Source organism: Tinamus guttatus, unplaced genomic scaffold (assembly GCF_059628265.1).
Source record: "Tinamus guttatus ecotype Peru unplaced genomic scaffold, ASM5962826v1 Tinamus_guttatus_pri_ptg000300l, whole genome shotgun sequence".
In the NCBI taxonomy this organism is placed as follows: Eukaryota; Metazoa; Chordata; class Aves; order Tinamiformes; family Tinamidae; genus Tinamus; species Tinamus guttatus.
In genome coordinates, this window is record NW_028288834.1 from 294306 (window position 1) to 365498 (window position 71193).

The 71193-nt window shown below is 45.2% G+C and overlaps 5 protein-coding genes across 5 annotated transcripts; 2 read left to right on the forward strand and 3 right to left on the reverse strand.

Moving 5' to 3' along the window:
• The first annotated feature begins 3767 nt into the window (after positions 1 to 3767).
• LOC104566788 (olfactory receptor 6B1) lies at positions 3768 to 6155 on the forward strand. The gene is made up of 2 exons (XM_010213595.2): positions 3768 to 4715; positions 6057 to 6155. Exons 1-2 carry the CDS (start codon positions 3780 to 3782, stop codon positions 6153 to 6155), a joined length of 1035 nt encoding a protein of 344 aa, XP_010211897.2. The 5' UTR covers positions 3768 to 3779.
• A 2536-nt stretch (positions 6156 to 8691) lies between these two features.
• LOC104579412 (olfactory receptor 6B1) lies at positions 8692 to 17731 on the reverse strand. Its single transcript, XM_088528058.1, has 2 exons — positions 16781 to 17731; positions 8692 to 8997 (listed from the first exon to the last, which is right to left on the reverse strand). Exons 1-2 carry the CDS (start codon positions 17714 to 17716, stop codon positions 8692 to 8694), a joined length of 1242 nt encoding a protein of 413 aa, XP_088384184.1. The 5' UTR covers positions 17717 to 17731.
• Positions 17732 to 27747: 10016 nt separating this feature from the next.
• Positions 27748 to 28713, reverse strand: LOC104564692 (olfactory receptor 10A7). Its single transcript, XM_010211330.1, has one exon. It carries the CDS (start codon positions 28711 to 28713, stop codon positions 27748 to 27750), a length of 966 nt encoding a protein of 321 aa, XP_010209632.1.
• An 8480-nt stretch (positions 28714 to 37193) lies between these two features.
• Positions 37194 to 37784, reverse strand: LOC104564693 (olfactory receptor 14C36). The gene has a single exon (XM_010211332.2). It carries the CDS (start codon positions 37782 to 37784, stop codon positions 37194 to 37196), a length of 591 nt encoding a protein of 196 aa, XP_010209634.2.
• A 15417-nt stretch (positions 37785 to 53201) lies between these two features.
• LOC104564695 (olfactory receptor 14C36) lies at positions 53202 to 54137 on the forward strand. Its single transcript, XM_010211333.2, has one exon. The coding sequence runs from the start codon at positions 53202 to 53204 to the stop codon at positions 54135 to 54137; it is 936 nt and encodes a 311-aa protein (XP_010209635.1).
• The last annotated feature ends 17056 nt before the right edge of the window (positions 54138 to 71193 follow it).

The window sequence follows — 71193 nt, forward strand, 5'->3', positions numbered from 1 at the left end:
CCCCGGTATGGACCCCAATGGTCATCACTGGTGACTTGATTTATGTTACCAATTGCAAACCTTTGATGTAGGCAGCTGAGCCAGTTTTTAGCACACCTTGTGGTTCACTTGACCAGTCTGCACTTCATCACTTTGTCCATGAAGATGTTGTAGGAGGCAGTGCCAAAAGCCTCTATGAAGTGATGGTAAACAACACCTCCTGTTCTCCATTTATGTACCTAGGCAGTTATTTGGCGGGCTCTCAGGTCACTTAAGCAGGATTGCCCCGCTGTGAACACACGCTGACTGCTCCTGCTCCCCTTCCTGTTCCGCATATGATTGAAAGGGGCAGCCAGAATGAGCTGCTCCATCACATTCCAGGGATCAAGGTGAGGATGCCTTGCAATGGCATTAGCCAGCTCCCTCAGCACTCATGGGTGCATGCCATCAGGGTCCAAAGACCTGTGCATGTCCATTTTTTTTACAATGTTGCCTTATATGAGTCTCTTCCATCAACAAAAAGATGGAGATGATGAGGGCAATCAGCACCTCTACATTTGCAGTGTCGCCAGGGCCACTGCCCCATGTCATACACCCACCTTTTTGCTGGCCTTTTATTTGCTGTTGATGTTTTCTTAGAAAGCTTGCTAAAGGTTTCATGTTCTTCATGTCCCTTGTCCTTCAAAGCAAGATGCCCTTCTTCCTGTGCCTTCAGAGAGGTGGATTTTAGCTCTCCTAAGTTCATTTATCATGCTTGGATGGTGCCTCTCTATTTCTTCTGGGCCACACATTCCTGCTTTCCTTTCTTGCACACTTCCACTTTATGTTTTGTTCTTCCATGCAGGCATCCTGCAGTCCTTGCTAGGTTTCCCGCTTGTTGGGATGGGCCATTCTGGAGCCGGGGTTAAGTGATTCTTGTATATCAGCTAGCTCTCCCACACCCCTCTTCCCTCCCAGACCACATTCCACGCACTTCTTCCAAACAAGTGCCTGTGCAGGCTAACGTCTGCTTTCCTGATCCCCAGAGTCATGATCCTGCTTTTTGCTTTTCTCCCTCCTCATGGGAGCCTGAACTGCACCATCCCGTGGTCACTGCAGCCAGGGCTGCCCCTGACTTTTGGATGTCTTTCCAGTTTTCCCTCCCTGATAAGTAACAGGTTGTTTCCCTAGCCTGGGTATCCATTTCCTTGAGCACAGGAAACTACTTTAATGTTTGGGGCAAATGTTTGACTGTCTTTTGCCTACTTATGGTACAGTAAAAAGTCTAGGACATTGCAGGAGACAATGGACGCCTATATAGAAAAAGGAAGACAAAACCTCCCTTCCAAGCTCATGTGTCAAGCACATTTGAACAGCTGCCACTGTTTACACCCTAAACGGAGCTCCTGACAATTTGTTTGATGTGCAAACTGGAGGAGATATTATTAAAAATATATATGTTTTTCATAGTGTCCCTTCTTATTGAAGATTATATTCAATATCCTAAATATTTCAGTGCAATGCCTGCTCCTGCCTTCCTGATATAGGTTAGAGAAAGAACACTCGGTGTGTTGTAGAAAGCCCAACTTGTTTGGTTTCTCTTATTATCTTTATTTCCCTGACATGGCAATGCTGTCTCTTTTCAGAAACTCCTTCTGTTATGGGCAATTATAAATATAAGCCATCCTCTGGAGATAATGAGCATCATAAGCTTTTTCCCTACAATGTTTGTCTAATTGGTAGATCACTTATTTTTAACTCAAGCTCCTGTGTGTAAGCAAAACTTTCCCAGGGAAAAAAATCACAAGCAAGTAAAAAATAAAACAAACAAACAGAAAAAAACCCTATGCCTTTAAAAGACAACTGGCAGATAGCTGAGAAACTTATGTCTGATCTGATCTACTGCTTATTGCATGAGTTTAAAGACCAAATGCATAACTGAAAGTCCTGATTTGGTAAGTAAATATTATTGCTTTCCTACAGCGACAGATGATAGATCTAGAAATCATCAAACCATTGTAAAAAACATTGGGTGAAATGCTAGAAAAAAAAATATTCTTTATTATCCCATGCACATTCATCAAATAAATGCCAGCTGCATGATGAGGGAATATTACTAGATGTGAAAAGCTCATAGTAAAATAGTAAGAATAGATAAATGCCTGTTCATCAAGGTTTCCCTCAAAGTGAATACCTAAGTTTGTGTCTGCCTTGTCGTGCCTTGCCGTACTTTTCATAATCTGTAGAAACATTGTCAGCCTACAATGATCCTTCTAATTGGTCTTTCTTAGAAGCTTATTAGGGAGAGATGAATAAAAAGGCTGGGGTAGAAATTGCATCATAGGGGCCAAATGTGAGGCCAGGGTGTTGTGCAATTTTTCACTCTTCTCTAAATTTATACGGTTGTTCCTGTTCTCTCTGGGGAGAGTCTCTTTGTACAGGACAGCGGTTGCATCGCGGAACTTGTCCAGGGCATCTTTTGTGGAAAGGTGGCCAAAAGTCAGGGATTAAAAAAATGTATCCCTGAAATGTCATCTGCGCAACAGTTTCTTATTCAATATTCCTGCCTGGAGACAGACACTGCCAACAGTTTCCTCTGTTCCTTTCCTCAAGTCACATTTTTCATCCCTTAGTTAATATAATTAAGTTAAAGTGAATAGAAATACAACACTTACTTCTCCAGGTAGGTGATGAAATAAAATTGCTAGAGATCTAAATACACTAATGCAACTTTTGTACAACCCTTTTTCTCCCTCATGCATCCACAAGTCTGCAAATATTAACAAGCTGTAAAATAGGAAGCCAAGTAGACTGGGATGAGATGCATCTTTGATTTCATTATATGCCCTCCTTTCACCTGAAAGCAATAAGAATCAACCTTATCTTATCCTTTTCAAATCCCCTACAGTACAGTCATCTACTTCACAGCCAATGCTCACTAAAATGTCTGTGTAAAGAAAAAGGCATTTCTGCCATGCCAATTTCTGGTGTATTTTAGGATGAGATATACCCTATGACTAGATTGTATTCCAGCCTACCAATACTCAATTATTGCCTTAAGTGTATTTACTTCCATTACATAAGGAATCTAGGGAAAAAAAGGCAAAAACAAAACAAGCCCCCCCCCCCAAAAAAAACCCAGCTATTAAAAACAGGCTATATCTACTTTATAGATACTTGCCATACAAATACGTGGTGGTAACATAGGCTTTATGTTGTCTAAACTGTCTAAGGCAGGGGAGATGTATAACCCCCTGGAGGAGCCATTCCCTTTCTGTTCACTAAGCACCTCATTTGACTTGCTCCAACATGAACAGTGAATTAACATATCAACCTAACAGAAACAAATTGCTATCGCTGTCTGCACCTATGGGTTTCCCTCCTGGTGCTGAAAAATACGGAGATGGATGATGTCTTAGTAGGAAACTAAGGAAGTCCAATTTTTGAAACATCTATTCCATTTGAAATTCCTCTCTGTTTTTAGAACTCATTTATCTATGCACTACCTGAACTTTTGGTGCTGGTATTTTCAGCAACGTAAATATTAGCTGTATCCTATGAGATAATAAAAGCAAAGGTGTCACAACATATTGTTTCTTTCCAGTGTTGTTATCCACGGCATCCTGACACAGTCAGAGAGGAGAAAAAAAAAAGTGTCTTTCTAGTATCTTTTTTTTTTTTGTAAGAAATACTGGTTCTATGTTATAAAAAGTTTCTATGGGAAACAGCTTACTAAGCTCTTCATACAAACTTGTTTTATGGAGCTCTTTTTTCCTTCTGCTTTGACATCTTCAAGGAAAGCAGTGGGCACCCAGTATCGTATGAAGAACCAAACAACTGTCAATGAGTTCATTCTTCTGGGATTTTCCTATGGGCTGCAGGGGCAGACCGTACTTTTCCTGGTCTTTCTGGTCACTTACATGGTGACAATCACTGAAAATGCAATCATCATCTTTGTTGTGAAGAGCAATCATCACTTGCATAAGCCAATGTATTATTTCTTGGGGAACTTGTCCTTCCTGGAGATGTGGTACATCTCAGTAACACTGCCCAGGTTTTTGTTTGGATTCTGGTCACAGAGCAAGAGCATCTCCTTCTCCAGCTGCATGACTCAGATATACTTCTTCATTTCTCTCTGCTGCACAGAATGTGTCCTCTTGGCTGTGATGGCCTATGACCGCTTCTTGGCTGTCTGTCATCCTCTACGCTATGCAGCCATCATGACCCACAAGCTGTGCTTTCAGCTGTCCTTTCTGTCATGGGCAGGAGGCTTCTCTATTTCCTTGGTCAAGGTGTCTTTCATTTCACGCCTCACGTTCTGTGGTCCACAAGTCATAAACCACTTCTTCTGTGACATATCTCCAGTCCTCAACCTATCCTGCACTGACATATCCCTTGCTGAAACAGTGGACTTTGCGTTGGCCCTTGTAATTCTGCTGGTACCTTTGCTGATCATAGTTTTCTCCTACGGCTGCATCATGTCCACAGTCCTGTGCATGCCTTCAGCCCAAGGAAGGAGGAAAGCCATCTCCACTTGTACCTCACATTTCAGTGTGCTGATCATATTTTTCTCAGCCACTCTTTTCATATATGCCAGGCCTAGGAGGATCCATCCTTTCAACCTCAACAAAATAGTATCCATCTTTTATGCAGTTTTCACTCCAGCACTGAACCCCCTGATTTATTGTCTAAGGAACAAAGAGGTGAAACAGGTGCTGCGAAAGACAATAAGCGCAAGCTGTTCTGCGCATCATCAGGTAACTTCTTTGCCTAAGGATAGAGCAGTAGAAGGACAGCAGTGGTGGGAAATACACCATTCTTCAAATAGAATTAAAGAGGACCACTGTGACTGTTGTTCATTTGCTGGCTAAGTCATCAGCTTTCTTCGGCCTTGCAGTCTGTCAAGGAAGAATTTGTATCTCATTACTTCTGTGTGGAAATATCTATTTCCTTCACATTGGGGTGCTTTGAAGGCTAGACTATACCTTGCTGTAAATTATTTTGCTACTGTAGCAATTTAAGAAGTCACACCGTGACCTTGGCTGACCCACAGTTTTTGTATGACAACCCTAAAACTGAAATTTTCTTCTTTCTAAACCATGCAGGAAATTTGTTATCATCCAGATCACTATAGAAGCGGTTGATGAAACCTGAACTAAGTCACATGTAAAGAACTGGGGTGACTTCTTTACGATAAAGAATTCTATATGATATCTATGTGGTAGCTGTATGAAAGAGATGATATTTCTTGTAAGTGAAGCTGAGGTGGCATTTTATTTTTCATGTTTGATTTGTTTGACTATGGCCCGAGGGCCCAAAACTTGGTGCTGGAGAGATTCCCATTGTGTATTTCCCAATAACCTTCATCCTGATCAGCTGGAGAGAGAAACGGAATGAGGCTGTTGCTGTGGATTGTTGTTGCATGAGTGCTCAGAGCTTCTGTTATTTGTAGAGCCAACAGTATTGATGTATTTCCTATGTGTGTTTGTGTGTGTATCTATTATGACTACCTATTTACTCTTCTTAAGTTTTGGATCTGGGGTTATGGATTTATGCAAAAATTAAACTCCTAGCACAGGGAAAATGGTAATATTTCATTTTTTACAACATTGAGGCATCACAAAACACTGAAATATTCCAAGCTGTCCTGTGAAATCTGACAAGGAAAAATAAAAGATGGTTGTCAAAATATCATGTTTCTTGTTCATTTGGTTGTGGACAATGGAGAAATTCTGCAGGGAAATTCTTGCACTCTTCCCTCACTTATAGCCATACCCATTCTGTATAAACTCATCCCCATAGCATATATAGTCTTGTGGAAGAGCTATTTCACAGTCATGCAGGGGTCGAGTTGGAAAAAAAAAATCTCATCTAGAACTGAGTAGACTACAGACCCTGAAGTGTAAGTAGAAAGAGGGTTTGTAGACTTCAGCTTATTCAGGGTACCGGTATCTGGGACCCCATGGGGAAGAGGTACGGCAGAGGAGCTCAAGACTTCAAAGAGGTCACAGAATCACCAAGTGATTGAGGTTGGAAGGGTTCTATTACTGCACAGTCAGGAAATTTTCACCCAAAGTCAGGCTGATCCTGTATTTTAGTTTGTGACCGCTGCTTCTTCAGACATGGTTCCTACGGACAACATCATTCAAGTACAAGAACAGTCCATTCCAAAACTCAGGAAACCAACAGATGTATGAGGAAACTGGCTAGGTGGGAAGAAAGCAACTAGTGACTGAGCTTCAGTGTAAGAAAGACTGGAGGTGACAGTGGTACTAGATGCAAAGGAGGGAAGTAGAAACATATCCTGGGCATGGAAGACTAGTGGTAAAAGAGCTAAAGTTGACCTTGATTTGATACATGGAAGGGACACTGCAGGTAGCAACCTGATCTTCTACAGCTACTTTAACAATATAAAATAAGCAAGGAGAATATTCTGTGTTTGCCACACTTTTAAAAAACTCAACTCATATAGCAATATGTCCAAATGTGGTGTATTTGAGAGTGCAGAGAGAATTAGCTGACGTGATTGTGATGTCACTTTTAGAGCAGTCATGGAAATGAGGGGAAGCACAAAGCCTGGAGCAAGGCAAATGTTGCATCCATCTTCAAAATAGATGGCCCACCAATAAAGGGACCTGCAGACCAGAACCCACATATGAAGTGTCCTGGAGGTGGGGGTCCACGGGTGAAATGTCCTGGTGGGGGAGGGCATAGAATGAGGGAGAGCAAAGGGTGATGAGTCCTGGAGGTGTTGGCTCACAGATAAAGGGACTTGGGGATGGATCCTGGAAATGTCCTGGAAGCAGGGGGTCCCCAGGTGAAGTGTCCTGGTAGTGGTGGTCCATGGATAAAGGCACGGGGGACAGTGGCATACAGATGAAGTGGGCTGGAGGTAGAGGTCCACAGATAAAGGGTCCTGGGAACAGGGGCCTATGGATGAAGTGTCCTGGAGGTCATGGTTGACAGACAAAGGGACTTGGTGGTAGAGGCCCATGGATAAAGGGGTGCTTGGTATGGGGCCCTATGGATGAAGTGTTCTGGAGGTGGTGACCCATGGCTGGTGCTGGACATGGGGGCCTACAGGGGATGGGTCCTGAGGACAGGGCCATATGGATGAAGTGTCCTGGAGATAGTGGCCCACAGATAAAAGGTCCATGGTCATCCATGAGAACATCCTCACAAACAAGCTCCCAACCACACCACCTTTACCTGCCTCTGCCTCTCCCCTCCACAGGACCTCTCCTCTCACCTTGAGGCTTCCTCCTGCCTTCGATGACTTCACAGTGCACACCTGCCTGCTGCTGGCCAATCAGGCTGCAGTCACAAAGATGATCTCACAATCACTGTGCCAGTGATGTCACAGTCACCTGACTCTCCCCCATTCCTCCCTCCAGGTTGCTCCCTCCGCCTAATGGGCTTTGCAATGCCCTTGATGACCTCACATGCTTGCCCACCTGCTGCTGGCCCATGAGCTGCTGTGAGCGACCTCACAGACAGAGCTACCTTCACCTCTCCTTCTCACTTTCTCCCAAGCAATCCTTGCTGCTGGGCAGCCTCTGTGATGCCGTTGATGACCTTGTAAGTGTGATGGAAGCAACTTCATGGCCAACATCCTCTGTGCTTATGCCTGCCTTTCTCTCTTGAGCTCCCACTTCCCCAGTGGCTGACCACCCCTCATGGTGACTCCAGTGCCTGCTCACCAGCTGCTGCCCAGCACTGCTGCGACAGGAGCAATTCACCAGTTACCACCACCAGTCTCCCCTTTCCCTTCCTCTGAGCTCTCGCCTCCCATAGTTGGATGTATCTGCCGTTCCTGGTGCCCTCATAGTGCTTGCCTACCTGCCCAGGACAGTCCTGCTGCTGCTAAAATAACCTCCCAGCCAGCATCCAGCCCTGTCACCTTTATGCATGCTACATCTTATCTTGTAGGGCTATGAACTCTCCTGAGAGACACTCTTATGTGCTTGATGGACTCACGACTCCTGCCTCTTTACTTGATGCTGACCAATCAGATTGTTGCAACAGTAGTGACATAATGATGTCATTTCATTTTGGCAGGCTTTCTGATGATCTGGCTGGGGTCTTCCTGTATGGGGACCTCCACTTTCTATATGACACCCTGTCAGAGGGCAAAGTGACACTTTCTGGAGAAGAGCAATGCACCCTCTTCTTAGCCCTCAACCCTGTCGGGCATATGGGGCAGAGGGGAGAGATTCAGGGAAGAACCTCCCTGGAGATGCTGGGCATTGATCTGGGACCTCCTGAATGCAATGTAGGTACTATTCCACTGAGCTACAAACACTTACAAATTGTGATTCCCAAAAGCTTTCCCTATGCACCAGCCCTTTGATGTGCTGGGAACCTCTATGCCACTCCCCTCCTCATAAGGAATGCTTATTTCCACTCTCCCTCCCCTCAGGAACTCACTTGGGAAACCTAGAGGGAAAAAGGAAATGGGACTGCTATTCTCTTCTGCTTTGTGAGCATGGCCTCAAACTCCATTCTCAGCAAAGATGATTCTGTTCCTGGCTCAAAACTCAAAATCAATCAAGACGGATTTTTTTTTTTTTTTTTGGTGCAGTGGAAGTCCTGCAATCACTGTCCTTGTAGATAAGCATTTTCAAACTCATTCTCAAAGAAGGCAAGACAATCACATTGCTTGGATGGACAGGCCCTTCTGAGCTTAGGTTTCACCCTGAGAATCAAACACACTAGCTCCGTCTATTGGCTCTTCTAAAGACTGATGCTCTTCTCCTCCTTGTCCGTGTGGGGGAAGTAAGCAAACACCATCATCTCCTCTTCAGGCTTCAAGTGGTAGATGTACACAGCCTTAATGCTTGGCTTTGTCTCTGAAGGACAGTCATTGGCCCTGTTGTCCTTGCTGGTCATCGGTATGTTGAGGTCAGGCCCCAGTTTTTTCAGTCTCTGCAGCATCTGCATTGGCAAACCTGCACTGGCATCAGAAGAGGGTTTGTACACTGGATCTCTCCTCATGTGGTCACTCTGAACATACTGAGCTAGAGTGTCCAGCTCCCGAGTCTGGTGGGCCTCAGACACCCTAAGGGAGGAGAAAGCACCAGTCAGGGGATGCTGCAGTCAGAGCTGCAGAAACAGGACAGACATGTCCACATATCTCTCATGCCATGTCCCAGGCTCACCGAGGCTCACCAGCGCTACCGACCAAACTTTCCATTTCAGCTGCGCATCTCTCACACAGCATTGCAAGGAAGGGGAAGAAACTGCTGTTGCCTGAGCAAGAGCAAGAGCTATGAAGGCAGCCTTGCTGTGGCATTCAACACATCTGATGAGAAGGACTCTATAAATATCCAAGGTGAGACTTCATTTACCGCCACCATCAGTGCTCATGGCCTTGCTTGCTGCTTATCCAACACTGAACATACCAGCAACAGGACTTCAATAACATTGGCACTTCTCTTGGACCACAGCCCCCAATTCTGATAGTCCTTTGCCATGGATGTTTCTAGAAAAGAACTCCAGAGGAAATATTTTGGTCTTCTTCAAACATTCTTTAAACATTTTCCTCTCTCTTCTATTACATTTTGTCTTCTCAGTAAAACCCACAGGAAAGGAAAATCTTCCTGGGGTGTCAGATTTTATGCAAGATAGGACTTGCCTGCTGTGCTCTTCTGCGGTGACAAGGCACCTCCAACCTCTGTCCCTGAGGAGTCTTCAAGACTCAGCTTCCCTACAGTAGAGAAAAGGCCTTTTCTCTCTGAATGTTTTAACAGGTTTTCTTGTACCTGGGTCCTCACTGGTTCTTCCATTTCTCCCTTGGCTTTTGGAACTGCCTTTGCTCTCTTCTCCTTTGGCCCAAAGATCTCTTTGCCCCTGCAGAACAAGACATGAAGACCATAGGCTGGAGGGCCACAGATAAGACACAGCTAGGGTATTACTGTCATCTGTTCCTTTCCTATGCCAGAAGGCAATTTTGCACCCTCTCTTCAGCCCCTCATTTGTCTTGAGCCTTCCTTTCAGCACTCTTGGGCTCTAAAGCTAAAACCAGTCTATTTTCTTCTCACCAATGAGCCAAATGATCACTCAGCAAATCAAAAGGTGCCTACTTTCCTTCCCTGAGAGGCCCAGCAAATACATTTCACCTAGAAATAGGACCAGGAGGGGCTTTAATCTGATTCCTGACAATGCAGTCGTGACCGATAGAGAAAGTAGAACACAGCCTACACCTTTCAAAGCAAGTCCTGAGAAGGGCTGTTCATGGTCTTAGGAACGCTCTGTAATAAGGCTTTTACACCCATTGCCCATAGACCTGTGTTTTTACAAAACCTCCTGTTGCACAAGAAGAACCTCAGTGTCCCTCTCTTGGCATTTATTCACAGCTGGCAGTCTGGCTTCAGCCCTTTGCTTCCTCCTGCCTTTCTCCATCTTTCTTGAGGAGCTTAAGTCACATGGTTGGGAGCACACTGAAAACACACATCACAGAGAGGTGGTGTGAGCACAGAGCATTTGAGCGAAGGATGTGGGTTCAAGTAAATGTGTTTACTTTCACAGAGAGAGAAATCATCCCCAAATGAAACACCCAGGCTACAAAACATGCCTAGAAGAAAGCTCAAGATGCCCAAATCCAGACTCTTTCCTGAGGCAGCAAACCTAAGAGCCAGGTATTCTGCAAGGAGAGACACCACTATCCACCTTCCCAGCATTTGCAATTACCACAGTTCTGTGCTCCCAAATCTCTGTCTTTAGGGATGGACATTTTTTTTTTTCACTGGGGACTAGGTTTCAAGAACAGAGAAAGCAGTCAAGGGACTAAAACATAAACCTGAAACTCTACCAATGGACACTGCTCCATCCCTTTGACTTGTCATTCCTCCATCACTCCTGCTCCACATGGAAATCCTCCTCTGAGTGATCAAAAACTGCCAGCTGGGTGGGACAGCTACCTGATCCAAGTCTGTTGCTTGTTGCCCTGTGACGGCTCTCTGAAAAAGACCCTTTCCCCTGTGTTTCTGGGTGGAGAAAGAAGGGCATTGCAAACGGGAAGAAACACTTGTTTTTGGAGACATTCACCTGAGGCACTCTACGTATTCAGCAGCTGTCCTTGCTCCAACCTCTCCCACTTATCTCTTCTCTGCCTCCTTGACTAGGCTGTTCACTGCTGCTTGAAGCATCTGCAAACTTTGCTGGTAAACCAATCTGCAAGAGCACAGAGTGGCTCATCCTCTGGATGAAGTCCTCCTGTCTCCCAAAGGCCCTGTACATACCCACTCCTAATTGGATTTACAGCCTGCAGCTTCAGATAAACTTTTAGCACTTATTTGAGGCTGCTGAGAGGCACTTGCCAGCAGGGTAAGTGCTATGTCCAGAGAAATCAGAAGTGTATGGGACAGCCCAGCTCCACCAATGCAATGTGGCTTCCTGGCTCTCATTGCTGTTGCAGCCTTTGCCCTGGGAAGAGCTTTTGTATAAAGCCCATGAGATTCCAGCTTGTTTTTAGTCCTTATTTTATGAAATACTGATTTGCAGAAGAAAAACATAATATACACACAGAACATATATTTATCCCATTATAAACAATCCCATTTCAGCAAAGAGGTTTTCCTAATGACAGTTTCCGTATACCTCAGTACCCAGGCAGAGCAGAGGGGTGAGGAGTCCTTCTGGAGGTGGCTGTGCAGTGTCTTGAAACATCTGGCATTCATTTGGGCAGTGAGATCTGCCCGTAAAGAGGACAATGTAGCAAAGTGCTAGGTAAACCTGCTTAGTGCATTTGTGCTCCTTGTCCTCCTGACTGCAAGGCTGGGGGGAAAAGGACATGGCGTGAAATATGTAACCATATTTTAATTAGGGGCAAGGGGACAGGCACCCTGGGGATGTGTGTCAGGTCCAGGACATGCAGCTGGGGGGACTGTGAGGGCTCTCAGGGGTGACAAAGCCCCACTGAACTGCAGACAGTTTGCTCTGGCTCCCTTTTGCTCCATCTTACCCTAAAACTGAGCGAGGGTCTCTGTGCTACTCCGGCACATGCTCTCCTCTCTGCACGTCCAGCTCTGCTGGTGCAAAATCCAGGCCCCAAGCCCCAGGTCGGTCTCCAAGTCACCTGGTTGCAAGCAAGGCAGTGCCAGGACAGCTCGGCAGCACATTTGTCTGTTTGCCTTCATATGAATTGCGTCAGCCACACCAAGTACACATTACAGAGGTGCCTTGTTCCTCATCACAGCCCCAGCTGCTTTGGTGGTGACTCTAAAGTACTTCACAGACAGGATGCTTGGAAATGCTGCTGTCTTATTGCTTCAGAATTCTCCTTTCAGAGGAGACAGTGCTGCCTTAGGTACAGGTGGATTCATGTTTTGTAGGAAACTGCAGTTACTATAGCTTGTTATACATATAAATGTTTTCTAAATGTTTTTTTCCATTTTGACTTTTAATAAAAAAAAAACATGTTGCAAATCCATATTAGATTATAATCATAAAAATTATCAGAGTGTTTTTTAAAATAAGATTTTGACTTGCTTGTTTGATGATTTCTAAGCATTTTGAACAAACCAGTATTTTGGTTAAGCTTGTTTTAATATTTGTGGGTTTTTTCCAAACATTGACTAATTCTGTGAACCAGGAAGGGTAGAACCTTTATATGGCTGGAAGACATTTGGATTCCAGCCTGTCCGCGTTTAATGACCAATATGGGAATGTTGAATTCAGAGTTTCCCCAGTGAAAAAAATAGCTGTCCAAATCCTTCCCATGCCTGAATTGGCAGCTTGCTTTAATAATGCATGTTAGGTGAATGTACATAAGACAATAGGCAGAAGTTTTACATTAATGCAAATCCTATCAGCATGGATTCCTTGTGTGATACCTGGTTGAGGTAGGCATCTCAAAGGCATATTTCTTGCTGCCCAAAGCTGTTGTGGAGAGGGGAGAAGGGGGGTTTAGAGGAAAGTCTTTAGATTTTGCTGTCAATGCTGAAGTGTTTTTTGTACCTGAGCTGGGCTGTACTGAATTAGAATGATATGTGTATTTGTAAAGATTTCTATGAATATGAGGAAATCACCCCAATTCTGAGAGATACAGCCTGGTCAAGTTCAATTCTGATCTGGATCAGGTTATTATCCTCTACATTTTTTTTTTGCATCTCACTTTTCATCCTTTTTTGTGCCCTGTAGAGTGACTTCATTTCGTCCCTTCATGGCACTGACTAGCATCAAACAGGAACTACTCTGTCAAGTGAAGTAGTGGAAGAAGCAGGAGAGAGAATATTTAGGAAACTAATGAAGATGGACAGAGAGGAAGCAAGGAGAAGGTCCCTGGAAATGAGTGGGAAAGAAGGAATGGAGGAGAAAAATAGTAGTGACCAAGCAGGAATTGCTGAGAAAAGAAAAGACGGGTTTTCTTTCCAGTTTCCACACAGAAGGAATCCCTTTGGCATGAAATATTACTGTAATGGAGGCATATGCATGTGGTCTAGCGGATAGTTTATGTATGCATTTGGGGTTTTTTAAGAAGACTGACCATCTCATAAGAAGATAGTTTATGCTACTACCCTGGCCTAAACTTTCCCTCTCTCATAACTTCTGAGTTACGATGTTCTTTAACCATGTCCTTTTGTTGAGGTGCTGTGAAAGACTACGCCGTCAGTGAGGAGAATGACTAATTAGGAAATCAGTAAAGCTGACTTTGTGCACCACGCAGAACGTGCTTGCCTGAGATTGTCCAGACTAGCATGAGAGAAGAGAACTCGGGAGCCACTTGTGTCTATAGCGACTCCTGGGCTCTATGGACTGATGGCAACCAATTGCTAGGGAACTGGGTAAAAAACAATTTGCAAATATCTGGTTGAGCAACATGGTAAGAAGATTTATGATCTTTGGGATCATAAATCTGGGAAAAGTTTTATGATATCATTCAATCTAGAAACATATTCATGCACCAGTACAGGCTGGGGGTTGACCTGTTGGAGAGCAGCTCTATGGAGAAGGACCGGGGAGACCTGGTGGACTACAGACTGACCATTCAATGTGTTCATTGACCAGCCAAAGTGTTCTTGTGGCCAAGGAGGCCAATTGTATCCTGGTGTGCATTAACAGGAGCGCTGCCAGCAGGTCGAGGGAGGTGATCCTGTGCCTCTACTTACACCTTGATGAGACTGCATCTGGAGTACTGTGTCCAATTCTGAGTTCACCAGTACAAGGGGGACGTGGAACTACTGGAAAGAGTCCAGTGTACATAGGGCTATAAATTAGGGGATAGGAGCATCTCTCCTATGAGGAGAGGTGGAGAGAGATAGGTTATTATAACCTAAAGCAGACTAAGAGGGGATCTTATCCGTGTATATAAATAACTTAATGGAGGGTGTCAAGAGGATGAGGCCAGAGTTTTTTCAGTGGTGGACAGGAATAGGAGAAGAGGCAACAGCCACAAAAAAAACACAGGAGGTTCCACCTGATTTTGAAGAAAAACTGCTTGACTGTTTCATTCTCCAGGTCTCTAATAGAAATCCCGACTTAGAATGGTCCCAGGAGAGAGACCCCTGCAGAATTCAGGATGTAAACGGCCACCAAGTAAAGTGAGTGCCATTAACCGCTACCCTTTGAGCATGAAGAGCTAACTAGGTTTTCACCATCTAGCAGTTCACTCACCAATACTGTAAAATTCTAACATGGACACAAAGATATTGTGGGAGAGAATGATGAAAGCCTTGCCAGAGTTGAAGTAGATGGTATGCACTGCTCTTCCTCTTCCATGGAGCTGGTCATTTCATCCCAGAAATTGGAGGGAAGCTGACCAGTCTCATCTAGTTTTGAAGATGATGCAACATTTGCCTTGCTCCAGGCTTTCTGCTTCCTCTCTATTCCATGACCACTCAAAAAGTGACATCACAATCACGTCAGCTAATTCTCTCTGCACTCTCAAATACACCCCGACACATAGCTACATGAGTTGAGTTTTCTGAAACTGCAGCAAACACAGAATATTCTCCTTGCTTATTTTATATTGTTAAAGTAGCTGTAGAAGATCAGGTTGCTACCTGCAATGTCCCTTCCCTGTATCAAATCTTACTACTAGTCTTCCATGCCCAGGATATGTTTCCACACATCTCCTTCCTTTGCATCTAGTACCACTGTTACCTCCAGTCTTTGTCTTTCTTACACTGAAGCTCAGTTACTAGTTGCTTTCTTCCCACCAAACTAGTTTCCTCATACATCTGTTGGTTTCCTGAGTTTTGGACTCAGGATGGACTATTCTTCTGCTTGAATGATGATGTCCCTAAAGACCTTATCCGAAGAAGCAACAGTCACAAACTAAAATACAGGAAGATCAGCCAAAATTGAGGAAAAAGTTCCTGACTGTGAGGTAATAGATTCCTTCCAACCTCAATCACTTGGTGATTCTGTAACCTCTTTGAAGTCTTGAGCTTCTCTGCCCTAAACACCTCTTCCCCATGAGGTCCCAGATACTGTTTCCCTGAATAAGCTGAAGTCTACAAACCCCCTTTCTACTAACACTTCAGGGTCTGTAATCTACTCAGTTCTAGATGAGATTTGTTTTTTTCCAACTCGACCCCTGCATGACTGTGAAAAAGCTCTTCCACAAGACTATATATGCTGTGGGGGTAAGTTTATAGAGAATGGGCATGGCTATGACTGAGGGAAGAATGCAAGAATTTCCCTGCAGAATTTCTCCATTGTCCACAAGCAAATGAACAGGAAACATGATATTTTGACAACCATCTTTTATTTTTCTTTGTCAGATTTCACAGGACAGCTTGGAATATTTCAGTGTTTTGTGATGCCTCAATGTTGTAAAAAATGAAATATTACCGTTTTCCCTGGGCTAGGATTTAATTTTATGTACTTTGTAGGATTGCAAAATCTAGTAGCTCAAAAGAGGTGTGGCTGCTGCAGCTCTGTAACTCCAGATCCAATCCATATGGAACCTGAGTAGGTAGTCACAATAGAGACACACACAGAAACACACATATGAAATACACAAAAATAAATGAATACTGCTGGACCTATAGATCAACAGAAACACTCAGCACTCATGCAAACATACATCACAACAATAGTCTCATCTTGTTTCCCTGTTTGACTGATCAGGATGAAGGTTATTGGGAAATACACAATGGAGATCTCTTCAGCAACATGTCTTAGGCCCTCGGGCAGCCTTGGCCATCAACAGAAAAATCAACCACATCTTCAGGGGATTTGGACTAGATGACCTCTAGAGGTCCCTTCCAACCTTAAGCATTCTATGATTCTATGATTCACTGAATAGAAACATCAGCTCATACACACTCTTAAGTCCTAGTTCAATGATTGTATTAGAGGTCATATGAAGGTGTACCTAACACAAACAGTATAGATACAGCAAGAGTGATGCTTCTCTGTTTGTACAGCAAAGACTGTGACGATAAAGAAGTCAACGCAGTTCTTTACATGTGACTTAGCTCAGGTTTCACCAACCACTTCTGTAGTGATCTGGATGATAGCAAAGTTCCTGCATGGTTTAGGAAGAAAAAAAATTCATTTTTAGGGTTGTCATACAAAAATTGTCCATCAGCCAAGGTTGTGATGTGACTTCTTAAATTGCTACAGTAGCAAAATAATTTACAGCAAGGTATAGTCTAGCCTTCAAAGCATCCCAATGTGAAAGAAATAGATATTTCCACACAGAAGTAATGAGATACAAATTCTTCCTTGACAGACTGCAAGGCTGAAGAAAGCTGATGACTTAGCCAGCGAATGAACAAAAGTCACAGTGGTCCTATTTAATTCTATTTGAAGAATGGTGTTTTCCCCGCCACTGCTGTCCTTCTACTGCTCTGTCCTTAGGCAAAGAAGTTACCTGATGATGCGCAGAGCAGCTTGCGCTTATTGTCTTTCGCAGCACCTGTTTTACCTCTTTGTTCCTTAGACAATAAATCAGGGGGTTCAGTGCTGGAGTGAAAACAGCATAAAAGATGGATACTATTTTGTTGAGGTTGAAAGGATGGATCCTCCTGGGCCTGGCATACATAAAGAGAGTGGCTGAGAAAAATATGATCACCACACTGAAATGTGAGGTACAAGTGGAGATGGCTTTCCTCCTTCCTTGGGCTGAAGGCATGCACAAGACTGTGGACACGATGCAGCCGTAGGAGAAAACTATGATCAGCAAAGGTACCAGCAGAATTACAAGGGCCAACGCAAAGTCCACTGTTTCAGCAAGGGATATGTCAGTGCAGGATAGGTTGAGGACTGGAGATATGTCACAGAAGAAGTGGTTTATGACTTGTGGACCACAGAACGTGAGGCGTGAAATGAAAGACACCTTGACCAAGGAAATAGAGAAGCCTCCTGCCCATGACAGAAAGGACAGCTGAAAGCACAGCTTGTGGGTCATGATGGCTGCATAGCGTAGAGGATGACAGACAGCCAAGAAGCGGTCATAGGCCATCACAGCCAAGAGGACACATTCTGTGCACATGAGGGAAATGAAGAAGTATAGCTGGGTCATGCAGCTGGAGAAGGAGATGCTCTTGCTCTGTGACCAGAATCCAAACAAAAACCTGGGCAGTGTTATTGAGATGTACCACATCTCCAGGAAGGACAAATTCCCCAAGAAATAATACATTGGCTTATGCAAGTGATGGTTGCTCTTCACAACAAAGATGATGATTGCATTTTCAGTGATTGTCACCATGTAAGTGACCAGAAAGACCAGGAAAAGTACGGTCTGCCCCTGCAGCCCATAGGAAAATCCCAGAAGAATAAACACATTGACAGTTGTTTGGTTCTTCATACGATACTAGGTGCCCACTGCTTTCCTTGAAGATGTCAAAGCAGAAGGAAAAAAGAACTCCATAAAACAAGTTTGTATGAAGAGCTTAGTAAGCTGTTTCCCATAGAAACTTTTTATAACATAGAACCAGTATTTCTTATAAAAAAAAAAGATACTAGAAAGACACTTTTTTTTTTTTTCCCCTCTCTGACTGTGTCAGGATGCTGTGGATAAGAACAATGGAAAGAAACAATATGTTGTGACACCTTCGCTTTTATTATCTCATAGGATACAGCTAACATTTACGTTGCTGAAAATACCAGCACCAAAAGTTCAGGTAGTGCATAGATAAATGAGTTCTAAAAACAGAGAGGAATTTCAAATGGAATAGATATGTTTCGAAAATTAGACTTAGTTTCCTACTAAGACATTATCCATCTCTGTATTCTTCAGTGCCAGAAGGGAAACCTATAGATACAGACAGATATAGAGATTTGTTTCTCTTAGGTTCAGTTCATGTATTTAGGCATTCATTGCTCATTTTTGAGCAAGACAAATGAGGCGCTTAGTGAACAGAAAGGGAATGGCTCCTCCAGGGGGTTATGCATCTTCCCTGCCTTAGACAGCCGTCTTAGGAGAAAAAAAAATTGTTCCTTTCCATTCACAGTTAGCTCTAATTTAGAGATGTATCTACTACAGGCTTTAAGCTCAATGACATAAAGCATATGTTACCAGCACATATTTGTACAGCAAATATTTATAAATTAGATATAGTCTTTTTTTATTAGCTCTTTTGGTTTTTTCATTTTTTTCCCCTGGATTCCTTATATAATGGAAGTAAATACACTTAAGGCAATAATTGAGTATTGGTAGGCTGGAATACAATCTAGTCATAGGGTATATCTCATCCTAAAATACACCAGAAATTTGCATGGCAGAAATGCCTTTTTCTTTACACAGACATTTTAGTGAGCATTGGCTGTGAAGTAGATGACTGTACTGTAGGGGATTTGAAAAGGATAAGATAAGGTTGATTCTTATTGCTTTCAGGTGAAAGGAGGGCATATAATGAAATCAAAGATGCATCTCATCCCAGTCTACTTGGCTTCCTATTTTACAGCTTGTTAATATTTGCAGACTTGTGGATGCATGAGGGAGAAAAAGGGTTGTACAAAAGCTTTCAGGACATGGCCATTGGGATACATGTTTTTAATCCCTCACCTTTCCACAGAAGATGCCCTGGACAAGTTCTGTGATGCAACCGCTGTCCTGTACAAAGAGACTCTCCCCAGAGGGAACAGGAACAACCGTATAAATTTAGAGAAGAGTGAAAAATTGCACAACACCCTGGCCTCACATTTGGCCCCTATGATGCAATTTCTACCCCAGCCTTTTTATTCATCTCTCCCTAATAAGCTTCTAAGAAAGACCAATTAGAAGGATCATTGTAGGCTGACAATGTTTCTACAGATTATGAAAAGTACGGCAAGGCACGACAAGGCAGACACAAACTTAGGCATTCACTTTGAGGGAAACCTTGATGAACAGGCATTTATCTATTCTTACTATTTTACTAGATGAGCTTTTCACATCTAGTAATATTCCCTCATCATGCAGCTGGCATTTATTTGATGAATGTGCATGGGATAATAAAGAATATTTTTTTTTCTAGCATTTCACCCAATGTTTTTTACAATGGTTTGATGATTTCTAGATCTATCATCTGTCGCTGTAGGAAAGCAATAATATTTACTTACCAAATCAGGACTTTCAGTTATGCATTTGGTCTTTAAACTCATGCAATAAGCAGTAGATCAGATCAGACATAAGTTTCTCAGCTATCTGCCAGTTGTCTTTTAAAGGCATAGGGTTTTTTTCTGTTTGTTTGTTTTGTTTTCATTTTTTACTTGCTTGTGAATTTTTTCCCTGGGAAAGTTTTGCTTACACACAGGAGCTTGAGTTAAAAATAAGTGATCTACCAATTAGACAAACATTGTAGGGAAAAAGCTTATGATGCTCATTATCTCCAGAGGATGGCTTATATTTATAATTGCCCATAACAGAAGGAGTTTCTGAAAAGAGACAGCATTGCCATGTCAGGGAAATAAAGATAATAAGAGAAACCAAACAAGTTGGGCTTTCTACAACACACCGAGTGTTCTTTCTCTAACCTATATCAGGAAGGCAGGAGCAGGCATTGCACTGAAATATTTAGGATATTGAATATAATCTTCAATAAGAAGGGACACTATGAAAAACATATATATTTTTAATAATATCTCCTCCAGTTTGCACATCAAACAAATTGTCAGGAGCTCCGTTTAGGGTGTAAACAGTGGCAGCTGTTCAAATGTGCTTGACACATGAGCTTGGAAGGGAGGTTTTGTCTTCCTTTTTCTATATAGGCGTCCATTGTCTCCTGCAATGTCCTAGACTTTTTACTGTACCATAAGTAGGCAAAAGACAGTCAAACATTTGCCCCAAACATTAAAGTAGTTTCCTGTGCTCAAGGAAATGGATACCCAGGCTAGGGAAACAACCTGTTACTTATCAGGGAGGGAAAACTGGAAAGACATCCAAAAGTCAGGGGCAGCCCTGGCTGCAGTGACCACGGGATGGTGCAGTTCAGGCTCCCATGAGGAGGGAGAAAAGCAAAAAGCAGGATCATGACTCTGGGGATCAGGAAAGCAGACGTTAGCCTGCACAGGCACTTGTTTGGAAGAAGTGCGTGGAATGTGGTCTGGGAGGGAAGAGGGGTGTGGGAGAGCTAGCTGATATACAAGAATCACTTAACCCCGGCTCCAGAATGGCCCATCCCAACAAGCGGGAAACCTAGCAAGGACTGCAGGATGCCTGCATGGAAGAACAAAACATAAAGTGGAAGTGTGCAAGAAAGGAAAGCAGGAATATGTGGCCCAGAAGGAGTAGAGAGGCACCATCCAAGCATGATAAATGAACTTAGGAGAGCTAAAATCCACCTCTCTTTGAAGGCACAGGAAGAAGGGCACCTTGCTTTGAAGGACAAGGGACGTGAAGAACATGAAACCTTTAGCAAGCTTTCTAAGAAAACATCAACAGCAAATAAAAGGCCAGCAAAAAGGTGGGTGTATGACATGGGGCAGTGGCCCTGGCGACACTGCAAATGTAGAGGTGCTGATTGCCCTCATCATCTCCATCTTTTTGTTGATGGAAGAGACTCATATAAGGCAACATTGTAAAAAAAATGGACATGCACAGGTCTTTGGACCCTGATGGCATGCACCCATGAGTGCTGAGGGAGCTGGCTAATGCCATTGCAAGGCATCCTCACCTTGATCCCTGGAATGTGATGGAGCAGCTCATTCTGGCTGCCCCTTTCAATCATATGCGGAACAGGAAGGGGAGCAGGAGCAGTCAGCGTGTGTTCACAGCGGGGCAATCCTGCTTAAGTGACCTGAGAGCCCGCCAAATAACTGCCTAGGTACATAAATGGAGAACAGGAGGTGTTGTTTACCATCACTTCATAGAGGCTTTTGGCACTGCCTCCTACAACATCTTCATGGACAAAGTGATGAAGTGCAGACTGGTCAAGTGAACCACAAGGTGTGCTAAAAACTGGCTCAGCTGCCTACATCAAAGGTTTGCAATTGGTAACATAAGTCACCAGTGATGACCATTGGGGTCCATACCGGGGCCAGTACTTTTTAATACCTTCATCAGTGACCTAGATGATGGGACAGGGTGCACCCTCAGCAAATGTACAGAAGATAAGAAGGCAACTGGAGGGTCGACTGACTAGACAGCTATGCTGTCATGCAGAGAGATCCTGACAGGGTGGACACATAGGCAGAGAGCAACCTTATGAAGTTCAAGAAAGAGAACTGCAAAGTCCTGCACAACCCCAGGCACCAGTTCAGGACCAATGAACTCAAAAACAGCTTTGTAGAAAAGGACATAGGAGTCCTGGAGAACAGCAAGTGGAACACGGGCCAGCAAATGCCCCCTCGTGGCGAAGAAAACTAGTAGTATCTTTGGCTGCATTAGGAAGAGTGTTGCCAGCAGGTGGAGGCAACACTCTTCCTTCCTCTCTCTGCAGCCTTCTTAAGATCACGTATCAAGTACCGTACCCAGCTCTGACTTCCTCAGTACAAGAGAGACAGAGACATATTGGAGCAAATCCAGTGAAGGGCCATGAAGATGAATGCAAGATTAGAGCTTCTGACATAGTGGGGAGAAGCTGAGAGAACTGTCCAGCCTCAAGAAGGTCTGGAGATACTATGAGTGTGTATAAATGCCTGACAGGAGAGAGTAAGGGATGGAGCCTGATCAATGTGAATGAATCGATCAATTTGATAGCACAATTCCACCATTTACTTTTGAACATGATGAATCTAGCTAAGTGTTTCTTCACTCTGCTGATTAAATTAACTAACTGCAAAAGGTACATCCTCATAGCAAGTCTTTAAATTGGGGAAAGTAAATTTTGTTCATCACCAGAGGAAGTTCAGGTTGGACATTAGGATGAATTTCGATATGGAAAGAGTAGTCAGACACCGGAACAGGCTGCCCAGAGACGTGGTGGAGTCACCGTCTGTAGCAGTGTTGAAGAACCGTGTAGATGAGGCACTTAGGGATATGCTTTAGCAGGATGGTGTTGAAGGGTTTGCGGTTGGACTCGATCTTGAAGGTCTTTTCCAACCATAGTGATTCTATGATGCAGCCAGTAATACTGAGTTCGGTGTTCACTGCTACCACTTGCTTTCCAGATGACGAACTCCTCTAGTTCTTTGTCTATGATCCTACCTCCCGTGTCAACAGAGAGAAATCTATGCAGGTAGGTGGGATGTTCCAAAACCCTCTTTCTGAAGTGCAAAGCAGTCTCTTCCTTAAAAAAGATACTAACATGATAATCACTTTGGTTCTGGGCTGCAAGCTGTGGACAGCAATTTCACCAACAATTCAGAGAAAAGGTAATTTTATCACAAGGTGTCCAAATAGCTGTAACTCAATCAGAAGTGCCTAGCATTTTCCTGAAGATAGTAAATCTGTGGTCAAACACAACTAGCACTTCTGTCATGATGGATCTGATTTCTTTAAAATTCTGAGAAAAATATGAACTACATGGATTCCCTATCGCTGATAATAAAACAAATCTATGGCAGACATCCATTTGTACTGAATTTAGGCATCTATATATTGAAAGTAACCTGAGTTTTTTACCTTTATTCCTTTTGTAGCCACTACAGAGAAAGAAGCATTGCTAAGCTGCTAGTCATCTCCCCAAATGTAAAGGACAAATCTGGAAGAGACCAATCTACACCTTACACCCCACTGACAATTTTCAGATCTGTACCTGCCTGAAGTGATTTTTTTTGCTGACTGTTTTAGGAGCATAAAACATTTAGTCACTCCAGATGACTAAGTGTAGGCATGCATCGGCATAAGTAAGCATATTATCATTCCCTGAAATGGAGAGATAAATCGTATTTGAATTGATCTGAGTAGTGTCAAGAAATAATTGAGCTGTATGGAAAAAAAATCAAAACTATTTAGTCTTTGTTTACAGTTTTGATCTCGACGGTAGACCAAGCAAATTACCTTCCATCTATAATCTATACTGTTCCTGAACTGACTATAACTTCAGCTTAATGTGTTAAGAGTGAATGTAAATGTCCACACTGCAGACATCTATGATGGGATTCATTTTACCTAAAAACAGAGGTGCAATTAGCTGAGATTCTGCTTAAATTAGTGAATGAAATCACAGTTGTTCAAGTTATTTTTGCTCAATCCTATCCTTAGTTCCCTCAGTGGGGCCTGCTCCCACATCCAGGAGGCCTGAGGTGGAAGCAGAATGGGGGGCTTTTCCTGGCTAGCAGGGAAACACCCAGACAGGTATCCCTGTGCTCATGACCACTCTAGGCCTAACAGTATCAGCAGCTACTCACAGCTTCATAACTTCTGGCACAGGGGGCAGGATCCTGATCCAAAATTGACAGCATATATATGACAAGAAACAGCTTTGGTGGGAGAAAAAAAAAAAAGCTCTCACAGACATTTGGGCTTGGTAAAGGAATGTGTGGAAAGGTGAGGTGGTACATAGGTATGTTTGGAGCCACTCTCTCCTCCTAATGCACACCAGGATACCATTGGCCTCTTGGCCACAAGAACACATTGTTGACTCATGGTCAGTATGTAGTCCACCAGGTCTCCCAGGTCCTTCTTCATAGAGCTCCTCTCCAAAAGGTCAACCTCCAGCCTGTACTGGTGTGTGAATATGTTTCTAGATTGAATGATATCATAAAACCTTTCCCATAGTGTTTTAGCCATATCTCTCCCCTTTGAGTGCTCACAAAACATTGTGTCCCTCCAGCACATTTGAACTTAGTGTTGCTACCTTCAGTGCAGGTGGGGAAGGTAAATGTGAAGGTGGAAGTGAGAGGTATGCCCCTAACTCAGAAAGTTGCAGGTGATGGGAGGGTGGGCAGGGGGGAAGGATGTCTTTTCTTTTGGAGTCCCTTCCTAGAAATGTGTACTGGAAGCATTAATTCCAGGTACAATACAGATTAGGAAGATTCCTTAACAATTGTGTTTATTCTTTATTGTCTTTCCTGAAAACAACACTCATCATACCCAGTATATATATACTGTATAATATTTGTGTCACTTGGTAACTGGAATGCTGATCTGAAATTTCACTTCTGATAACAAATGCAGAATCTTTGAGAAAGGCGAACAGCTGAATATATCCAAGTACCACATAATTCTCATTTGTCAAAGTAACTTTTTATAGGGGGCATGGAGAATGAAAACCTCCAGTACTGCTACTCATTGATGGTCTATCTTCTGTTCATTCCTACTAATGTAATTGGTTCCTTTAATGCACATTAGGATTATGTGTATTAGTTAGGTGATAGGAGATAAAATCTGTCATCATAAGGAAAATTGTTAGTCCTAAAGCACTCAATAGGAAGACTGATTTAATACACACCTAGAGTACATTCAAAGGAGCTTTCATATATATCCCTATATAGAAATCTGTATACACATGCGTGTATACTTCTATGTGAGAAAAGAGTAGTGTAGAGGATGATACACTGACTTGGAAATAAAAAGCCCTTGCTTGGATTGTTGGAATAATATCTGAAGACAAGTTAAAACTCTTGTAGTTGCATCACGCTAGATGCCTTCTCTTAAAAGAAATCCAGTTCCACAAAGACACAGTCTCTGCATGTTCCAAGAATAAAGATGCATAGCTCTTCCTTTGGTGTAAGGAAACAGAAATCTTCCCCTTCTGGGGAAAAGAACAAACAAATGAGCAAAACCCATTCAGTAATTTCAGACCTCATCCTTGATTGTTGATGAACATGAGGTGACTAGGTTCCAGAGTTGAATAAGGCTGTGCGTTTTAAATTAGGTAATATCCACATTCTCAAATTAATACAGATGCAGTGTGTCTATCAATGAGGTCTAGACTTCTAGGAAAAGCAGCATTTTTGATGGGAGACCTGTATGGACAACCTTCCTCCTCTGCTCCTCAACCCTACAATTTCCCTCTTTAGCCACTGGGGACTTAACAACACTTGTGTTTGTTAGAATCTAACCTTTTTCCACTGAAGTCCGTAGCTCGTATGCACCATTTCCTTCCTCTTTTCTTAGAGAACTAATGGCGGACACAGGAGCATTTTTCTTAACTGCAGGCAAACAAAAATAAAATAGGCTATGGACAAATAAAATGGACTCCTCAACTACATGTTAAGTCTGAGCTGTCTCCAGTAAGGTCCAGTTTCTTCAAGGGATAACGTTCCTGTTCTAAGCAGATAGATAGGCTGTATGGAAACACCACTAATGAGGTGGCTAAAGAGACAATTAGACACCTGACTGACACTCTTGTGCTCAAAACAGCAACCGGAGAGCTGAGAGGTATCTGAACGGATAAAGAGCCAGTGGAGGAATGTAGACTTGAAAACAGTGGAAAGTGCACCTTCCCTGACAGTCTGATACACAGGGGACCTTAAAAATTATGTTTATTCAGGACAAGTGAGAATGTGTGCGAGATTATTGAGATGATATCCACAGCCTAACAGACAGAGCAGTGGTAATGCAAGCTGAGGGGACTGTCAGTATTTCTTCTCCAGAGATTCATATGCTTCCTCAAAATTTCCATTCTTTCATCATGTGTAAACATTGCAATATAAATTAGAAAATCATTTTATCTGATGCAAGTGTGTATTTTTCTGGATTTTAGTATTTTGAAATCCAAGGCAACCACATCTTAGAAAAAGTTTTTATTTTTCCCACCTTCGCTTGATAATATGTTCCCCTCTGCCCATTAACCATCAGACTTAATTACTGCTTTTTTTCTTGTATCCTTTGAAATCCTTCTGATTTGCTTTCCTTAAAAGTGAAAGAAGTCTGCATAAAAGTGGAGAAGATTTATTAGACAGTATTACTACCCAGTACAGTGCTCTTCTCAGTATACAGCACAGGGATGTAGTCAAGCTTATTGATGTATGCTTAAAACCTTTACAATTTTTTAAATCCTGCTGGGTTTTGCTGTATGTGAAATCAGTCCCTGGAATACTGGAGGGAATATTCATATAATATAGATATGTCCTGTTTATTTATTTATTTCCCAGGACCTAGTTTCCCTAATCATCTGCATTGCTTGGATTCTTGACCATACCTGAGACAATTAGGTCTCTCTGTAAGTGGTTCAGTGGTTAGCTTAATTCATTGCAGAACCTGATGAACTAATCTGATCAGATTTCATCAGGCCGGGTTCCCTCTACCCAACTCAGTCCTCCAAGAATATTCCAGCAGGTTTTATAATCTCAGCTACCCTCACATCTTGACTGTGTGCATGCCTTGCACTCACTTAAAACATTTACACAAACAGATTCCATTAAGAAGATGTATTCCAATTTCAGTGGGCATGTCCAAAGGCATAGTAACTCATAACAAACTTAATTCTTAATAAATCTGAGCTTTCCAAGCTGTTTCAGGCCATATAGCACCAATAACAGATATTGGCTCCATTGATGTTATGTCTTTAGCTAGACCAGATACAGAGGACTAATTCATGACTGCAGGAATCTTTGTTGGTATTGTAAGAGCTATGGCAAAATGACTTTAAACATAGTGGTTTTAGCACTGCTGCGAGCACTACCATTCCAATGTAGATCATAAGAGAGGTAAAGCCTCACTTTGTTAAGGCCCATAATGATAATCTACAGGTCTACATGGCTCCCAATGATCAGAGAAGCACTGTGGATGACCAGTTCGGTTTGTCTGAGGGGTCTGTGTGGGAGCAACACAAACATCTGCAAAAAAAGCATGAGTCAGGAATTAAGGGCTAGGTAGAATGGATGTGACCAAAGGCAGCCACAAGTAAAGTGCGTGTATACCAGTCCTGGTCTATTGACCACAGAAATGGGATTCCTCCCTGCAAACAGACTAGAAGGATAGTGTTGCTGTAACCTCAGTAGTTACACTTGAGAAGGGATTCTGGGAGCTATCCAGCAGCACGTGCCTTAAAATGAGATTTTGGAGAGAAACAGGGAGCAATCCAAACTAGCAAGTGTGGACACAGCTATAAACTGTAAAGGAAGTGTATTTCTCAGAAGCCTCTATGTCAATCTGTACTAAAAGAAATTGTGTTTCCTGAGGTATAGCAGTGCTTTGGAAAAGTGTTGCTGGATGGCACTGCTATCCATGGTATTTTTCTCTGCCCTCGAGAAAATTACTCTTGTTAGTAGTTCTGTTTCTGTAGAGTTTGGCAGAATCCTTAGTCTCAACTTTGGAGTCTTTACCCTCTGTGCATGAGTGGATCAGTAGGAGTGTTAATAAGACTGATTACACAGTAACAATTATTACAACATGGAAGAAACAGTACTGTGAACAGGAGGCCTATTAATGATCATAAGGCATCATGCCGATTGATCAGCTGAGCAAAATATGCTGTAGGAGGGCTTTGAGAAGATGTGGAGAAGGCAAGAGAGTTTGTATTTAGTTGCCCTATATTTGATTATATTTGCTGAAAAACAGCTTTCAAATTTCAAATATTTCCTGGTTTAAAAGAAGATATGTGTGTTAAAAGAAGGAGTGATGATAATTTTCCTCCCCAGGGTTCTCCAAAGGGATTCCTTCACCTCTCTGTTCCTCAGGCTATAGATTATAGGATTTAAAGTTGGTGTAACTACCGTGTATGAAAGAGATAACAATTTCTTGATGTCTGGTGAGTAGTCAGATTTGGGCTGGATGTATGCCAGAACACCAGTACCATACAACAGGGTGACCACTATGAGATGAGAAGAGCAAGTGGAAAAAGCTTTGTGCCTCCCTGCTGCAGAGTTCATCTTCAGCACAGTGTGGAGGATGCAGATGTATGACCCCAGGATCAGCATAAATGGAGACATGATAATGATGACTGTGGCTGTGAGGGAATATGTCTCAAACAGGGAGGTGTCTGCACACACCAGCTCTAGCACTGGTGGCCCATCACAAAAGAAATGGTTCACTTTGTTAGGTCCACAGAACGGGAGGCTGAAGAGCCATGTGGTCTGCAGTGTCCCCACAGGAATCCCTGAGAACCACAGGGCCAGCATGACTTGGATACAGACCCTTCTGTTCATAATGTTCCTGTAGTGCAGAGGGTTGCATATAGCAACATAGCGATCATAGGCCATGGCAGCTAGAAGAAAGCATTCCACAGTGCCAAAGGAGAAAAAGAAAAACATCTGTGCCATACAGCCTATGAAAGAGATTGAGTTCTTCTCAGTGAGGAGGTTTGAAAAGAGCTGAGGAACAACCACTAGGGTAAAGCAGATATCCAAAAAAGACAAGTTCTGGAGAAACAAGTACATGGGGCTATGAAGGGCAGGGTCCACCATGGTAGTGAGGATGATGAGGATGTTCCCCAGGAGGGTCACCATATAAATAAGCAAAAGTATCACAAAGAATAGAAGCTGGAACTGGGCAAGATTGGGAAAGCCCAAAAGAATGAATTCTGTTACCATAGTCTTATTTAATCCAGACATTCCTTGTTAATATTTCACATGAAGTTAAAAGGAGAAAGACAGAAAGATGACGAGACAAAAAAAAAAAAGTCTTGCTTTTTTCTTTTAACGCTTCAGCAGCTTTAGATAGAATAATAGATCTGCACTGGGATAACCAAAAGCAAATATTACCCGTTCATAGAACTTCTGCCTCCTGAGGTCTCTTCCTTCTGGCAGTGTCCAGTATTGGAAGCTGGGTTCTGTCCTATGGGCTAGTAAGATCTCAGGGTACAAAAATGGCTCAGTTTTCACGGCTTGCAAAGTCAAAATTCGTCACCTCTGAATGACCATAGGCAGGTTCAGGTAACATTAGAACTCAAGGAAAGTGGAGTCAGCTTCTTAGACAGCTAAGAAAAGATATAAAGAAAAGTATAAAGTGAGCCTGAAACATAGGCAATACATTAGCTTTGAAAGCTGCACTTCCTCTTGATCCGAGATCATGGGAAGATGAGCTCTCTTTTCTGAAAAGGGAACTCCAGGACAATATTATATGCTTATAGTGCCCTTCAGGGAGTCCAGAATTTCAGGAAGAAAATGTGAATGAAATGGATCAAATAGAATCCAAGAAAATTAAAATAAATAAATTAGCCAAGCCAAACTAGCCAATTCAGGAAGGAAAAAATAAACAAACAAAGAAATAAACAAAACTGTTTTATCTATTATGTCCCGAAGCCAATTTCTACAATAATTAAAATATAAATAAATTAAGTTCACAATTAAGTGTTTAAATATTTTAAATACTTACTGTCATGCTTCACTTCTAAATTCTGCTTGGAATCTCAGCTTGTTCCTGTGGAGCTAAAAAAAGCAAATTTTAATTAGTTTTAACCACTTAACTGTTCTTGATGGATGTTTTCTCACCAAACACATTTTCTTTACATATTTGTGTGTGTTGTGGTCAGGATCTAGAGCTTTTCAGCCTGGAAGAGAGTACTGAGTGAACAAGTTAATCCCAGACAGACACTGAAGTCAGCACAGTTGTGGCAGAAATGGTGCAGAAACCCCTGTCATCAGCCCTCTTACAATCAGACCACTGCTGGTCAAGGGCAAATCAAAGAGAATCTTCTCTCTCTGATCTTTTATTCCTCCTCCTATCCCACAAGGCAGCAAAGACCATTGCACCTAGGAGCTATCCTTCACTTGTTCCTGTCATGGAGTCTTTGGCTAGAGGTGTCAGTTCTCATCCTACGATGACGAACCCAGTGCTCAGTTACATCTGTGCTTCAGTAGCTAAATTACAGGCCATTCAGCAGGAGGCAGTGTGACTTCACCAGTTACAGCACTAATTTCTGAGCAGCCTTCTGCTCACAGAGAGTCCTAGGTAGCGTCATGCATCAGACGCTGTGGCAGCAAAGCAGGGGAAACACTATGGAAATAGTGTGCTGCAGACCAGGTATTTCTCATCTGACTCAGGCAACAGTCCAAAAGGGACATGCTACAGAGCCACGGCTTCTACTTCATATGATCTGATGGCTGCCTTAAACAGCCTTTTGCCTCAGGATCAGAACTCCAGCTCCATTTTACTTCTGATCACTACTCAAAAATGACATCACACTTCACTGGGAAGTAACCCCATAGCGGAAACCAAATCTTATTCTGCTGTGGCTTGGCACAGGGAAATAAGACACAGTGTTGAAGAAAGGCTGTTGCTCTGTAGAGACAGCCAGCTTTCTCTGAAGAGAGAAATATCTCACTTTTAGGCTTTCAACCAGGGCAGAAAGTTCTTCCAATAAAGAAAATTCCAGCCCCAAGAGAAAATACCCTCTCCTGCAAAAGGGAATACCAAATTGCAAAAGTTATCTTGCTCTCAGAGACAGGTTTTTACTTAACATTGGGAGATTTAAATACAGTGTGCCACTCTCATGTAGACAGTCTGAGTTCTTTCAGGAAATTTTTGCTGAACTCATGAAGCTCTCTCTAGCACAGAGTTGGGAACAGATTACTGGTGGAATAATACTACCCAAATTTGGTGGACTTCTATGCAGAGCAAGTAGCTCTCTAACCTCCTTTCTCTTCATAGAACGTATCTGCAATTTCTGTTTTGATTGAGTCACTCCTGCAGATTTTCCAATTTAGGGCATGGTCAAGCTGAACAAATTCCCAGGAGGGCCCCAGTCATGTGTATTCTGTTTTGTGAACAACCTATAGCTGCTTCCTAGGCAGTAGCTAGTCAAGATTAGTACATCTAAGGTAAGGAAATACTAGATTTTAGGGGCCCTTAAGAACAATGAGTGGTCTGACCCATGCCTCCAGCAGCCTCCCATTAGCAACCCATCTGCATGGTTCCTTGGGCTGTCTATGCAGCGTGGAGAGTGTTTTATTAAATCTACCTTGTCTAACCCCTCATGGGTTAGACATGTTAGATATGTCAGTATCTGACTCTCGTTTGCCCACCGTGCAGTCACAGAGGGCTACACAAATCCGTACATCCTTTTTTAATCTAAAATGATAGACAACACATTTAATTGGTCTTGAGTCACTTAAGGAATAGCATGGATTGAATCAATATACCCTAATCTTTTGCCGATATTTTTATTGGAAGAAGAAGGGTCTGGATAATACCTGCTTCACTGGAACTTTAGTGATCAGTTTTATCTTCATGCTGGCTTTTTACACATACCGATGCAACCCTTCCTCTCTGAAAGACTTTACTTTCATGTCTACATCTCCTCGCACTTAAAACAGACAGGGCAAAGAGGCAGCACTGTGAAGTGTTTGAATTGAAAGGGTACAGACCTGTTTGAGTTAAGGAATGCCTCCTTTAGTCCAAGGATTGTCTCATCATGTTTTTGATAACATCATTCATCTTCAGAACCCTGAAAGTCACTCCTCATCACTGTACATTGCATCCTCTTTTGAAACACAATTTATACCATCTGAAAGACAAGAGACATCTGTTAACTTCCTTGATTAGTCCATATCCCTCACTTACAATACTATATCTTCTAAATAAGTGCTCAATACCTTATCTGGTATTTCTTGATTTATCAGGAACACATTATTTTTTAAGCCTTCAGTCTAGCACACATCCAAGGACACAGTACAAGTCTCTACAAAACTCCCACAAACATGATTTGCCTCAGCATAATTCTTCAGTGGTGAAAAAGCCTATCCTCCCAAGAATAAAAATATACGATGATCAGAAATGTCTTCTGTAGTTCCCAGACACATAAGCAAGAGATATCTAAAATGGGTAAATGGATATGTGTATATATTTTGCGCGTATATATTTCATGACAAAGTGCTTATGTAGAGCAATAGAGACTCCACACAATTGCATGAACTGTGTTTTTATAGCTCTGTGCTGTGTGCAGCTCATCTAGACTGACTATTTTTAAAGTCCCAGACTGTGGGGGTTTTCTGTGGTGTAAGGGAGAGTGGGAGCCGGAAGAGATTTGCAGCATGACTCCACAACTTGTTTCAAATATAAAAATTGACTACACCAGTTACACTGGTACAACAACAGTTGGCAACAGTTCTTAATAACAGAAACTTAGCTCAACTAAATATTCTATACTTAGCTTCTAATTACACTAGAAGTTATGCTAATGGTAGATACTTAGTAAACAGACAAAGCTAGATTATGCTAAATGGACCTACTGAAAAGATTGAACTAGGCAAACCAATTTAGATTGATCTTACTCACAGGATACCTCAGTGGCCAACATACCTTCAACCTCAGGAAACTAACTGCAAGAGGGTGACTGTGCCCTGAGGGGTTCCACAAGCTGGCAGATCTACAATCACCCACAGAAAACCCAAGATGGTCTCCGGGGCCAACCTACTTATACATGTCAGGGAATGGAGGAGGTGGAGTCCTCCATCATTGTTTCGGTGATCATGCCCTGCATGTGCAGGGGGTTGGACTAGATGATCCCTAGGGGCCCCTTCCAACCTTAAGGATTCTATGACTCTATGCTGACAGTCATGGGGTGGAGGGTGGCTAACTCCCCAGCGCATTACTGAATGGCTGCTTTCCTCTTGTAGCAGTGGTCACAAGGAGGTGTAAGAAGGAATTAATTCCATTCCACAATGATCAACACCACCTCAGCAGTGCAAGCAGGTGTCTCTCAATGTCCTGGCAAAAAGAAGGTTATTCCAAACCTTGATAATTAACACTGACACAGCAGTGAGAGGTTTTGTCTCTCAAGGTCCTGGTGGCCAGGCAGGCCTTATCTCAAAGTCTTGACATCCTTCCTTTTGGAGTGTGAGGCAAAGGGATGTAAACTGCTGGTAACTGGAACTAGATAGGGGGGAAGCTCAGAACATACTCATACAGCAGCTCTCACAGCTTTCACCAGGGGGAAAGTGGAGACCCTTGAACTAACAGAAGCTTAGGAGAAGGGGACAGAGCACCAGACATCTGTGTCCCTGTGTCTGCATGCCATCCCAATTATGAAAATCACTTTCCTTAAAAAACAATCCTTCCAAAAAGCAGAACATAATAAAAAGAAAAATAAAAAACAAGGAGGACTATAAGACCACAGAATGTTAAGAGCTGAAAAGTGTAAATTATTTTTTGCTTTTTTTAATATCTTTTTTGTTTCATTTCTATTGTAATTTTCTAAATATTTCTGACTATAAGTCAGGTCTACACCATTAAAAAGCAATATTTTTTTCTGTCTCACACAGAGCCCAGGATCCTAAAACTGCTCCTTACTCTTTGCGCACAGCAGTTCACACTTTGAGGTGTTGAGCTCTTTCAACTGATAGAGGGAAAGAGGGTGACCAGCTTTCAGTTTTGGGCAGGTGCAAGGATGAGGTTGATCTCACAGGAAGCCACATACCTTCTGTGCAAAGGTTTCTGCTGAATACAGTTGTCTGGACTTCCCTTTCTAGTCAAGGGAGAGAAATAAGGTCACTGACAGGTCTTGAGAGACTTCTCCTGGTGGCTATCTAGTGCTCCAGGAATATTTCCATAGCTCCTGGGTCATATTTCGCAGCACCACATGGGTACACAGCTACCCTAGGTCATCTCAGGGAGTAGTAGTCTCTGTATTTGCCCAAATGGATAAAGGTCTCAGTGTAAAGCTCTAGTCAAAAGTTCAAACCTATTTAAAGAAAAATTCTGTACAGTAACTGAGGAAAAAGCTTCATTTCCAGAACTTCAAATATGTTTTTTCACTTCGTGTGTTTTTTTTTCTTACTTTCTTGCTTGCAGCACCATGTACATGCATTATAGTAATTATTCTATTTGAACATATATATATATGCATACAGCTATTCATCATGTTGTATTTCCTAATAGCACTCTGAATGGAGACATTTTATTCTGAGGAAATACTATATTTAAACTGACATATTTCCTCTCTTCTGCCTGTCAGTTCCATCTTCTTCCTCTTACTAGTCGATCTTTACAGAGTTCTCCAGGTTAAGTGAATCACAGCACTTAGGGTGGATGAGACCTCTGGACATCATCTAATCCCCCTACTCAAAGCAGAAGGAGCTAGATGGGTTTGCTCAGTGGATCATACAATTATAACTTGTCTAGAAACATTCTGAGAGCATGGTCCATCCCATGGTCCAGGCAATACTGTTAAACAGTGATAGCTAACATGTTGATGACTGTGGGATGCTGCTAGTAATTGGCCCCCACTTGGAAGTTTTGCCACTAATCACACTATTTTAACTGATGGTCTAGCCAAACTTTCACATGCCTTACTGTCCATTTATTGAGTGAAGATCTTTCAACTTTGGCTATAGGCAAGCTATGGATGTCTGTCACAAAGGCCTTTTAGTAAAGGTACACAAAGCCCTCTGCTTTCCCTTCTGTTCACAATTATTCGCCTTATGGTAGAGGGCAATCAAGTTGGTCAAGCATGGCTTCCATATTTCCTTGGCCAAACCATGATGGCTATTCTAATCCTTGTCCTTCACATGCTTGGAGAAGGTTTCCAGGAGGGTTTGCTCCATCACCTTCCCAGGGACTGACTGGTCTATAGTTTGTTGGATCCTCCTTCTTGCATTTCTTGACAAGGAGTGTAACACTTACCTTTTCGCAGTCATCCGGAACCTCCCTGATCACCCTGACATTTCAAAGATGATTGACAGCAGCATTGCAATGACTCCGGCCAGCTCTCGCATCACCCTCGACTGCATCCCATCTAGTCCCATGGACTTTTTCATACCCACTTGGCACAAGAGCTTCCGAACTGCCATAGGTGAAGCTTCACTACAGCAGACACTGCCAGGACACTTGAGGACCTGGTGGCCTGAATGACCTTGGCAGTTGCACACAAGGTAGACAAGATAATTGGTTCCTCAAAGGAAAAAACAAAATAATAATAATAAATTGTTTCTCCTCCTTTCTTTGTTGCTGTGCCTCCTGCCCACCCTGAGCACTGAGATGACATTTTCCTCTGCCTGCCCTCCTTTTGCTGCAAATGTACTTACAGAAGACCTCTTGGTTGCCCTCCCCACCCCTTGTTAGCTTCAGCTTCAGCTCCAGTCCCAGCTGAGGGTTTTGGTTTTCCAGCTCCATCCCTGCATCCACAGGCAATGTCTCTGTATACCTTCTGGGTAGCCTATTTCCCCTTCCACACTCTCAGCACTTCCTTCTTGATTTTTGATTTTTAAGTAGGGGGTTCCTGTTCATCCAGACATACCTCCTGACAAACCCTGCTTGAACATCATCTTGCTATATACCTGTGCTTTGGTGATGTTGTCCCTTAAGATTCGAGAGGGATTCAAGAGGGAAGACAATCAGGACCTCACAGAAATCTGCTTTCCTGCAGCTGTGTGCTGTGATTCTCTTATTTGTCTTACCATCTCATCTACCATCTCATGACCATTGCAGACATGACTGCCCTCAGCCTTCACATCCCCATCAAGTTCTTCTTTGTGAGTAACAGAGTCCTGCCCGCATGTGCTCATTGATTATCTCTGTCAAAAAATTATTTCCAATACCCTCCAGGAATCTCCTGGGCTGCTTGTGCCCACATCTGCTACCCTTCCAGCAAATTTTGAGGTGGTTAAGCTACCTTTTGAGAATCAGGGTTTGACTTTTTCTAGTTGCCTAAGTGGTTCCTCTGGGCAAGAAGTGAGTCACTGCCCTGGTCAAAAAAACACCAAGACACAGGAACACCAATCTGAGTCACCACTGTGGGAAGATGTGTGTACATCCTGGCTTTACAGCAGTGCCCATTGCAGGGTGTTGCAGAACTCAGGTCCCACAGGCCCAGCCCCCATGAAGGGCACAGGAATTCCTATGGGGCAGAAAAGGATGTCAGCCTCCCCCTCAGTCCTCAGACTGGGAGCCAGTAATGGCACAAGGAAATGGAGGCCAGTCACCCCATGTCTCCATGGCTCTCTTGACCAGGCATCTTTAACTCTGGCTGCCTGCAGCCCCTCTGGGCATCCCCTCTTCCCAGGATAGCACATGGGTCCTGGCTGTGGGCTTTTCCAGCAACTCCAGCGACAGAGCAGCCTGCCTCGAGTTAACTTATGTGAGGAGAGGTTTTCATTTATTTCTCCCTACAAGCACAAAATTGCCCCTTTTCTCTTTTCCGTAGATGTTTCTGCTCCCCAGAGAGCCTTTCCCCAAGTCAGTGTGTCCATGCTTGCCTGGTTGCCCATCCCTCCCCTTGTGCTCCCCACAGGGTCCCTAGCTGGCAGGGCTGCTCTGAAAGGTTAGTGGGCTTTGAAGCCATGGGATAACTCTGCAATGGCCAAGCTGGTCAGGACAGACCAACCTGGACCAGCATCATAGCACCTGACAAACCTCCCCCCAAGTTGTAGAGGAAGGATGGAGCAATTGCAGGGTATTTCACATTGCTCAGGACATGTTCAGAGGTGTCATTAGACTCAGCACACTGCCTATGCTGAGGTTGCAGAGCCCTCATTTGGGGTATTTTTTGATGTGTCACTTTGGGTGACTCAACTTGGTCTGGGGAGTTTCCACTCAGTGTCTGTCCCATGAGCATGCTATCCCTGGAGATCCCCTCTACTATCTGTGTAGCCATATTCCATTCCAGAAGGACAAGCATTTGTCCCAGCCCTCTAATATGTTGGATAGACCCTGGCAGAGATCTCGTGACCACTCACACTTCCCAGGGAAATGTGGTACCCATAAAGGAGAGCTGAATCCAGTAATCATTCCATCACACATCATCCTAGCAGGCTCCTGTTCCTTAGCCCAGGGAAAGCCCAGGCACAGCAACAGGACCTTTTCAGATGCAATTCTGCGAGCGCCTTCTTGGGTCTAGCTTCAGAAGAAGACTTTACCGTTCAGACAGGGTACTAAGGAGATCCCCTTTTATTACAGAGATGTTACTTGGGAGGCCAGCTCTGACACAATGAAGGGCAGATTTGCAGAAGGCCTCTGGGCCAAACAGCTGGGGTTTGTACTCCTGGGTAAGCAGGATGAATTCAGACCTTTGTGTACAATCATGATGATCACAGATAGATATCCCACAGTACAAGAGTTCCTTGAGATAAAATGGGAGTTTCTTTTGATGGGCAGCTCATTGCTGCTGAACTAGTACCATCTGAAATAGTTTCTTCAGGGCATCCTTGAGATCCTTGTTCCTCATGCTGTAGATGAGGGGGTTAACTATTGGAGGCACCACCGAGTACAGAACAGCTGCCACCACATTCAGGGATGGGGAGGAGATGGAGGGGGGCCTCAGGTAGGCAAAGATGACAGTGCTGACAAACAGGGAGACCACAGCCAGGTGAGGAAGGCACATGGAAAAGACTTTGTACCGGTCCTGCACAGAGGGGATCCTCAGTACAACTGTGAAGATCTGCACATAGGACAGCACAATGAAAATGAAACACCCAAAGAATAAACAGGCACTAATCACAATAACCCCAACTTCCCTGAGGTATGAGTCCATGCAGGAGAGCTTGAGGATCTGGGGAATTTCACAGAAGAACTGCTCCACGACATTGCCTTGGCAGAGGGGTATTGAAAATGTGTTTCCAGTGTGTAGGGCAGCATAGAGAAAACCACTGGCCCAGGCAGCTGCTGCCATTTTGACACAAGCTCTGCTGCCCATGAGGGCTCCATAATGCAGAGGTCTACAGATAGCCAGAAAGCGATCATAAGCCATGACAGTGAGAAGAAAATACTCTGCTGCAAGCAAAAACAGAAGCAGAAAAACCTGAGCAGCACATCCTAAGTAGGAAATGGCCCTGGTGTTCCTGATGGAATTGGAAATGGATTTGGGAATAGTGACTGAGATGGCGCCAAGGTCAAAGAGGGAGAGGTTGAGGAGGAAGAAGTACATGGGAGTGTGGAGGTGGTGATTGCAGGCTACAGCTGTGATGATGAGGCCGTTGCTCAGGAGGGCAGCCAGGTAGATACTCAGGAAGAGTGAGAAGTGTAAAAGTTGCAGCTCCCTTGTGTCTTCGAAAGACAGGAGGAGGAATTCATTGTGGGAACTGCTGTTGGACGCTTGCTCCCTTGGGGCCCAGGGGGACTGTCCAAGGAAGAAGAGATGTTGAGTTAGGACAGAATTCTGTGAACAAAATTTTCACATAATCCCCTGTAATCACATACATTCCATTTTTCCCCATCTCGATAGGGAAGTCACTGAGCTCCATGGCTTGAGCTGTGGTTTACGCTAGCTGAGTTTACCATAAAGAGATAGAGATCCCCAGCACTGCTACTGCGCTCAGAGTGAACAGCTCTGATTCCTGGGAGGGAAAAGGAATCTCTCTGGCTTTGGTGCAGAATGAGGAGAGCTGGCCTGGTCATTAGTCTTGTTCCCTGCTGTCTTATGCTTACACCTCTGCAGTAGAGGCCAATTTCACTCATGTTTCTTAGAAAGAAATTGCTCTGTTGACAACAAAAGAGTCTAGTTTCAAAGAGCAGATCAAGAAACTAAGCATCTTATCTCAAAGTAACTGAGGGAGGTCTCAGTCCTCCCCTTCTAGTCAGGAGCACAGCAGCTGCCCAGCAGCACTTTCATGGCCTTAGTTTCTATGTGGCTTCTCTGTGGGATTCCTAGATAATACACAGATGCAATGGCAGCCCTGTGTCCTTCTGAAGGGCAGATATCATTTCAGCCACACAACCCAGAGAAATCATCAACTATTTTAAGGATGGGCTGTCCTGAAGAAAAAGCTGGCTCCCTCCCCTGCTGCTCCTCCCCCACAATGCTTCTCTCAGAGCCCAAGAGATTAGTGGCATTAGAGGAGGACTTAGACATCTCGGTGTCAGGGACATGTATGCTTAGCAGGACTCGCAGGATGGGTATCTGACCTGCAGCAGAAATCCTATTATCCAGAGAATCTAAGGGGAAGGATAAAGGCAGTGTGGACAGATAGGAAACACAGAGCAATACCATGATATTTTGGCTGAGAGAAGGAGGGGCAGAGAGACAGGGTGTACTCAACTGTTTCTCCTCTCTGGATGTCCAGCTGCTAAGGAAATGACTCATGCCCTGAACCTCACAGCCTCAAGAGCAGAAGGCTATACTAGGTAGGAGAAGAGAGGGGATACTGGAATTTGTGTTTTCCTCTCACACTTTGACCATGACTCTGCTGCAGGGAGATGTCCCTGCAGGGTGCTCTGTATCTGTCCCATGTTTCTCCCTGTTAGTGCTCACAGACCCCATTCTACCTGTTGGGTGCTCATCTCTGTCCTGCAGACAACTCTTTGGCACAGAGCACACTGCCTAAAGGCATCTCCAAGTCTTCAGGGATAAGGAGCAGGTGAAACAAACCTGATGAGATTGGAAAGGTGATGCTGGTTCTGTCTGTAGGCTGAGGGGTGGATGAAGGGATTTGCTGAATTCTTCCCATAACAGTTCCTCTCTCATTGTTGCTGCTTTGAAGTCTTAATCTCCTGTAGAAGCCTGACAGATCCAATAACACTTCATTCTACACAAAGAGCATAAAACTGAAAGCACAGACTCAAGAAAACACCTTCCCTTTCAGGTATCCCTTTTTGAAGTCCTCCCCAGAAACAGTCCCAGGATGAGCAACAGCTGTGAGTAACCCTGACTCACACAACACTCTCTTAACAGGTGAATAAACCTGCCCTGATGGTGATGGCTCCATTTAAAGATTCTCCCTGCAGACACTGCTCTGCATTACTGCTTTGGGTGGATGTATGTTCATGCCATGATTTACACTCCTGCAACTGTGGAAGAAAGTTGCAGAATGCCATTTTCTTATGAAAGTGTGTCTGGGCATACCTGCTCTGAAGTATGTTCTGCTCAACACAAGAGGAACTTGGATACCCATCCTGATGAACCCTGTCAGGCGTGGGATGTGACAGCTTCAGAGGACCTCTCAGAGAACCTCACCTTCATTGTTCTGCAGCTGGGCACTTACTGTGTTAGAGGCTATGAAGATTACTCCTCCAAGAAGATCTCAGCTGTCCTCCCACTCCCAACTGTCTTTAACTTCTTTCTGTCTCACTCATCTTGCTCATTTTCCTTCTCTCGTGTTGGCACCCGCAGACAGTGCCCGGAGCCACAGTGCTCTTTGTGGAAGAGCTGCTCCTGGACACAGCCGTCTCTAAACAGTGCTGTCAGGTTGCAGTGAGCTCCATCTAATACAGGAGTCTGGTCTTGCTCAAAAGCAGAACCAGAATTTCTCTGTCCCTTGTGCTTCCCACTCCTGGGAAATATCTTTCTAATCACTGAGGAGAGATTAATTCCAGCATTCCAGTTTGTCTCCTTAGAGATAAGAGGTGGAAAGGCCCCACTCTAGAGGCCCCTTCTTCAGTCTTGCTCCCTTGGCAGCTGGGCATCCAGGAGAGGAGAAACTCCTCTCTGTGTCCTTTCTTCTTATGACAGAAATATTGTGCTATTATCCTGCATTTCCCACCCCTCCATCCTGTGCTTGTTCTTCCTATGGTCTCTCTGGAAGGGGAATTTCACATGCAGTTCAGACACTGACTCTGTGGGTACTGCCAAGCAAACATGTCCTTGACAATGAAGTGCCCAAGTTCTCTAAACTCTGCAGCCCTGGGTAATGAGTGCGGAGGAGAATGGGCCAAATCGCTCTTCAGGACATGCTATCTTTAGAAAATTTGGCTATTCCCCTGCAAGTTGCCCTCCAGAAGGCCACAGTTCTCCCATTGCTTCTGGTTGATTTGTAGGTGCCCCAAGGAGAAGCGCCCTAGATACTAAGGCCACAGAAATGCGTCTGGGCATCTGGATGTGGACAGCTAGAATGCCTACAGTATGTTCCTGGCTAGGAGGGGAGGGCTAAGACCTCCTTTAGATACTCTGAGAGAGAATGCTGAGTCTACTTTCCTCTTCTCCATGGACATCCCTGCTTCCCAAAGAGACTTTTCCCACTGAGTGCATTAGTAATGGACTGCCCAGCTGTTCCTAGAGCTTCACCATTCACAGTGAATGAGCTCTAGAGCTCCGCTCAGGGCCTTAAGCTGGTAATTAGTGATTACCCCAGGGCCATGGGGTGACTCTACACTGGCCACTGTGGTCAGAGTGAGAGGCAGACCAAGCTGGATGGACACTCTTGCATCTGGCAAGCCCCTAGCAAGGGTTTTGTGTCCATGGATGATGCTCTGAGCAATCTCAGGGCATTTTGAATAGCTCAGACTGTGTTTAGGCATGTCTAGATCCAGCCAGTGTTTTTCACTGAGTGTGATAGGAATCACTTTCCAGCCTCATTTCCCTATGCCTGGAAGGTCCTCATCATGGGCATCTTTCACCAACCCTGTCATGTGGGAGATAGTCCGGGCTACTATTGGAAATATTTCAGTCATAGCCCATGGCACTGATGAAAAATAGGAAAAAGCTGAAAATAAGAAAAAGAGGAAAGAGAGCTGGACAGCACATCCCAAGTAGGGAATGGCCCTGGTGTTCGGTTTGACCACTGCTGTAAAAGGCAACAAAAATGTTTCTACAAATACATTAACAAGAAGAGAAGGGGCAAGGAGAATCTCCATCCTTCATTGGATGTGGCGAAGAACATTGACACCAAATATGAGGTACTGGCTGACAACGTCGTGCATGGCAGAGGCTTCTGCCTGTGCGCTCCAGAGGAGTCAGTCCAGCCCTACAGGGTTGTGTAAATGCCCCATGCATTTGATGGAGATATCTGGGGATGGGCACCATGAGCTGAGTGAAGAGATTTTGGTTCAGGGACTCAGTAGGAATATCCCCTTTTCATCACTGTAAAAGATGGATACAGTGCTCATGGCAGTTGTTTCTGAAAGGGAAGATTCTATTGAAGTCATCTTCTTCCCCAACCTTGGCCTCTTGAACAGAAGTGCCTCTGTCTGAATCAGTCAAACCTGCTCCCACTTGAGGAAATGAAAGAACAGTGAAGTGAAGGTAGGGGCTGACCCAACCTTTTCTAGATGTTTCTTTTCCACAGTGAGATGGACTCAGCCCTCACTGATGTTTCTTTAGATACTATACTGGGAGTGGGAAGTTGCATCCTAAACTGTACCTGAATCCTCCTTAACCCTGGAGAGGACCAGAGCAAGAAGCAGATTGGTACAGAAAGGGGAGGGAACAAGCACCAATATCATGATCCTTCTATAAAAGGGAAAGCAAGGAGAAAAGATAGCCAGGTGCTCAGGAAAATCTTCACCTTACTCAGTTGTGACACTGCTTCCCAGAGGGTAGCATCACAGGATAGTCTCTCCAAGCCCCTTTGCTGTGCAGTGAGAAGTGGCTACAGCAGAGGAGAGATACCCTTGCCCTCTGCTGGAGCTTGGACTGCTGATGAGTGGACTCATGCCCTGGACCCCCTGGCCTTGATGTCAGAGGCTCAGCTTGGTGGGAGAGAGGACACAAGGGGACTTGATCAGAGGAAGATGTCTACACTGAAGAGAATTTTCTAAATATCACCTACCCTAGCATTCGTATCTATTTCTCATTCTCTGATCATATCTCTATTGCCCAAAGCTTCTCTGCCTGGCAGCTGTTTCTCTGCCCCACCTCTTTTCCCTGTCAGTCCTCAGAGAACCCATCCACCTTCTTGGTTCTCTATTACAGAATCCTACCAGTAGCAGGGCACTGTCCAGGAGCATCTCCGTATTTGCAGGTGGTAAGGATCAGGTCAGACAAATGCTGAAGAGGCTAGAGAAGGCAATTGTGATGCTTCCTGTAGGCAGGGAAGTGAGAAAGGTACTGATTATCCTGTGAGTCCTATTGATGTCTCACTGTAAAGGTCTAAGAGTGTCAGTCTTTTCCAAACCTGACAGCTCCTTTCCCACTCACCTCCTGAAAACAGGAGGAAACTGAAAGCAGACTCTCGGGAAAGCTCCTTATCTTTCAGCTTACCCCTGCTTTGACTGACCTCTCACAAAGACCCTGTCAGAAAATGTCCTGCAGGTGAATTAGACCTGAAAGCAGCCCTGTCCCATGCACTACCCTCTCAAAAGAATGGCCTGCTAGGGATTGCTTCTTCTGTCTACAACTTCTCCCTCTAGCAACATGGATAATTCCATGGGAAGCTCATATCAAGCATCAGAGTTGCACCTCAGAGTGCAGGGATACTGCTCTGGATTACAACCCAGGCATACCTGGGTGTACTTCCACATTTCATGCACCTGCACCATAACCTGCAGAAGTGGGGTGCCCTGTCCATTACTAATGGTACAGCCACAGTATGCCTGGATCACATGCTGTTCAAGCCCAGAGACATTCACAGTGGCATGTTGTCCTTCCTAGAGATCCAGTCTCTTCCTTCATAGGCCCCAATTGCTGCAGTCACCTTGAGCATAAAATACGTCTCCTGCCATGGCTGCATGGTCCAGCTCTGTTTCTCTCTGACCTTGGGTACTGCAGGGTTTGCTCTCTCAGTGGGTACCTCATATCATGATTACTTTGTCATCTGCTCTATGCCAGCAGGTCTCTTCCCTGAGACTGGGCCTTTGCCTACACAGGAAACACGGGGGCCTCATTGCCTCCTTGCCCCACCACAGATCCCTGGAGGTTTCATTTTGTTGTCCTGCACTTGGCATTGCACACTCCACTCTCACACTTTCCACAGGCATTGCCCTGGACAATGCATGGAGGAAAGGATCTGCTTTCCCAGTGTTCCCTCAGTGTCCGTGCTTGGACATTTTCCTTGACAAAACACATGAAGAGTTCACATGGCATAAGAGCCACCTGCACATTTCTTTTGCCTGCTTGCAATCAGTGATGACTTTTCTGCTCTGATCAGCCCCTGGTTAGTCTTTGTTGCTAATGGCTTCCAGAGGGACTCATTAATGCTCTATGAAACTTTGTGGCTTGTTTATGGCTTTGACTTTTTGAATGTTTTGGTCAGTTTCCACTCAGTAGCCATGATACAGTACCAAATACACTATGGGGCTCATTAAAATACAAAAAGCTCTGATGTTTCTCCCTATAATTTTCTTAAATCTTCTACAGATAATCAGAAAGATTTCATGAGTGGAGTTGAAAGATGGAGACTTCAAAGACATAAAAACACACATGCTTTAAAATAATTTTATTATTATTATTCAGTTTTCAAAATAAATGGTAACAACATTCTCCAATTGCTATTGAAAAGGTCTCTTAATGAAGTTTGGACTTGCACAAAATGAAATGCCCCAGAGTTCAGAGAATGTATGGACAATATCTCTCCTCATCTTCCCAACCCTGCCATTGCTCTCATCAGCCACCTGGGACTTGCATCACTGGTTAAAAACTCAACAATTTCCACTGAAGTCTGTAGCTGAATGTGCCTCAATTCCCACCTGTTTTCATTAGAGAACTACCTGCAAATAGGCACACAAAGATTTTTTTTCTTAATTGCAAAAGAAAAAGTAAACTTTGTTACAGTTCCTCAGAGATAATTACACTCTCACTTTAGCTAAATCCAAGCTGCCGCCAATGAGGTTCACTTTCCACAAGGGAGAGCCTGACTAGAAACCTTTAGATAGATAGGAAATGCTAGATAGAACAGAATTTAGGACTTGCTTAAAGGGATAGACTTCTGCAAGACAAAGCACGATTTTAACTCCCTGAAGTGCAAATCAGCAGCTTGGTATGGGGATGAACAGAATGACGAGAGGAGTTATACGGCTGCAGTGCTAAGTGCACAGAGAGTGTACTGTAAAGATGATGTTGGAAACTGTTAATTTAATCAGGACATGTGGATGTACGAATAGACCCATACAGCTATTGAGGGGTCCCAGGACATCCTGGGAATCACACAGCTCTTGGAGGTTCCAGACCAGTCCTTGTTTCTGCACCAAAGTCTGTAAAAGCCTTGATACAAGGTCCTAAAGAAGAGGAATTTTCCTGGGCAGTCAGAAGAATCGTAGAATCATAGAATCATAGAATGCTTAAGGTTGAAAGGGACCTCTAGAGGTCATCTAGTCCAACCCCCCTGCACACGCAGGGTCACCTAGAGCATGTGGCACAGGACTGTGTCCAAGCACGTTTTGAAGATTTCCAGAGAAGGAGACTCCACAACCTCTCCGGGTAGCCTGTTCCAGTGCTCTGTCACCCTCACTGTTAAGAATTTTTTCCTTAAGTTCCTGTGGAACTTTTGGTGTTTCAGTTTGTGGCCATTACCTCCATCTCCATTGTTTGCAGTGGGAGCTTAGACAAGGAGTTCAAATGCAGATATCCATTTTGTATATACTTGAGTAATGAAAATCCTGTTGAGTTTCTGGAGTGCACTGGAGGGAAATGAATCCCAGGGGCTTCTCAGTGAGCCTTAGATGAATTGATTAACTCTTCTAAGTCAGCCCTGAAGCACAAGTACATGAACTCCCTTCTCATCCATGTCTACATGTCCTGATGGGAGTAGGATTTTCTGGAGTAGGAACATTTCCATCTCTCAGATAACTATCCTCTGATAAGACCAATTGTAATACTGGATTCAGTCTCTCTCCACTCTCTAGACAGGGACCATCATTGATTATTTTGTTTCACTTCAGTGGACATTTCCCAAGGGTGACTTTGCTGCCTTTCTGGAGTTGTCAGTCCTGGAGACCCAGAAACATCACAAGGGGGTGCAAGTCACAGAGCAAGACATGTCTTCAGTTGGGCTTCTGCTCCTGAGCTGAGCCTGGGTCCTGGGACTATGAGAGGCCATGGCAAAGGTAGGCACTGTGGAAAGACAGCTCTGTCCAAGTGCAGCTCCTCTTACAGGAGCAGCAAGACTCAGTGCATTGCCTGAAGGCACCAGGATCAGATGAACAACTGACATTAAAGACATTTGGGAATGGGAAGATGGCTGAGAGCTCACTGCAGGAGAAATCCTCATAGGAAGTCAGTGACTGCAGGGCAATGCTGCTGTTGTTCCTGGAGTGTTCTTCTGAGACTGGCACTTTCCACAGCTGATAGGGTCTGTCAGGGCAGACAGCCCTGCTATCAGCTTCTCCTGTGTGGAGCAGGTAGTGCTTTGGAGCTGGGATTCCTAGCTGTACTGTGAGAAGGACAGCGCATGCCCTTGTCCAGAGGATGGTGCAAGGGTATGAAGCTCAGGACTGCACCTTTGTCTACATGGGCTGTAATTCAGAGCAGTGGCCTGTACCCAAATGGTATGTGCCCAGACAGTGACTCTGCTGTCTGTGAGTGTCAGCACTCTGCTTGCCCTAGAACTCCCCACAGTGCTGTAGAAAGAAGTTCTGAGTAGAAGGAGTGATACCTGGCAGAACAGTTTCATGCTCCTATCAAAAAGATGCTATGTGTAGCAGGGTTGCTCACAGCTCTGGCTTACCCCCCTGGACATTTTTGCAGGGCCTTTTCAAGACTAATGTCAAGGCAAGAATTATTTTAAAGACAAGAAGCTATGTGAGTCTGCCCTATCTATGACTTACTGTCTGGGATAGGGTTGGGGTGGAAAAACAGCTGCCAAGTTTAGAAAGGAAACTGATACCTGACACCCTCAGACCATTACAGCGAGAGCTCAGTTCTGTGAGGAGCTCATAAAGTCCTTTCATACGCTCCTTTGTCTACAGGAAGTACCACCATCTCCCTCTGGTCTCATCACCATTTGTCTGGCATGCTCCTTAGCTCCTGCAACTATGGCCCTGGACAGTGGCCTTCTGCTGGTAGGTTTCTGCAGCAGAGTGCGCAGAGAATAAGACGGAGTTTGTGAGGGCTAAAATGGGACAATGAGACAGCTACAGGGAGGAAGAGAGGTGGGCAGTGAAAATACGATCAGTGAATGAAAGGAAGATAGAAACAGAAATACTGGGGGGGCTGGAGGGAGAACTCCCTGTCACTTCTTGCAATTCATATGCGTCTTCAAAGCAAATCCCCCATTTATCCTCTCCCACCCATTGGAACCTCTGGTCTCTAAGGGGCTCTCAATGCCAGTCTCACTCTTTTGCTCTCTGAGGCTAAGGAGGTGGGGGGTCAGCATGGACCCTGTGGTTCCTGCATGATGTTGTTTTCATGGTAGTGATGTGCCCAAATACTCTGTAACTCTTCCAAACAAAGCAATGCATCTGGTTGAGGAATGGTCTGGTATTCCCTCAAGAAGAACCGCCCCCACCCTTAGCACTTTCTGTCTATGGCATCCTGCCAGGATGCCAGCTGCCCTTCAGAGTTCTTCCATAGCATATTTATTATTACAGCTAGAATTCTTGTGCTGGTTGTGTGACAACCAGCCTTGACACATGTTTAAGGTGACAGAGAAGAATTTGGAAATCTTCACTGAATTCCTGAACTCTTGCCTCAGTCCAATTTCTCTCACAGATTATATTGTGAGCGGAATTCTCATTTAGCTGGGAAAGGTGCAAACAGAGGGCAGCAGGGAGCAAGACAGATGCACAGACCTGATCCTTGACTTTCTACACAGTCATTGTAAGCTCTTTTTCCTCTAGGCATGCACGAGTGCTCATGCTGGGAGCAACCGACATATCAAAGATTTCTTCCCCACCAAGGTATGCTCTGATGGTGTGATGGAGGCATGCAAAAACTGAAGAAATATATAAACAGCTCCCGTCACTGCAGCCCATCCTCTGGAGAAAATGATTATTAAAATGTTGAACAGCTTCTCCACAATACAGGTGGATATAATCTGCTGCACAATGTATACTTCAGATGCACAATGTATACACTTCCCACGTCCACTACAATGCCTAGAGGAAGGGCGCAGATGATAAACTGATATGAGGCCTGGATCCATGTCATTGTGATAGAGACGATGAGAAAGGGTCACGTTGCCCCTTGCCTTCGCTGTACTGTTTCTCTCCTAGATCTGGTTTGACTGATTCAGATAAAGATACTTCTTTTCAAGAGGACAAAGCTGGGGCAGATGAATCCCTCACAAGGGTCTTCTGTTCCAGAGCCAACTAACATGAGGGCTGGATTCATCTCTCAAAATGCTAAAAAGAGAATATTTCCACTTTTCCAAGTTCCCTTCACTCAGCTCATGTCGCTCATCCTCTGGTATCACTCCCACATCCACAGGGTAGTTTGACACCTGCATTTACATACCCTAGTAAAGTAGAAATAACTCCTCCAGAGCCAATGGGTCAAAGTCTTATCTCTGCAAAAGGGGTAGGAGTGGGTGGGGAACAATGTAATGAGAAGTAGAATGGGTTTTGCTCAGAGAAGCTTGTCCTAACATCTTAAATCCTTTTCTTCCTTGGGCAGACCCCACACACAGAGACAACAAATGCCCAATAAATGGCCGCTCCATGAACAAGTTCCTCCTCCTGGCATTCATAGACAACACATGGGACCTGCAGCTCTTGCATTTCTCGCTCTCCCTGTGCATTTGCCTGGCTGCCCTCCTAAGCAACGGCTTCATCATCACAGCTGTAGCCTGTGACTACCACCTCCACATCCCCATGTACTTCTTCCTCATCAGCCTCACCCTTCTTCACCTGGGCACCATCTCTACCACTGTCCCCAAATCCATAGCCAATTCCCTGTGGGACAACAGAGGAATTACCTACTTAGGATGTGCTGCTCAGGTCTTTTTTTCTTGTCTTTTTCATTTCAGCTGAGTGTCCTCTGCTCATATGATCACTTTCTGGCCATCTGCAGACTCTTGCACTACAGCACACTCATGGGGAGCAGAGCTTGTGTCAAAATGGCAGTAGTTGCTGGGACACTAGTTTCCTGAATGCAGTGCTGCACACTACTAAAAATTTGCAATACCCCTCTGCCAAGCCAATGTCATGGAACAGTTCTTCTGTGAAATTTCCCATCTTCTAAAGCTCTTCTGCCCACACTCCTACCTGAGGGAAGCTGGAGTTCTTGTGATTAGTACTTTTTTAGCTTTCGGGTGTTTCATTTTCATTGTGCTGTCCTACGTGCAGATCTTCACAGTTGTTCTGAGGATTTCCTCTGTGCAGGGCCAGCACAAAGTCTTTTCCATGTGCCTCCCTCACCTGGCCATGGTCTCCTGTTTGTCAGCACTGCAAAGTTTGCACACTTGAAGCCCCCCTCCATCTCCTCTCCATCTCTGGATCTCTCTGTGGCTTTTCTGTACTCAGTGGTGCCTCCAACAGTGAACCCCCTCATTTACAGCATGAGGAACAAGGAGCTCATGGAGAGACTGAAGAAACTGATTTGAATGTTAATAATTCTGCAGCAATAAGTGGCCCATCTCACTTTACAAGTCTGAATTCTTCCCACTGCTCCAGAATGATGAATCCAGCTTGTCAGACTGAGAGGCCTTCTGTACATGTGTGTGTCAGTGTGTCAGAGCTGGCCTGTCTCCAATAAATGATAATTTCCTCAGTGCTGCTCTTTTACAGTTGTTTTCTACTTCCAAAGCTGGAGCCTATAATTTATTCAAGGACTTTCACCAAGAAAGGCATTATTCGTTTACCAGGGCTGGCCATGGTCTTGACGAGAGGACATTATACGGAATGAGGACTAGATTCACTTGTCACCTGTGATTGCCCAATGCTTCTGGAGGTGCTGAATGGTCCAGTAATACCCGCCTGGGACTGTGTCACCTATGACAAGGCTGGTGACAGGAATGAGCTTGCGAGAAAAGCAGAATGGAGAGTGTTCCATGTCATCTTTATTGGGCTGAATTTTGGGATACAACTGGACACAGCCTGAGCCATTTAAAATGCTCTGTAATTGCTCAGGGCACACTGCTTGGTAAGGATCTGGATGCCTGTCCACCTGGTTCGGCTTCTTGGCCCTGCAATGTTGTGCTAGGGAAATTCCTGTACTCAATAAAAAGAACACAAAGTGTCAATATCCCATGTCTGCTTATGCTACTGGATCCAGTTTCAGCTGGTAGGATGATGTGGTGGCTGACACACACACCCCTGCCCTCTGTGGATGCTTTTCTTTTTCATTGCTTAGCATCAGGGAGACATCTCGGCTCTTGGACCAGTGGGGAAGACAGCATAACTGCCAGCCCTGTCTGCTGCAAGACTCAGAATTTTATTCTGTTGAGCTACAAGTCCCCAAGGTCCTCCCTACAGCCAGTTGAATGGCTTCCTCTACCTCCGAAATAGGTCATTTAAGAAAGTGCTGGAAGAGCAGGACTGAATCGATTTTTGTGGCATCACAATGCCTGCACTATGGAATCCTTGTGGGCAGCAGAGCTCATGTCAAAATTGCAGCAGCTGCCTGGGCCAGTGGTTTCCTCTATTTTATCCTGCACACTGTTAATAGAATTTCAATACCACGCAGAAAGGGCAATGTACTGGGGCAGTTTTTCTGTGAGATTCCCCAGAATTGAATAGTGGAGCCGTGAAGAAGTGTCTTTGTCAGCCTGGTGCCTGTTAATAAATCCCACTATAAGTCATTTTCCTGTGGTCCACTGGTGCACCATGTTGCTAAGAGGGGCTTCTTTAGGTTATCTTTGCAACAGTTATCTGCAATGGTTAAAATATTCCTTCCTCTGTAAAAGCTAGCTCCACCTGCCCCTGGATGAGGCTTTGGTGGCATCCTTCATATTGAGCAAAGCTCTTGTAGTACTAGGCATCTTGTGCTATTTCAGAAGATTCTTCACTTGCTATCTGATGCTCCAGAAAGATGTGGTTCTCCTAGTTGTTACATTGTTACAGAGTAAGGAGACAGTGACATATATCTCCCTCCTTGTCCCTGTCCAGGTGTCCTATCTTCTTGTGAGATGAGAGCAGGGGCTCCCAGAGTGGGACATTTACACCTCGGTGAGGTAATCATCCTCCAGTGAGACAAACTAATATATTGAACTCAGTCTCTCTTTACTGTTTTGAGAGGGACCATTGGTGATTATTTTAATCTACTTCACAGGATATTTCCAAGGGATGACTCTGCTGCCTTACAGGAATTGTCAGCGTTGGAGCCCTGGGACATTCAGGGGTGCAGTGCACAGGGGACAGTCATGTCTTCAGCTGGCCCTCTGCTCCTGAGTTACGTCTGGCTCCTGAGAATGTAGGAGACCATGGCAACCTGTCAGGCGCTGCAGACAGACAGCTCTGTCCAGCTGTAGATCCTCTTAAAGGAGCAGCAAAATCTAGGGCACTGTCTGCAAGCACCAGCATGAGATAAGTGACTCAAAGATAAAGACTGTTTGGAATGGGAGAATATCAGAGGTCACTGTAGGGAGAAATCTTCACAGTCCTTGACACAGTAAGTCTGTGCCTGCAGGGCAATATTGCTGTTCTTCCTGGAGTATTCTTCTGAAGCCAGCACCTTCCACAGCTTATAGGGTCTGCCAGGGTAGCTCTCCAAGGTTCTGTGTGGAGCAGGTAGTACTTTAGAGCATGGATTCCCTGCCACAGTGTCAAAAGGAAATGGCATCATGGCTACCTTCTCCTAGGGATGTTGCAGGGGTGTTAAGCCGGGAAGTGCATTCAGCTCTGCACAGTGCTTCATTTCAGAGTGGTCTGTCTGCAGCCCTGGGTGCTCTGTGCCCACAGCAGTGACTCTGCTACCTTCATGGGTCAGCACTCAGCCTGCACCAGGAACTCCCTGTGGCACTGTAAGGAGAAGTTTGGGGTAACCCCTGGAAGAGCAGGTTTGGTCTCCTGTCAAGAGGGTGCTGCATAGGCCAGGGCTGGTCTCAGTTCTAGGTCATCCTCAGGACATTTTCTGAAGAGGACGTTTCAGCAGGAAGGTATAGGCCAGTCATACTTGCAGGGCTTTCCTTCCTGAGTTTGTGCTTAAGCTTTCCTTCTTTTGACAGGGCTGTAATGGAAACCAAATTGTTGGGTTTAGAGAAGAAGCTCCAACTCCTAAGCTGTTACATTGACAGATGAAAAGTTCTGCATGGAACTTCAGCAAATCCCTTTGGCCACCCCTCTGTCTATGAGCAGCATCACCATAATCTTTATTAGCATCCTCAGAGTTGATCTTGGCTGCTCCTTAGCAACTGCAAACATGGAGATACCCCTGGGATAGAGACCAGGCATGCAGACATCTTATACATGAGAAGGAGTAAACGCCTAACAGAAAAGGGTGGATTTGGGTAACTCCCAGATGTTCCTGCAATGCAGAGACCTTCTCCTGAGATGCCACCCTGCATCTCTTTCATCCAGCAGATGCTATGCTCTCAAGGCCAGGGCTTCCAGAGCATGAGCCATCACCTCTTCAGCCTGATCTTCAGGACAGGGGATTTTTGACACTGGCTGAGAACAAAACCTCTTCTGTAAGGTAGGGGGCACAGTTCAGTATGATGAAGGCTTTCCTGTGTGCTCATTTGGAGGTGAGAACAAAAAATAAAAGACCCTTTCCAGCCTGTGGATTTTTGGGCAATGCAGTCTGTAGTGCTGGGGAATGCACCAGGTCTCCCTAAGGAGACATCATATTTTGGACAACACACTAGCTCAAACAGTCTAGCTGCATGGGATTTTCTAGTGTTCAGGTTGTTAGTAATGGAAAAGCCAAAGATTTCTATTCCTCAAAGAAATGTGATCTGTGGTGAGTGCATCTATAAATTAAATAAATGTATAACAGGATGAAGAGCCATTCTCCATTATAAGTTGGCTTAATTTGAGAGAGGATGTGGATACAGAGCTTGCCTATCTCCCCTAACCCTCCAACTCTTATTATGACTACAGAAATAGTGTGCATGATATACGTTGTAAGAACATGATCTATCTTGGTGGAACAGAGACCTGCAATGGGTTGTTTCACCCCTGCCTTCATGTGCCTATGTTCCTCCCGTGCATGGAGAGAGAGCAGGGGATCATTAATGCAAATATAGCCCATCGGTTTTTAAAACAGCAGTGTATTATGTATGTGCTAGGTGGTCATGTAGATCCACAGTCAGCTGAGTTAGAAGAACTGAGCAAAAGAGCGCATTTTGAGTATCACCAAAACCAGCTAACAACATGATTTTCAAAGACCCTCTGCCATCAGACAACTACTGACCAGCATGCCTGGGAGGTGTGATTTGGAGTATGTGAGTAACAAGGCATTCTGACTGCTCTGGAATCTGTGAACAAAGGACCCTGTTCCTAACAGCACACTCAAAAAGCAGGAACCAGAGCTCAAGTAAGGGAGCTAAAGAACAGTCTTCGCAGTAAGGAGAGAGGAAGTGAGGGGATTTGCTATAAGGTGTGCATATTGTACAAAAAAAAAAAAAAAAAAAAAAAAAAGGCCTGTCCTAACTTGTCAATGTGTTTTCCTCCTTGGACAGTTCCCTGTACATAAAAGCAGAAAATGTCCAATAGCAGCTCCCTCACCAACTTCCTTCTCCTGAGGTTTTCGGACACGCGGGAGCTTCAGCTCTTTCACTTCTCATTCTTCCTGAGCATCTACCTGGCTGCCCTGCTGGGCAATGGCCTCATCATTACAGCCATAGCCTGCGACCACCACCTCCATGCCCCCATGTATTTCTTCCTCCTCAATCTCTCCATCCTTGACCTTTGCACCATCTCCACCACTGTCCCCAAATCCATGGCCAATTCCCTGTGGGATACCAGGGCCATTTCCTACTCAGGATGTGTTGCCCAGGTATTTTTGTTTTTCTTCTTGATTTCAGCTGAGTTTTCTCTCCTTACAGTCATGGCATATGATCGCTTTGTTGCCATCTGTCAACCCCTGCACTATGGGACCCTAATGGACAGCAGAGCTTGTGGCAAAATGGCAACAGCTGCCTGGGCCAGTGGTTTTCTCAATGCTGCCCTACACACTGGAAACACATTTTCAATACCCCTATGCCAAGGTAATGCTGTGGAGCAGTTTTTCTGTGAGGTTCCCAAGCTTCTCAAGCTTTCCTGCTCAGATGCCTACCTAAGGGAAGTCTGGGTTCTTATATTTAGTATCTGTTTATTCTTTGGGTGTTTCATTTTCATTGTGCTGTCCTATGTGCAGATCTTTGCGTCTGTGTTGAGAATCCCTTCTGAGCAGGGACGGCAAAAAGCCTTTTCCATGTGCCTCCCTCACCTGGCTGTGGTCTCCCTTTTTGTCACCACTGCCACATTTGCCTACCTCAAGCCCCCCTCCATTTCCTCCACAGTTGTGGATCTGGTGATGGCTGTTCTGTATGCAGTGCTGCCTCCAACAGTGAACCCCCTCATCTACAGTATGAGGAACAAGGAGCTCAAGAAGGCACTGAAGAAATTGATTCAAGTGGCACTACTTCAGCAGCAATAAACTGCTCATCTCACAAGTGGTATCTAAATTATTTCAGACAACTCTTGGACTTTGGGCATTCTCTCTGTAATAATAATATTTATGCAATCCTCCCACTCCGCCAGAGGCATATATTCTGTCTGTCTGACCCTGAGGGCTTCTGTAAATCTATCTATATTTGCATCATAAATGGTCTATCTGTAATACAAGGGGATTTCTTCAACGTAGTGCTTGAAGATTGGGCTCTTTTTGCAATACCAGAGCCAAGAGTTGCCTCAAGGAATTTCACCATGAAAGGGCCTGTTGTTTTTCCAATGTTCTGCACGGGCTCAAGACATTGAACTCATGCAATAATGTATTATGGAATGAAGGCTTGATTCAGCTCTCACTCATGGGTGCACAGTGCTTACAGAGGTGCTACATATTCAAATGATACCTGCCTGGGACTGTCTCCCATATAACAGGGCTGGTGACAGATGCACATAATGGGAAACCTTCAGACAGAAGGAATGGAGCCTGGAGAGTGGTTCATGTCACTTTCGTTGAAAAACCACGTGCTGGGTCTATGGACACATCTGAACACAGCCTGAGCCACTTGAAATGCCCAGTTGTTGCTCAGATCACCATCCATGGCCACAGACCCCTGTCCAGGGGCTTCCCATGACCTGGTGCATTAACAAGAGTTTGGGAGCTCTGCTTGGCTCTGCTTCTAACCCTGACCACCACTGCCAGTGTGGAGTCACCCCAATCTTCTGGGGCACCACATCCCACTCACTCTGCAGAGCAGCACCACCAGCTCAGAGTCCTGCAGGGAGCACAAGAGAGGGTCCAGAACATCCAGGCTTGCCTGCACTGCTACATTTTTTGGGGAAAAGCTCTCTCTAGAGTAGGGACATCCCTGGAGAAGAGGAAAGGAGCAATTCTGTGCTTGCAAGGTTTAAGAATAGAGAAAACTGTTACCATGTAGGTCAACTAAGGGCAAGCTACGTTACTGGGTCAGCAGAAGGCAGTTGAGGATCTCCAGAGCCGGGACTCCCATGCTATTCTGAAGAGAGGGACTGGCATGGGGAGACTGCAGTCAGTCTGGGGGTAGGGAACTCCCTGGGCAAAAGAACAAAGGACAGAGAGTGTCCTCTGTATCCTTGCTCCAGTGGGGCTAGGCCCAGCCGGAAGACTGATGGGACAGCTGACACACACACCCCTACAGTCAGGAACTGTTGGTGTGAGTGCCACTGACAAACACCATCCAAGACCTTTTGCTGCAGTCTCCACCTCCCCCTGCCCCTGCTGTCACCCCACACTGCCTCATATCCCATCCCCTCTCCCCATATCACAGGAACCAGCAGTGCAGGAGGACCTGGAACAGCCTGTCAGCCACTGCCAAGATCCTGGTCCTACCACTTCTCACTATGCTGGGACTCTAGCCAATTCAGGCAGTGAGTCTTGCCTCTGCCTGAACTTCCTGTCCTGGAAGGGCCATAACTGCCCACAATCCAGCCACCCAGATTACTTCTTCACACACACTCCCTCCCAGAGAGCTGGACCTGGTCCAGGTCAGGGCAGCTGGCCACTGCAGGACTGGGATCAGGCTTGGGGTGATGGGGAGTGTGTGTGCAGGATGAGCAGCCCTGCTTGGGATACCATGGCTGTGCTGGGAGGGCCAAGGTTATGAGGCCAGTCAGGCTCAAGCTCCTGCTTTGATAACACCTCCAAACCAGGAATGCTGGGATTTTCTCTCTTTGAGGAGATGGGCCACTGGTGGAGACCTTGCCTCAACCCAGTCTAGATCCAGGCTGAGTCCCACATCACAGCTTGAGGGTGCAAAGGAGTGTGGCCTGGCAAAGCACTCTCCTCGTTGTTTGTTGGTGGATAGCCTATGGGAGAGGCAGATTCTGTGTCTGTGGCTGGGTCCTTTCCATTCATAAAATCACGGAGTGATTCAGCTGGGTAGTGACCTCCAGAGGTCTTTTGTAAGGATGGTCTCTGGAATCCATGGCTCCCTTAGCGGAGAATGTTAACCTTGAAGAGATTAGAGTGTATCTATGAGATAGGGAGTTCGCACAGAGACAGGAGAAAGTTATTAACAAGTTTAAGGAGGTTTTGGCCATGGAGCAGAAACTGGCCCAAGTTTCTGCTAAGAATCGTCCAATCATAACTCTGTTACTAGTTAATGTCCTTAGTAGTCCTCACCAATAAGCAGCAGCCACAACAAGAAAAGCTTGGTATCAATAATGTACTTAGAGAACAATAAAGCATAGTTTGTGTTGCATCTACCCCAGTTTGTGTTTTTGGCCACCACGACTGCGACAATGGGTGACCCCGACATGATAATAAGAAGTGGACCGCCTGGCGACTGGCGGTGGTGGTGGAGCCTGGCAGAGCTTGAGAGCAGCAGGGAAGGTGCCTGGTCCGGACCTGTGATTTGACTCCTTATGAAGGTGAGCCGCTGGGAACGGGATTGACATCTCTTGAAGGTGCGAACGGGACTGACACCTCTCAAAGGTGCGCCACGGAGAGCAGAAATATAGAGACATATAGAGACATATAGAGACTAGGGCAAAACCTGACAAAGCAGGAAGCCCTAGTCTTATCTACTCGGAAAATTTCGCTTGCTCACAGAGGTATCACAGTTACTGACTATGTGTTACACCAAATGTTGTTTTGGTGCTGGGGGCAGTGTCCCCCTCCTGTAGAGGCTGTCACAGAGCAAATAGATGCTTTACAGTGCTCTACTGGCACCCCTGGGCCATCAGACCATAAAGATGATCTGAGTCATTAAGTATCCCTCACCCAGCAAGCAGGCAAAGGTGCAGCAATGGTGGGAGTCTCTTAATGAACTCTCACCCCCTCTCTATAAAACACCTGCGCAGCAGCTGGCTGAGTGGGAAGCTTTGAACAAATCTGTGTTCCCCTCTGCTCCTCCTGAGGAGGAGGAGAAGGAAGATGATGAAGAGATCCCCAGTAAAGGCCTTTACCACCCCCTGACATTACAGCCTGAGAAAGAGATGGGGGAGGATGTGCCCCTGTTGCCAGAAGATCCAGACTGGGACTTGCAGAGCGCTGTTGGTTATGCAGCATATCCTGGATAAACCTGGGAGGGGTAAGGATATCCAGCCTGGGGATTTGATCCATCTTTTAAAGTGGGGGTTGGAGAATTGTAGTGCGTTAAGCAAGGACAGAAACCATTATTAGGGCTATTATTTCTATTTGCTATGTTCGTCTGTATTATGTGTTCTATCCTTTGTATAATGATGCTGACATGAGGTATGGTTGAAACTGCTATGAAAACGTTATCTGTTCAAGTCCTTCGCTACAATAGATTGACCTCTACAGATCACAGGGTGGCATGTATTGGAGGTGGAAATTTGCATGATCTGTATAGTCATAAAACTATTGTGCAAAATAGAATCTGAATCATGAGAAAGAAGATGTTTGCCCATCTGGGCTGAGTGATAAGGAGCATGGAGGTGGCTGCTCAGACAGGTTCACAGCTGACCTCCTCCAAAAGCAGTTGAAGGCAGCTGCTCGACTGGGTTTGTAGGCAACTTAACTGCAAACATCCTCTAGTTTGAAGGTCAAACACCCGCGAGGGAGGGAGATGACAAAGGCAGGACCCTCACACTGACGACTGGGACCCCTTACTGGTATGCACACCTGTGCACCCAGGAGCCAAGATTATGTGACGGAAGGTGGAGTTTGTCCGCCCCCGGTCTGCCTGCTGGCACATACTGGCCCTACGTGGTAGGATGCATCGGGCATAAAAAGACATTGCGGAGAGGGGCGGGGGGTGAGGCTCCTAATATCGAGGCCTACATTGTCTCCGCAGGGATGCCCGACGAGTTAGGAGCCTGTCAGCAACCCTCTAATCCGCCAACTCGAGAGAACATTCAGTCTCAGTATCCTGCCGAGAAGTACTACCTCCAGAGTAATTATTCATACTTTGCTTTTTTAAAAATGTGCTTTCACGTGAATAGAGGCTCACCAGAGCTACCTTGTTTTGTGTGATTATTGCCGAATCCCAAGGCCATTCACAACCTAATTGGCAATGAGGATGGGATTCGGCAATTGAAACAGTGGAACTCACTAGTGGAGTGCACAGCTATGTGAGGTCATGCCACTGGGTAGAAACTGTGTTCATGCTGTTTGTGTGTGTGGTCTTTAGATCTTTATTGTGTAATATATATCAGCAGAGAGGGCTGAATAAGCACAACAAGAAAGTGCAGAATTTGAAAGGGGGAAAGCCAGGAATAACTCAGACTGCAGCTCCACCGCCCCCCCCCCCCACCAGTGGAGGACTGGGAGCCGTACTCTGACTTGTATCCTTAGAAATAGACTAGGGAAATACTTCAGCATAGGAAACAAGAATGAAGCGACGGCCAAGCTCCAGTGCAACTGGCATGGAAGGACCGGCAACGGTCCTCACAAATTGTAAAAGCCTCAATTGCTACTGGAGTAGAGGCCTCCTTAATATATAGAAATCCCAAGCAATTTCTGGGGAGGAAACCAAATTGAAGCTGTGCAAACATAAATAGAAATGAAAATAGAGAACCTCCCAAAAATGATTGTATGCAGTGCCGAGGCCCACCCCGCGAGCCGGAGTGAACAACACTTCAATATGAAGCAGGTTCAACTCGCTCTGCTGTCATCTGCATCAGAGCTTTATACCAGTACACATGAACATGTGCTAAGAAGCAGCATTCTCATTGGTCGGGCTATAAGCTCGCAGCTGATTGGTGCTCTTCTCAGTGCTTGGTTGCTAGGTCTCCCAGGCATCTATCTGGCCAGCCCAGTCCCCCTGAAACTGCCCACAAACACGTTCTTCTCCCCTGGGTAACCTTTGAATCCCATTACCTCAGTTCCTTATAATCTTATAAAAGTACTAAGGCCCCAACATTTCCTCCTCTTTTTTCAAAAACAGAAATAGCAATATCATGCATTAAACATTGCAAACATTGACAAAAACAAAGCAACATAGCTACAAACACAAGTATAACCATCCTGCTCGAAAAGGTATCAATTGGGCTATTCTGCTCAATGCTGGAATAGTAATTGGAGGGTTGAAAAAAATTATCATTATACCAATATTTCCAGAGTAATCAGCATCAATACACCCTGGTAGAACAAAAATGCCCATTTTTGAAACTGAGGAACAGCCAATCACCAAAGCGGATAGACCCCTCCCCAGGGGACCAGTGCACGTAGACTCTAATATGTGCACATCAGAATTCTCTAATTATTGTGGATTTTGCCACAGCCAGATCGACTCCTGCACTTCCGCAAGTTGCGGAGGAGAGTTTGCAGAGGCGAGTTTGCAGAGGCAGCCATCATTTGTTCACCGTGTCCCACATAACGCGGCGGCTCCCGTTTCCTTGCAACGGTGTACCGTGTACCGTTCTTACAAAATCGTGACCAACGCTCCGCTGCCTTATGCCCAAACTTTTGGCATCTTGCACAGTTCCCATTAAATCCTTTCGGGCCCACACCTTCAATCCGAAATTTGTTAGGACACTTCCTTTTCACATGTCCTAGTTAGCCACATTGAAAATATGCTTCGTGAAATCCTTTATTCCCCTTTCCAGACATTCTTCCCTCTTTGAGGGCTGCGGCCAAAGCCACGGCATGTATTTTAGCCTTCTGCTCTTCCTCAACCATTGGTGCTCGGTAACATACTTCTATCATTTGAAGAATTGAGGGCCCTGGTGACAGAGTAGCCAGTAGTTGTTTACAGGATTGGTTCGCATTTTGAATTGCCAGTTCTTTAGCCAATATCGCTTTCATCTCTGGAGGCACATTAGGTGCCATATCCAAGGCATCCTTTAGCCGGTCGACAAAGCCAAAAAAAAAAAAAAAAAGCTCGTTTGGCTTTTGTACTATTTTGGTATATGGTAATTGAGGTGTTCCTATCTGTGGCAGGGCAAGAAAGGTTGCTAAAGCTGCATTTTTCGACTGTTATAATATTCTAGGATGAAGCGCTGCTTGGGCCTCGGGTGCTCGATAACGCCCATTTCCCATCAGTTGGTCGAGAGTGGCAATCCTTAATGGATCATCCATACTACAATTTAAATTTTCCAATTGCTTTTCTTCCAACCTTTCTTGCCACTTTGCTAGCCAGAGCATATAAGTAGTGGAAGAAAGCAGAAGTTCCATTATAGCCCTGCTGTCTGCAGGAACCATATTAGAATATTTAAACAAAGCAGAGATTTGGTTTCGAACTAACTTATTATCATGTCCATATTGCATCACTGTTTTTTTTTGTAAACCTTGCACCAATTTCCAATCTAAAGGTTCCACTTGGGGCCCTGGGCTCCCACTACTACGGGGGCTGCCAGTGGAGTTAATATAAATTCCCCCTGTAACCGAGCATTCTCTATCAACCCCTTATACCATGCTCCCGCATTAAAAGTTGGATCAACAGGTGGCATCACATCCTTACACTTTCCCCCATCATTACTTCCACCTGCAGTGGCTCGGAGCCACGACAACAATCCCTCTTCAGCTGGATCGCTTCCTCCAGCTGCTTCCCTTTTCTTTTGAATCTCCCATAACTCCTCAACCTCCCTGCCCAAAAGGCAGCCCTTCAGGCCAAACGTTGCCTGCAGATAGTTTTTTGCTTTATCAAGTGTCATACTCCCTTCTTTGACCATGTGCAGTACCCACTCTTTTCTGTTTCAAAACTTCCTTCGCTCGCCTTTAAGTTAGAAGTACCTTTTTGCACCTCCCACTGCCCCAATTGTTTATCCACATTCTCCAACCCCTCTACTATAGCCCTATGGGCAGCCTTATAGGCTGCCTTCACATCTCTTGCCCTGGACCCGCTGTCTAATCGCCGCATCTGTTCCAATAACTCCATCATCCTTTCCGCTTGCTCCCGAAGTTCTCGTCGCATTCCTTGGACAATGGCGTCCATCCGGGATCGGTGCTTTAATAGGATCCACGTCCATCTCAGGCGCTGTGGGGGGTGGTCGTTCCGGGGGTGGTCGCTCCTCCCCCTCCCACGGTGGAAGATACTCATCCACTACCCCCCATACTTCACGTTCAGCTAAAGTTACTGGACACGCTTGCCGAGATGAAGCCCCTTTTTCCTTATCGTCCATTTCCTCACATGGACTCGGCTCAGTAATTTCAGTCCACTCAGAGCTTCCTGAACCATTCTCCTCACCTTTTCCTCCACGGAGTGCTTCCCACAAAGCGGCAGCGACTTGAGCCTCCCTGTGCAACCGTTCAAACATTAGTCATACAGGACGATATATTTTTGCAAGTCACCGAGCTTCCTCTGAACCTATTTGCACACCATCCCACAGTTCCTTTCCCACTCACTCCCATGACTCGAGCTTATATACCTGGGAAGTTTCTTCTATGAGTCTTTTCTGCTTACAAAACAGCAGTAAGTCGATTAAATCGGCTTTTGAGATCTCAGTCTCAGTTTTTTGAGCGAGCCTTAACAAACATTCTACAGTAGCACGCTCCATTGCTGATGCAGCAATTCCCATTCTAGTTGCTGATGGAGCAATTCCCATCCTGCTCCCTGACTCACTAGCTCAGTCCTGACTCACCAGGTCAGCCGTGGCCGCAATCCGCCTTTCTTCGGGTGCCCAGCTACTTCTCCACTGGCTGCAGGATCCCTCGTGTTCTCGGCTCCACTTTACCCACGATCACGTCAGGGTCACCAGGTGCCGAGGCCCACCCCGCAAGACAGAGTGAACAACACTTCAATATGAAGCAGATTCAACTCACTCTGCTGTCGTCTGCATCAGAGCTTTATACCAGTACACGTGGACATGTGCTAAGAAGCAGCATTCTCATTGGTCAGGCTATAAGCTCACAGCTGATTGGTGCTCTTCTCGGTGCTTGGTTGCTAGGTCTCCCAGGCGTCTATCTGGCCAGCCCAGTCCCCCTGAAACTGCCCACGAACACGTTCTTCTTCCCTGGGTAACCTTTGAATCCCATTACCTCAGTTCCTTATAATCTTATAAAAGTACTAAGGCCCCAACAATTCAGTTATGATTATTCCTGTCGCTGAATATATAATTGGAATTGATATTTTAAAGGGACTGACTTTGAACCTTTCTGACGGTTTGTACCAATTTGGAATGAAGAACTATGTTAGTCCCCAGACAATTTTAGTCAGAAAAGTTAAAATGCTGCCTGTGCAGATTCATGCCGCAACTAAATTGATGGCCATGACGCAGTATAAGATTCTGGAGGGCATGAAGACATTTTGCAGACAATTAAAGACCTAGTGGATGCAGGAGTTTTAAACCCACTACCACAGCTTGGAATAACCCTGTCTGGCCTGTCAAAAAGAGTAACAAGTTGTGGAGAATGACTGTGGATTTCAGAGAATGATGTCTGCTCCCTGTGCCCCAGTAACCATTCCCAAGTTGCTCAACTTGTGCCTTTTTTGAGTTGTGTTCCTCACACAGAATTTAAGGAATGACGAGAAGGAGGCTTTGGCTCTATGAGTCCACACCAAGTTTTCTGGTCGCAACCTGTATCAGCGCAGAGGCCACAAATGACGTGTACCATTTCCAACAAAGGCTATTCAACATCAACGTTGAAGATTATGGGTTTGTTGGACACTGGGGTTGATGTGACTATTATCTCTCAACATTCCTGGCCGTCTCCCTGACCCATTATGAACACTGGGATGGGCGTAGTAGGGCTGGGGGGGGTTCCACTCAGGGAGGTGTGTCTCTTGTACCAGTGCTGATCACCAATCCTGAAGGGCAAATAGCAACGATCAAACCATACATAACCTCTGCACCCCTGAACTTGTGGGGAAGAAATTGTTTAGCACTATGAGGGGTTAGGATTATGACGGATTTTTGACGGGGGCCACTGTGTTGCAGGATGTTCGTCGAGCCACACTTCCTTTAGACTGGTTAACTGATAGGCCTATGTGGGTGGATCAGTGGCCCCTAGCAGAGGAAAAGTTGCAAGCCCTGCAAGAATTGGTGTCAGAACAGCTTGTGACTGGGCACATTGAACCCTCTCACAGTCCTTGAACTACCTTTGTATTTGTGATTAAGAAGAAATCCGGCAAATGGCAACTTTTACATGACCTACGACAGGTAAATGCTGCTATGGCCACTATGGGAGCTTTACAACCCGGCCTTCCTGCACCCTCAGTGATCCCCATGGACTGGGATATTGTGGTAATAGACCTGAAGGACTGTTGCTTTACCATTCCATTAGCACCCCAGGATAGGGAAAAATTGCTTTTACTGTATTATCTATAAACCATTCTGAACCAGCTAAAAGATATCAATGGAAGATGTTACCTCAAGGTATGAAAAATTCACCAATAATTTGCCAATGGTTTGTTGCTCAAGCTTTGTCTCCCATTCGGGAGCGATTTCCAGACTGTTATTGTTCCCATTACATGGATGACATTTTGCTTGCAGCCCAGAAAAGGGAGCAGCTGAATGATCAAGAAAAAGTACCTCAACAATCCTTACAGCATTATGGCTTGGTCATAGCACCAGAGAAGGTGCAGAGGACTGAGCCCTGGAAATATTTAGGGCTTACAGTCACTGCCTGACGAGTGACGCCCCAATCCATCAAACTTAGTGTTAATGTTCAAACGCTTACTGATGTCCAAAAATTGATGGGGTTATTGAATTGGATCAGACCTTGACAAGACTGTACTTTACTGACCAGTGCCTGCTGTTTTTGGTACTTTTGGACTTACGGTCCACAATACAACAGAGAACTGAACTCTACTTTATATTACATATTCGCAGTCATAATGCATTGCCTGTTTTTTTTTTCACTGAGGGCAATGCTAGGGCTGATCCCCTTGTGTCTGCTGTGGCCTTCGGTCCGCTCCCTAACAAACACCAGCAGACTTTATTATCTCATCACTGTTTTTTTTCACCAGGGCAGCTTGGCGCTGAGTCGACAATTTAGCTTGACGCAATCCGCAGCACAGACTCTATTTGCTGCCTTCCCTGATTGTCAAGGACAGCAGATGCCTGTTTTCTATGGACTTAACCGAGAGGCCTACAAGCATTACAATTGTGGCAAACGGATGTCACCCATATCTCTAAATTTGAGCAGCTTCGGTTTGTCCATGTTTCTGTTGATAGATTTTCCCATGTGGCTTGTGCTACAGGCCAAGCAGGGGAGAAATCTTTACACGTAATTCACCATTTTCAACGTGCCTTTGCAACTCTCGGCATTGCTCAAACAGTGAAAACCGACAATGGTCCTGCCTATGTTTCCAAAAAGGTGCAGCGTTTTCACAATCAACAATTTCTAAATCAATACGTTCACCACATAACTGGGATTACCCATTCCCCTACAGGCCAAGCCATCGTTGAACACTTGCATGGCACTTTGAAGCGCCTTGTGCAAAAACAAAAAGGGGAATGCAGGGGGAGTCCCCACAGGCAAGATTAGACAAAGCTGTATATGTGCTTAACTTTCCTTCCCTAACAACTCTGCTCTATCACCCATTTTTTCTCATTTTTCCTCTTTGACTACAATGGAAAAGGTACCACAGCAGGTACTGGTGCAAGTTTGTGATCTGGTTACTTGCCAATGGTCTGGGCCACACGAGGTCATAACTTGAGGAAGGGGATAAGTTTGTGTTTCCACAGAGAGTGGACCATGATGAGTTCCAGCACGGTGCATGCGACCTGCGTTGCAGTCACTGCCCTCCTCATCCTCGGAAGTTATGGAGGAGGGGATTGGCCTCCAGCCCCTCCCTGAGGAACTGGCAGCAACGTCTGGATAACCCTAGCTAACACCATCAATCAAAGCACCATATACCTGGCTACCAGCAATCCTCGAAATCTCTTTTCTGTGTGTCTGGTGGGAGTTCCAGCGGAGAAAAGTGATTGGTAGCGGATATCCACGCGAGCCGAATACAGGGGCTTCAACTGCTGCATAATATGCTGGCAATGGATCAATGAGACCAGAGATCCAAACTGGGAGGGTAAAGACCACAGTTGGTCTAACTGATGGAGTATGCAAGTTGCAAGTGGATGATGGATGGGAGTGGTTAAATAAGTTGTTTGGCAACTGGGGTCTTTCTGGGTGGTTACTATCTCTAGTGAAAACAGGTTTGCTGATTTTGGTAATTATTGTAATTGTGTTATTAATGGTACCTTGCTTGATTGGTCTACCGCAAAGGACCCTGCAGCAAACTGTTAGTACCATTTTTGTAGCACAAATACAAAAAGGGGAAATTGTCAGGGATTACAGCTGGTCTCTGGAATCCATGGCTCCCTTAGCAGAGAACGTTAACCTTGAAGAGCCTCCCTATCTATGAGATAGGGAGTTCACATGGAGACAGCAGAAAGTTATTAACAAGTTTAAGGAGGTTTTGGCCATGGAGCAGAAACTGGCCCAAGTTTCTGCTAAGAATCGTCCAATCATAACTCTGTTAGTAGTTACTGTCCTTAGTAGTCCTCACCAATAAGCAGTAGCCACAACAAGAAAAGCTTGGTATAAATAATGTACTTAGAGAACAATAAAGCGTAGTTTGTGTTGCATCTACCCCAGTTGTTTGTGTTTTTGGCCGCCACGACTGTGATAGTCTTTAGTCCAAACTCCTTTGCAATCAGGGCAGGTTAGATCAGGTTGCTCAGGCCTTTTTTCCCAAAGGCCTTTGACATGCTCTTCGCTAACATCTTCGTATCCAAAGTGGGGAGATAGGAGATGGAGAAGTAAGAAATGTAGCATGTGGGAAATGAGCAAGAGGCTGCCTAGCTGCCTAGCATGTTGCTGCTGATATAGTACAAGCTGAATCAGTTTTTATCAGTGCCTCCTTGAGCAAGTTGTTCCTCATGTTGTAGATGAGGGGTTTCACTGTTGGAGGCAACGAGTGCAGAACAGCCACCCTGAGACCTAGAGCACAGACGAGAGTGGTGGGGAGGCTCAGGTGGGAAAAGATTACAGTGCTGAGGTCATGGTGAGGTAAGGGAGGCACATGGAAAAGCCTTTGGGCCAGCCCAGCTCAGAGGAAATCCTCCACACAACTGTGAAGATCTGCATGTAGTACAGCACAATGAAAAGAAAAAAAAAAAAAACAAAGAGAAAACAAATTCCAACTACAAGTGTCCTAACTTCCCTGAGGTAGGAGTTTGAGCAGGAGAGCTTGACGATCTGTGGAATTTCACAGAAGAACTGCTCCATGGTATTGCCTTGTCAGAATGCTACTGAAAATGCATGAGCAAGTGTGCAGGACAGAATAGATAAAACCACTGATCCAGTCACTTGCTGCCATTTTGACACAAGCTCTTCTGCTCATGGTAGTCCCATAGTGCAAAGGTCTACATATGGCAATAAAGTAGTCATAGGCCATGACTGTGAGAAGAGAATACTCTGCTGAAAAGAAGAAAAAGATGAAAAAACACATCTTGAGTAGGAAATGGCCTTAATGTTCCACATAGAAATAGCCCTGGAATTTAGCTCCATTTCTAGGCCTGTGGTTTAGCACTGGCTAAGCATGTCATGTCACACAGCATAGCATTTGCATGATAACCAGGGGATGAGGCCTGGGTTCATGAAAGGCAGGTCCTGCCTGATCAACTCAATCTCCTTTTAGGACTAGGTGGCCAGCCTAGTGGATGAGGGAAAGGCTGCGGACATGGTCCACTTAGACTTCAGTAAGGCCTTTGACACCGTCTCACACTGCCTTCTCCTGGAGAGGCTGGCAGGTCATGGCTTAGACGGGCATGCTTTTCCTGGGTGAATACCTGCCTGGATGGCCGGGCCAAGAGAGTGGTGGTGAAAGGAGCTAAATCCAGGTGGTGATACTCATGAGTGATGTTCCCCAGAGGTTAATGCCAGGGACGGTTCTCTTTAATATCTTTATGGATGATCTGGATGAGAGAATTGAGTGCACCCTCTGCAAGTTTGCAGACAATACCAAGCTGGATGGAAGAGTTGACCTGCTTAAGGATAGGAAGGTTCTATAGAGGAATCTGAGCAGACTGGATTGATGGGTTGAGAGCAACTGTATGAGTTTCAACAAGGCTGAGTGCCGGGTCCTGCACTTCAGACAAAACAACCCTGTGCAGGACTAAAGGCTTGAGGCAGAGTGGCTGGAGAACTGCACTGTAGAAAAGGAGCTGGGGATGTTAGTTGACAGCTGACTGAACATGAGTCAGCAGTGTGCCTAGGTGGACAAGAAGACCAACAGCCTCCTGGCTTGTGTCAGGAACAGTGTAGCCAGCAGGACTAGGGAAACGATCGTCCCCTTGTACTTGGCACTAGTGAGGCTGCGCCTCGAATACCATGTTCAGTTTTGGGCCCCCCACTACAAGAAAGACACTGGAGCATGTCCAAAGAAGGGCAACGAAGCTGATGAAGCGGCTGAGGGAGCTGGGGTTATTTAGTCTGGAGAAGAGAAGATATGGATATAGATATGGATAAGAGGTGGGAGTGCGCCACTCCAGAAGCCCCTTCTTCCATCTTTTAAATACACAGGATACTTAGAAAAGGGTCAAAAAGGAAGTTCATTTATCCATGGTTCAGATATTGATTCAGATGACTTAATCTGGGCACCTTATGCCAAGTCAGATACCCCTGGGCTGGAGTACGACTCAGACCCTTGCCCAAGCTGAAGTGCGCACAGCAGAGAGATCTTCATGTGAGACCCTTGCCTAAACTCCCATTGTAACTGCTGGAGATGGAGGGTGGGAGACACTGCACAAAAGCCCCTGGTGTCTGCTAGCTCTGATGGAGCAACTATGATAGCCACATCATTTTAACACATTTGATGAAGATGAGCTGGGAAATTTCCTTCACCATCTGAAATAACTTCTAGATGCCTAGTACAACTAGAGTGTCACTCACTAGTAAATTCAGACATATCCAGATCCCTACATGGCAGACCACTGATGTAATTCAGTGCAGATCATAGAATAGAATCATAGAATCATCATAGAATCATTACAGTTGGAAAAGACCTTTTAGATCATTGAGTCCAACATCCTTCAACACCATGGCTGCTAAATCATCTCCCTAAGAAGTGCCTCATCTATACGTTTCTTGAACACTTCCAGAGAACACTCCTAAATCGTGTCCCCTAAAAAGTGCCTCATCTATATATTTCTTGAAACTGCCAGAGATGGGGACTCTACCACTTCCCGGTACAGTTTGTTCTAATGCTTAAGTACACTTTACATGTAGAAATTTTTCCTAACATTTAACCTGAACCTCTCCTGGTGTAAATTGAGGCCATCTCCTTGTGGCTTATCAGTAGTTATTTTGGATTGATTTAATTAATATCCTCTCCCAGGACTGCCATCTGCCCTCAAGGCTGTGAGATCAAACTTTTTTTCCCTGGCAGCTGGACATCCAGGAGAGGAGAAACTCCTGGGTGCCCATCTATCTCTCTCTGTGTCCGTTATAATGACAGAAATATAATCCTATTGTTCTGTGTTTCCCATTTCTCCATCCCGTGCTTGTTCTTCCTATGGTCTCTCTGGAAGGGGGATTTCACATATAGTTCAGACACTGACTCTGTGGGTACTGCCAAGCAAACATCATAGAATCATAGAACGCTTAAGGTTGGAAGGGACCTCTAGAGGTCATCTAGTCCAACCCAGCTGCATATGAAGGGCCACCTAGAGCATGTGGCACAGGATTGAGTCCAAGCACGTTTTGAAGATCTCCAGAGAAGAGGACTCCACAATCTCTCTTGGCTACCTGTTCCAGTGCTCTATCACCCTCACTGTTAAGAATTTTTTCCTTAAGTTCCTGTGGAAATTTTGGTGCTTCAACTTGTGGCCATTTCCACTTGTCCTATCGCTGGCCACCACTGAAAAGAGGCTGACCCCAACCTCCTCACACCCTCCCTTAAGGTATTTATAGACAATGATCAGATCCCCTCTTTCCCTTCTCTTCTCAGGCTGAACAGGCCCAGTTCTCTTAGCCTCTCCTCACAGAGAGTATCGCAGATGTCCCAGACCCCTAATCATCCTTGTAGCCCTGCGCTGGACTCTCTCCAGCAGATCCACATCCCTCTTGTACTGTGTAGCCCAGAACTGGACACAATACTCCAGATGTGGCCTCACCAGGACTGAGTAGGGGGGCAGAATCATGTCCCTCGACCTGCTGGAGGTGTTCTGCTTGATGCTCCTCACGATGCCATTGGCGTTCTTGGCCACAAGGGCACACTGCTGCCTCATGGTCAACTTGTCCACCATGACACCCAGATCCTTCTCTGCAGAGCTGTTCTCTAGAAGGTCGGTCCCCAACCTGCACTGGTGTCTGGGCTTATTCCTCCCCAGGTGCAGGACCTGGCACTTGCCCTTGTTGAACCTCGTGAGGTTTCTCACTGCCCAGTGGTCCAGTCTGTCCATGTAGCTCTGCATGGCAGTGCAGTCCTCTGAGGTATCAGCTGCTCCTCCCAGTTTGGTATCATCAGCAATGATACCCACCATGACCCTGGGGGACACCGCTAACGACAGGCCTCCAACTAGACTCTGTGCCACTGATCACAGCCCTCTGAGCTCTGCCATCCAGCCAGTTCTCAATCCACCTCACCATCCACTCATCTAACCCCCACTTCCGAAGCTTGCCCAAGAGGATGCTGTGAGGGATGATGTCATAAGTTTTGCTGAAGTCAAGATAGATGACATCCACCACTCTCCCCTTATCTACCCAGCCAGACAATGTCCGCGACAATGAAGTGCCCAAGTCCTTCTCTAAACTCTGCAGCCCTGGGCAATGAGTGCAGAGGAGAATGAGCCAAATCGCTCTTCAGGACACGCCATCTTTAGAAAATTTGGCTATTCCCCTGCAAGCTGCCCTCCAGAAGGCCACAGTTCTCCCATTGCTTCTGGTTGATTTGTAGGTGCCCCAAGGAGAAACGCCCTAGATACTAAGGCCACAGAAACGCTTCTGGGCATCTGGATATGGACAGCTAGAATGCCTACAGTATGTTCCTGGCTAGGAGGGGAGGGCTAAGACCTCCTTTAGATACTCTGAGAGAGAATGCTGAGTCTCCTTTCCCCTTCTCCATGGACATCCCTGCTCCCCAGAGAGACTTTTCCCACTGAGGGGATTAGCGATCACTTGCCTAGCTGTCCCTAGAGCTTCACCATTCATGGTGAATGAGCTCTAGAGCTCCACTCAGGGCCTTAAGCTGGTGGTGCTGGTCTGCAGATCGAATAGGATGTGGTGCCCCAAGGCCATGGAGTGACTCTACACTGGCCATTGTGGTCCGGGTGAGAAGGAGTCCAAGCTGGATGGACATCATTTCATCAGACAGGCCCCTAGCAAGGGATTTGTGGCCATGCATCCATGCTCTGAGCAATCTCAGGACATTTCAAACGGCTCAGACTGTGCTAAGGTACGTTTAGATCCAACCCATGTTTTTTACTGAATGTGACAGGAATCATTCTCCCATAGGCAGTGACTGGAGCTGCATGGCTTTTGTGTGCGTTTGAAGGGAAGAAAGGCAGAGTGTGTTGGGAAGGTCTTCCCTGCGCTGGGGTCGGTCCCTGTGGCAAATGTCGCATTGTGTTTTAGGTGTGAGAGGATCTTTCTGCATGGGTCCTTGGTTTCAGTATAGGAGAAGAGACAGGAGGTCCTGGTCAGACTTTTCCTGGAAAAGTGATGACTGCTTCTGCCACTCCACGCCACTCTGGGTGCATGGAAGTCCCCGGGTGTCATTTTGCGTGTCCTGAGCTCATCTCAAGTGACTGAGGCCCGGAGCTGCAAGGCCCCTGGACACTCTGGTTGCTGCTGGGAAATTGCCTTGCTGGGAATGGCCCTTAGGCAGCAAGGCAGATGGAGCACTTGGCCCCAGCCAGCTGCATCTCCTCCCTCTGTGAGAGAGGGAGAGCTCCTGGGCTCTGCATGGTGCAAAGAGGACCCAAAATGCCTGTGCCCGAGCATTTGTCTGGCCACACAGTAAGGCAACAGAGCCCCGCTCTCTGTGGAGCACCAGTCTCCTTCCCTTGTTTGCAACTGGCTGCACAACTGCTCTGAATGGTGGGCATACATTTCTTAGGGTATGTCAACTCTGCTGCACAATCATCTGCTAACATGAAGGGAGAAGGGTGGGCTCACGTGCCTATCACAGGCCATTGCCAGGGCAGGAGAACATGCTAGCAAG

Excerpts from the sequence above, each read along its gene's own strand:
- LOC104564693 (XM_010211332.2), bottom strand. The coding sequence starts at position 37,784 with ATGGCTTATGATCGCTTTCTGGCTATCTGTAGACCTCTGCATTATGGA.
- LOC104564692 (XM_010211330.1), bottom strand. The coding sequence starts at position 28,713 with ATGTCTGGATTAAATAAGACTATGGTAACAGAATTCATTCTTTTGGGC.
- LOC104564695 (XM_010211333.2), top strand. The coding sequence starts at position 53,202 with ATGTCCAATAGCAGCTCCCTCACCAACTTCCTTCTCCTGAGGTTTTCG.
- LOC104566788 (XM_010213595.2), top strand. The coding sequence starts at position 3,780 with ATGAAGAACCAAACAACTGTCAATGAGTTCATTCTTCTGGGATTTTCC. Across the intron at positions 4,716-6,056 it reads GCTGTTCTGCGCATCATCAG|TTTGTGACCGCTGCTTCTTC; the intron begins GTAACTTCTTTG and ends CCTGTATTTTAG.
- LOC104579412 (XM_088528058.1), bottom strand. The coding sequence starts at position 17,716 with ATGAAGAACCAAACAACTGTCAATGTGTTTATTCTTCTGGGATTTTCC. Across the intron at positions 8,998-16,780 it reads GCTGCTCTGCGCATCATCAG|ACTCGGGAGCTGGACACTCT; the intron begins GTAACTTCTTTG and ends GAGGCCCACCAG.